At 45.8% G+C, this 70,982-nt stretch overlaps 4 protein-coding genes across 4 annotated transcripts; 1 reads left to right on the top strand and 3 right to left on the bottom strand.

The window, feature by feature from the left end:
* Positions 1–146: 146 nt before the first annotated feature.
* LOC100351965 (olfactory receptor 7G2-like) lies at positions 147–1,177 on the bottom strand. The gene has a single exon (XM_008250875.3). The coding sequence runs from the start codon at positions 1,083–1,085 to the stop codon at positions 147–149; it is 939 nt and encodes a 312-aa protein (XP_008249097.2). The 5' UTR covers positions 1,086–1,177.
* A 7,329-nt stretch (positions 1,178–8,506) lies between these two features.
* Positions 8,507–9,460, bottom strand: LOC100351709 (olfactory receptor 7G2-like). Its single transcript, XM_008250874.3, has one exon. It carries the CDS (start codon positions 9,458–9,460, stop codon positions 8,507–8,509), a length of 954 nt encoding a protein of 317 aa, XP_008249096.2.
* A 23,885-nt stretch (positions 9,461–33,345) lies between these two features.
* Positions 33,346–49,375, top strand: ZNF317 (zinc finger protein 317). Its single transcript, XM_002722914.5, has 7 exons — positions 33,346–33,538; positions 40,693–40,816; positions 41,656–41,795; positions 42,196–42,322; positions 44,559–44,654; positions 45,450–45,532; positions 46,259–49,375. The coding sequence occupies exons 2-7, from the start codon at positions 40,786–40,788 to the stop codon at positions 47,576–47,578; spliced, it is 1,797 nt and encodes a 598-aa protein (XP_002722960.2). The 5' UTR covers positions 33,346–33,538; positions 40,693–40,785; the 3' UTR covers positions 47,579–49,375.
* Positions 49,376–63,907: 14,532 nt separating this feature from the next.
* LOC100351210 (olfactory receptor 7D4-like) lies at positions 63,908–64,966 on the bottom strand. The gene has a single exon (XM_008250873.4). The coding sequence runs from the start codon at positions 64,964–64,966 to the stop codon at positions 64,028–64,030; it is 939 nt and encodes a 312-aa protein (XP_008249095.2). The 3' UTR covers positions 63,908–64,027.
* Positions 64,967–70,982: the final 6,016 nt, after the last annotated feature.

Here is a 70,982-nt window from a genome sequence, read left to right as displayed (position 1 = left end):
CAAGAAAAGCAAGGCAAGTTTTAAGCCGAAGCTGGAATGCTCTTAGCAGTCTTCCAGTCACCATAGAAGAATGTCCTGGGGGAGGAATCAGAATTCGTGGTCCTTTGGCTGCCTCTGTGCCACCCACCTCTGAAGGAAATGATGATTCACAGAAGGGCAGGCCACCGCTGGGTGAGGCTCCTCAAGGCTGCCTTCATGTCCTCATTCCTCAGGCTGTAGACAAAGGGGTTCACCATTTGAGGGACCACAGAGTACATCACTGAGGCTACTGCACTCTTCCCGGGGGAGTCGGTCACCGCAGAACTGATGTACACCCCCAAGCCCGTTCCATAGAACAAGGAGACTACCGACAGGTGCGCCCCACAGGTGGAGAAGGCTTTGTGCCTTCCTCTCACGGATGGCATTCTCCAGACCAAGGAGACTATCTGAGTGTAGGAGAAGATGATCCCGGCGAGAGGCACGCCACCAAACACGCAAGCTGCGACGTAGACCAGGAGGTTGTTGACGAAGGGGTCAGAGCAGGCGAGCTCGATGACCTGGGCAAGTTCGCAGAAGAAGAGCGGGATTTCCAGGTGTGTGCAGAAGGCCAGCCGCAGCGCCATCAGACCGAGCAGGAGGGAATTGGCGAGGCTGACACACAGCGAGAGCAGAAGGAGCTGGACACACAGGCGGGGGTTCATGACCAGCGTGTAGCTCAGCGGCTGACAGATGGCCACGTAGCGGTCATAGGCCATGGCTGCGAGGAGACAATTTTCCAGGCCGGCAAAAAGCAAGACAACACAGGCCTGAGTGAGGCAGCTCGCGTATGTGATGCTGCGGTCCCGCGTCTGCAGGTTCACCAGCATCTTGGGGATGGTGGTGGTGCCAAAACAGATATCAGTGAAAGAGAGGCTGCAGAGGAAGAAGTACATGGGCGTGTGGAGGCGGGCGTCGGAGCTGATGGCCAGGATGATGAGCAGGTTTCCCAGGACAGTGACCAGGTAGATGGACAGGAACAGGCAGAAGAGGAGGGGCTGTAGGGCTGGGTCATCTGTGAGCCCCAGGAGAAGGAATTCAGAAACAGCTGTCTGGTTTGCAGTTCCCATGTTGTGGATGAATCTGATGGAAATGATGGAGTGAATAGACAATAAAGTATACAGACCAGCAGCAGCATTACCTGGGGACAGTACAGAAGTGGAAATTCTTGGGGCAGGCATTTGCTAAATGACCCCTTGGGATGCCTGTGTCCCATGTAGGAGTGCCTGGCTTCTTTCCCAGCTCCTCTGCTCCCAGTCAGCTTCCTGCTGATGCAGACCCTGGCAGGCAGCAGGTGATGGCTCAAGTACATGGGTCCCTGCCATCCACTTGGGAGACCTGGTTGGATTTCCAGGCTCCTGGCTTCATCCTGTGTCCATGACACATTGTTCTAATGATGACTGTTAGTTTTCTAGCCAGATTCAGTAAGCTATTTTCTCATCTCTAGTTCTGACTCTGTTAAAATTATTTCAAGTTACGGGATGATTCCATGAACTGACTCTTAGATTTAAGGTTTTATTTCCAATGTTGGAGATGACCAAAAAGACATGGATTTTGTATTCTGTTGAAGTAATCTCTTGTGTTCTCTGCTGTCTCCATTAAGTTCTGATTGTTTAAGAACAGCTGAGTTTTAAAAAACTTATGGTTTGTTTAAATATAAACTTAATTAAAGCATTTGGGTGATCACTGTATAACAATGACACCACTTGGGCACTCACATTCCATGTCAGGGTCCCTGAGTTCAAATCTTGGCTCTGCTTCTGGTTGCAGTCCCTACTAATGCACCTGGGAAAGCAGCAGATGATGGCCCAAGTCCCTGGGCCCCTGCCACCCATGTGAGAGATGCGGATGGAGTTCTTGGCTCCTGGCTTCAGCCTGGCCCAGACCTGACTGTTGCAGGTATGTGAGGTGTGAAGCAGTGGATACAAGATCTCTTTCTCTCTGTCTTTCCCTCTCTCTCTATTGTTCTGCCTTTCAGGCAAATAAATAAATAATAGATTTTTTTCTGTGTTTTTTTTTACATTTTTTACTTAATTTTACTTTTTAGAGATTTAGTTTATTTGAAATGTAGAGTTATACAGAGAGAGAGAGAGGAGAGAGAGATCTCTCATCTGCTGGTTCAACCCCCAGATGGCCATGATAGCCTGGGGCTGGGCCAGGCCAAAGCCAGGAGCCAGGAGCTTCATCCAGGTTTTCCATGTGGGTGGCAGGGATCCAAGCACTTGGATCATACTGCACTGCTTTTCCCAGGTGCATTAGCAGGGAGCAGCCAGGACTTGAATGGATGCTCATATGGGATGCTGGCACTGCAGTCTGCAGTTTAACCTGCTGTGCCACAGTGCCAGCCCCACAAATAAATCTTTCTTTAAGGTTTTATTTTTTTGAGAGGCAGTGTTACAGACAGAGGGAGAGACAGAGAGAGAGGTCTACCATCCACTGATTTACTCTCCAAACGGCCGCAACAATCAGAACTGGGCCCATCTGAAGCGAGGAGTCAGAAGGTCATCTAGGTCTCCCACATGGGTGCAGGGGCCCAAGCACTTGGGCCATCCTCCACTGCCTTCCCAGGCCATAGCAGAGAGCTGGATCAGAAGTGGAGCAGCTGGGACTGGAACTGGTGCCCATATGGGATGCCGGTATATAACAGGCAGCAGCTTAACCTGCTACACCACAGTGCCGGCCTTATATCTTAAAAAAAAAAAAATTGTGTAGCAGTTTTAGAAAGAGAAGCAGCAGGACCAGGAAGGCAGCCGGGTGAGCCTCTATGGGTCCCCACTTCCCTCCACAGAGCCCTTGTAGGGACAATGGCAAAGCTCTGTGGGCAAGGATGCACCCAGACCCAGGAGGGGGAGAAAGACTGCACCCAGTTTCCAGGGCAGAGCTGCGTGTCCTGTGCAAAGCGTGAGTGGAAGTCCTCATCCTCGGCTGCGTGTGGTTTACACACTGAGACACATATGTCACATTAAAGGAAGAGGGTAGCAGCAGGCAGAGCTGGGTGTGGGGTGTTTGAGAGCACTTTGTACAACTTCCCAGCATTTCTATTGTAAATTTAAAACTATTCTGAAGCAAGACTTTTGTTTGTTTGTTTGTTTTTTATTTATTTTTATTTATTTTTTTTTTGACAGGCAGAGTGGACAGTGAGAGAGAGAGACAGAGAGAAAGGTCTTCCTTTGCCGTTGGTTCAACTTCCAATGGCCGCCGCGGCCGGCGCGCTGTGGCAGGCACACCGCGCTGATCCGATGGCAGGAGCCAGGTACTTATCCTGGTCTCCCATGGGGTGCAGGGCCCAAGCACTTGTGCCATCCTCCACTGCATTCCCTGGCCACAGTAGAGAGCTGGCCTGGAAGAGGGGCAACCGGGACAGAATCCGGCGCCCTGACCGGGACTAGAACCCGGTGTGCCAGCGCCGCAAAGCGGAGGATTAGCCTAGTGAACCGTGGCGCCGGCCACAAGACGTTTTTAACAAGCAAGGAGAAATGATGAGGGGGGAGAAAGAGAGCCATGGTTCAAATCCTGGCTGCTCCACTTCCCATCTAGTTTTCTGCTATGGTCTGGGAAAGCAGTAAAGATGGCCCAAGTGCTTGGGCCCCTGCACCTACATGGGAGACCCAAAAGAAGCTCCAGACTCCCGGCTTTGGCCTGGCCCAGCTCCAGCTGTTTTGGCCATTTGGAGAGTGAACCAGCAGATGAAAGAGCTCTCTATGTCTCTGTCTTTCCTCCTCTCATTGTAACTGCCTTTCAAATAAATTTACAAAATAAGCTAATACCCTGAGGTGGGTGCTTAATGCAGTGGTTAAGCCTGGTTAAGCACTATTTCAGATTGTCTGGGTCCAAGACCCAGGTCTGCTCCTTATGCAAGCTTCCTGCTGGTGTGCACCCTGGGAGACAGCAGCGATGGCTCAAGTCCTTGCATGTGGGAGACACAAACTGAGTTCAAGGTTCCTGACTTTGGCCTGGCCCAGCCCTGGCTGTTGCAGGCATTTGGGGAATGAACCAGCAGATGGGAGATCTCTTTCTTTGTGTCTTTCTCTGTGTCTCTGCCATTCAAATAAATCAAAATTCAAATAATAATAATGAGGATGCAAGGATCAAACCTCCTCCCCAACAGTACCACAAGAGTTCAAGTGGATGTCAGAATGTTTTATGATAGTTCTCCTGTCTGAGAAGGGACAGAGTTATGCTCAGGATGAAATGGGCCTGACCCCTGAAGAGAATAAGGCCAGCACAGTGAGAACCAGGTGAGTGTGCAAATGTGGATGAGGCTGTGCTAAGAAGCAGACAAGCAGCAAGCAGGAGGCCCATAGGGGACTTGTTTCTCATCATCCTACGCATGTGCTGTCCTCACCGCTTTTCTTTTCTTTTTTTTTTTTTTAAAGATTTTATTTATTTATGTGACAGGCAGAGTTACAGACAGAGTGAGAGACAGAGACAAAGGTCTTCCTTCTGCTGGTTCACTCCCCAAGTGGCCACAACAGCCAGAGTTGTGCCGATCCGAAGCCAGGAGCCAGGTGCTTCCTCCTGGTCTCCCATGCAGGTGCAGGGGCCCAAGCACTTGGGCCATCCTCCACTGCCTTCCCGGGCCACAGTAGAGAGCTGGACTGGAAAAAGAGCAGCTGGCACTAGAACTGGCACCCATATGGGAGGCCGGCTCCACAGGCAGATGATTAACTTAGTGCGCCACAGTGCCAGCCCTCTCACTGCTTTTCTTGGGTGCAATTCTAGCAAAACACCTACCCTCATGTCCAAAGAATTAACTAAGGGACCTTCAGTTACCTGGTTGGCTTCCAGATAAATGATAGTCAGCATCTCACCTGGGTACTGATGAAGGAAGATCTGTTCTCAGGAAGACCTAGCAGTGGGGCCTTGAGCTTCTGGCCTGGAAGGTTCATCTCTGGCTGGAGGCTCAGATGTGTGGCATCCTGACTGGGCGGGTGCTGTGAAGGGAGGTGACCACGGGCCAACGTAGACAGCCTGTGGAGCCCCTGGAGCCTTATATCCAATGCCCTTCATTAGAGCAGCTATTTTAGTGCCAATCTGATCCCAGGGGGGCAGGTCCTTAAAGACCAAGACTACAGAGAAGAATTCAGGATAATGATTCCCTGAGCCCACAGACCAGTGTACACCTTCCAGTTCTCTCTGTTGCATCTGCTCACCTCTGTTCTACAGACCTGATAAACGAAGGTGTATTTCCATAGTTCAGGAAGCCTGTGGTTCCTATGTTTTTATATATTTGAAAGTCATAGAGAGAAGTTTCTTGTACACTGGTCCACTACCCAATGCCCACAACAATTGGGAATGGGCTAGCCCAAAACGAGGAGTTTGGAACTCCATCCGGGTCTCCCATGTGGGTGGTAAGGCTCCCAAGTGCTTGGGCCACCACCTGCTGGCTTCTCAGGATAGGTATCAGCATGCAGCTGGACATAGGAGCTGGAGCCAGGATTCAAACCCAGACACTCTGATGTGGGATTTCCAGAGCAGTGTTGGATGCCACACCAAGTGCCTGCCCCGGTTCCTATTTTAGTGTGAAAATGTAGTTGACAGAGACTGAAGTTTTGTGCAGTGGGTTAAGCAGCTGTCTACAATGCCAGCATCCCATCTGGGCACCCCTTCAAGTCCTGGCTGCTCCATTTCCCATTCAGCTCCCTGATAATGCACCTGACAAAGCAGTGGAAGATGGCCCAAGCACTTGGGCCCCTGCCATCCATGCCACGCAAGAGACCCGGAAGAGTTCCAGGCTCCTAGCTTTGGTCTGGCTCAGCCCCAGCTCTTGCAGCCATTTGAGGGGTGAACCAGCAGGCAGAAGATCTCTCTCCTCCCCACCTCTTTCTCTGCCTTTCAAATCAATCAATCATCAATCAATCAATCAATCTTAAAGAATATAGTTTATAGATTTAGGGATAAATAATATATTGGCTAAGATAATGTAAAAAATGCAAACACTCATCAGCAGAGGGATCTCTGCCCAAAAGCCATTGAATGTTTATCAAGCTGTAATTTTTGTGCTATACATGTTATAGAGAATATTCTAATGTATTCCTGTGACCACTGCTAACTTCCAAAGTACACAGAGGATTGTTATTCTTGTTCAGTTTTTTCAAAGGTAACTTTTGCAGTTCTCTCACAACACATTCAACTTCTATTTTTCTTCACATTAGGGGACAGTGAGCTGAAATTATACTTTTTTCTTTTTAAAAACTATTAATTTATTTTCACTTACTTGAATGGCAGAGAAACAGGGACCTTCTGTTTGCTGGTTCATTCTTCAAATGCCCACATTAGCTGGGACTGGGCCAGGCCAAAGCTAGGAGCCAGGAACTCCATCTGGGTCTCCCAAGTGGATGGCAAGGGCCCAAGTACTTGTGCCATCACCTGCTGCCTCCCAGGATGTACAGTAGCAGGGAATTTGAACAGAAGCAGGGCTGAGACTCAAATGCAGGCCCCTAGAAATGAGGGGCAGGTGTCCCAAGCAGTGTCTTAACCACTGCACTAAATGCCTGCCACTAGTTCTTCACTTTCATTTGAGTGTCAATTCAATTACAAAATCATCAAAAGGCAGTGGCATACAGGGCATGTCTTTACTCTTGGTGTAATTGGAGGGTGGGAGGAGGGGAAAGGGGAAAGGGGAAAGGGGAAAGGGGAAAGGGGAAAGGGGAAAGGGGAAAGGGGAGAGAGAGAGAGAGAGAGAGAGAGAGAGAGAGAGAGAGGTCTTCCATCCACTGGTTCACTCCCCAGATGGCCGCAACAGTCGGAGCTGCACCAATCCGAAGCCAGGAGCTTCTTCCAGGTCTCTCACATGGGTGCATGAGCCCAAGGACTTGGGCCATCCTCTACTGCTTTCCCAGGCCATAGCAGAGAGCTGGATGGGAAGTGGAGCAGCCAGGACTCAAACTGGTGCCCATATGGGATGCTGGCACTACAGATCAGGGCTTTAACCCACTGCACCACAGCGCTGACCCCAATTGGTGAGATTTCAACCATGATGTGTAACAGGCAGGAATGTTTGCTCCACATGAGTACTCAATTTCAAACCATTTCAATATTTTCATGTTTATTGCCTTGTTTGATACCATGTCAACCCTTTCTTTAGGAATATATCATTTACAAGTTACAAGATGGCAGTGTAATGTTTTTCTTCATCTTAACTCCATTCACTACTTTTTTAAAAAATATTTTTTAGGGGCCGGAGTTGTGACAGAGCAGAACAAGCCTCCTCCTGCAGCGCTGACACCGCATATGGGCATCGGTTCAAGTCTGGCTGCTCCACTTCCCATCCAGCTCCCTGCTAATGTGCCTGGGAAAGTAGCAGAGGGTTGCCCAGGTGCTAGGACTACTGCACCCACATGGGAGACCTGGCTGGAGCTCCAGGCTCCTGCCTTCAGACTACCCTAGCCCTAGCTGTTATGGCCATTTAGGGAGTGAACCAGTAGATGGAAGACCTCTCTTTCTCTCTGTATCTCCTTTTCTCTGTAATTCTGCCTTTCAAATTAAATAGATGAATCTTTTAAAATTTTTTTTTAGATTTTATTTATTTGAAAAGCAGATTGAGAGAGAGAGAGAGAATCTTCCATCTGCTAATTCACTCCCCAAATGACCAGAACAGCCAGGGGCAGGCTGAAGCCAGGATCATTGAGTTCCATCCAGGTCTCCCACATGGATGTCAGGGACACAAACTATAATTTACTGCCTTCTCAAGCACCTTTGCAGGGAGCTGGATTGGAAGTGGAGCAGCTGGGACTTGAACCAGTGCTCATGTTACATGCCAGTGTCACAGGTGGAAGCTTAACCTGCTGAGCCACAATGCCAGCCTCTACTCACTGCTTTTAACTTTTATTAAAAAGATTATTTATTTATTTAAAAACAGAGTTACAATGAGAGAGAATGAGTCACAAAGAGACAGATCTTCCATTCGCTGGTTCACTCCCCAGATGGCTACAATGAGAGAGGCTGGGCCAGGCTGAAGCCAGGATCCAGGAGTTTCTGGGTCTCCCACATGGGTGCAGGGGCCCAAGCACTTGGTCCATCTTCCACTGCTTTCCCAGGCACATTAGCAGGCAGCTGGATCAGAAGTGCAGCAGCCAGGACTTGAGCTGACACCCATATAGATGCCAATTCTGTGGGTTGTGAGTTAACCTGCTATGCCACAGTGTCAACACTTTAATTTTTTTTAAAGATTTATTTATTTGAAGGACAGAATTACAGAGAGGTCTTCCATCCGTTGGTTTACTCCCCAGATGGCTGCAATGGCCAGAGCTGGACCAATCTGAAGCCAGGAATCAGGAGCTTCTCCCACATGGGTGCAGATGCCCAAGCACTTGGGCCATCTTCCACTGTTTTCCCAGGGCATTAGCAAGGAGCTGGATGGGAAGTGGAACAACCGGGACTCGAACTGGTGCCCACATAGGATGCCGGTGCCACAGGCGACGTCTTTACCTTGTATCTCATGGCATCAATCCCTATTTCCACCATTTTAACTCCTTCTGGAGGCCCAAGCTCAGGGCAGGTGACACAGTCCCAGAGAAGATATCCTACTCATGAGATTCCTCAGGGCCCCGTGCATTTCCCTGTTCCTCAAACTGTAGATGAAGGGGTTCATCATCTGAGGGACCACAATGTACATCATTGAGGCCACGACACTCTTCATGGAAGAGTCACTCACGGCAGAACTCATGTACACCCCAAAAGCCGTCCCATAGAACAAGAAAACCACTGACAGGTGAGACCCACAGGTGGAAAAGGCTTTATACCTCCCTCTTGCTGGTGGCATCCTCAGAACAGAGGAGACAATCTGACCATAGGAGAAGATGATCCCAGAAAGAGGAATGCCAGCAAATAGGCTAGCCACAAAATAGATCAGGAGGTTGTTGACGAGGGGGTCAGAGCAGGCGAGCCTGATGATGGGAACAAGCTCACAGAAGAAGTGAGGGATCTCCAGGTGTGTGCAGAAGGAGAGCCGTAGCAGCATCAGGCTGTGCAGGAGGGCATTTGCAACGCTAACAAGCAGAGAGAGCAGAACCAGTAGGATACATAGGCGGGGACTCACCACTGCCATGTACCTCAGCGGGTGGCAGATGGCCATGTATCGGTCATAGGCCATCACTGCAAGGAGACAGTTTTCCAAGCCACCCAGGATCAAGATAAAGCAGATCTGGGTGAGGCAGCCCATGTATGTGATGCTGCGGTCCCGTGTCTGCAGGTTCACCAGCATCTTGGGGATGGTGGTGGTGCTTGTCCAGATATCAGTGAAAGAGAGACTGCAGAGGAAGAAGTACATGGGCGTGTGGAGGCGGGCGTCGGAGCTGACAGCCAGGATGATGAGCAGGTTTCCCAGGATGGTGACCAGGTAGATGGACAGGAACAGGCAGAAGAGGAGGGGCTGTAGGGCTGGGTCATCTGTGAGCCCCAGGAGAAGGAATTCAGAAACAGCCGTCTGGTTTCTGGTTCCCATGTTATTGATGAGCCTGAGTGAGGATGAGAGTGGGGTGAGATGATGGTAACACAATTCATCCCCAGACCAGTGGTGGCTGCATTGCCTGGAAACTGATTTCCGCAGTGCCCCCTGTGGCGAGAATCAGCCATCTATGTTTTAACAAGGCCACCCGAAGAATATGATGTATGCTCGATACTTGAGAACCAGGGCTTTATAAAGGACCCAGGCATCTCCCATTTTACTGTGAGTCCAAGAGAATATGAGCATCCTTTCTCCACCCCCCATTTCTCTCCCATTGCTCCTCCTCCTTCAGTTCCCTTGTGTGAGCCCCAGCTGTGTTTCACACAGGGTGCAAGTGGCTGAGACTAAAAAACCAAGAATCCTCAAGATGGCTTCTCCTTGCCTCCACACAAGCAGAAAGATGCGATGGAAGGCGTGAGATCTGTCTCGGAGACCAGAGGTGGCATGCTTCAGATTCATTCCAAGACCTTTTCAAATTATGAGTTGCTTCATGCTAGCAGCACCCATTGGCCCTCGGGGACCCATTCAGAAACAAGAGATTACGTCATGGACATGAAATGCATGGGCAGTATGTGGCCAAGACTGAGTCTCAGCTTGACCAGTCTCTGGTAGTGCCCCTGGCTAGTTAAGAACTTGTGATGGGCCCAGCACCATGGCACACTAGGTTAATCCTCTGCCTGCGGCACTGGCATCCCATATGGGCACCGGTTCTAGTCCCAGCTGCCCCTCTTCCAGTCCAGCTCTCTGCTGTGCCCTGGGAAAGCAGTAGAAGATGGCCCAAGTCCTTGGGCTCCTGCACTCACGTGGGAGACCCGGAAGAAGCTCCTGGCTTTGAATCGGCGCAGCTCCGGTCATTGCGGCCATCTGGGGAGTGAATCAACAGAAGGAAGACCTTTCTGTCTCTCCCTCTCACTGTCTGTAACTCTAACTCTCAAATAAAATAAGTAAAATATTACAAAAAAAGAACTAGTGATGAAGGGTGATTTAACCCACTGTGGTGCATTGGGTTACATCACTGCTTGTGATGCCAGCATCCTATACGAATGCCTGTTCGAGTTCTGGCTGTTCCTCTTCGGATCTAGCTCCCTGCTAATGCACCTGGGAAAAGCAGCAGAAGATGGCCCAAGTGCTTGGGTCCCTGCCAGCCATGTGGGAGACCTGGATGAAGCACTTGGCTCCTGCCTTCAGCTTGGCCCAGCCCTGGTCATTGTAGCCATTTAGGGAGTGAATCAGTAGAGGAAGATTCATTCTCTCTCTCTCTCTCTCCCTCCCTCCCTCCCTCCCTCCCTCCCTCCCTGTAACTCTCCCTTTCAAATAAATAATTAAATCTTAAAAAGAGAAAGAATTAGCCTTCCTCAAAGATCATCTAGATGCCTAGATTTTCCTTAAAAAATAACATTTTTTCTTTTTATTTGAAAGGCAGTGTTGCAGAGAGGAAGAGAGAAAGATATCATCCATCCCTGGTTCACACCCCAAATGGCTACAATAGCCAGGACTGGACAAAGTCAAAGCCAGGAGCCCAGAATTCCACCCGGGTCTCCTATGTGGGTGGCAAGAGCCAAAGCACTCAGGCTATCTTCCACTGCTTTCCCAGACACATTAGCAGGGAGACTGATCAGAAGTGGAACAGCTGGGACTGAACAGGTGCTCATATGGGCTGCTGGCCTCTCAAGTGGTTCCTTAAATGACTGCACCACAATGCCAGCCACTAAAAAGTAGCATTTTCTTGCACAGCACAGTGTCACATCTTTTCCATTGCCCTCAAAGAATACACACAGAAATGGTGTGGAGCAGGTGGATTCTATCCATCCAGGAATGCTCTCTGGACCCGAGCAAATAGCTCCCACGTGGAAACACCATCGTGTCTGTGAGTACAATTCACCTAAGAGGACAGCACAACTGTGCCTGTGTGACTCTCCGTGTCACCTGGAGGGAGTGCTTCCCCTAAGGTTATAGGAAGAAGATGTTCTCATGTTGTACAGCACAGTAGGATAACAAGTTGAAAACGGCTAACTGAGTATTTCAAAATAGCTGGTAGAGGAGGATTTTGAATGTCCCCAGTCCAAAGGCAGGATAAATATTTAAGGGAACAGATATGCTAACTGCTTTGATCTGATCATGACACATTGTAGCCAGGTACTGAAATATCATGTATCCGGCTGGGGCTGTGGTGTAGTAGATGGCGTAAGCATACACCTGTGGCACTAGCATCACATATGGGCTCCGGTTCCAGTCCTGGCTGATCTACTTCTGATTCAGCTCCTTGCTGATGGTCTTGAAAGCAGTGGAAGATGGCCTGGAGTGCTTGGGCTCCTGCACCCACGTCGGGGACCAGGAGGAAGCTCCTGGCTTCTGGCTTCAGATAGGCACAGCTCTGGCCATTGCAGCCATTTGGGGAGTGAACCAGCAGATGGAAGACTTCTCTTTTTGTCTCTCCCTCTCTCTGTCTGTAACTATGCCTCTCAAGTAAATAAATAAATCTTTAAAAAAATATTGTGTACCCCATAAATATGTACCAGTATATATATGAATTGGTATAATTGTATTTAAAACATTTTTGGATTTATTTATTTTCACTTTATTTGGAAGGCATGGTGACAGAGGTTTAAGAACTAAATGGGGGATGGCCAGCACCACGGCTCAATAGGCTAATTCTCTGCCTGTAGCACTGGCACCCTGGGTTCTAGTCCCGGTTGGGGTGCCGGATTCTGTCCCTGTTGCTCCTCTTCCAGTCCAGCTCTCCGCTGTGGCCCGGGAGTGCAGTGGAGGATGGCCCAAGTCCTTGTGTCCTGCACCAGCATGGGAGACCAGGAGAAGCACCTGGCTCCTGGCTTTGGATCAGCGTGGTGCACTGGCCACAGCACGCCGGCCACAGCGGCCACTGGGGGATGAAACAACGGAAAAGGAAGACCTTTCTCTCTGTCTCTCTCTCTCACTGTCCACTCTGCCTGTCAAAAAAAAAAAAACACAAAAATTAAGTGGGGACCAGCATTTCAGAGAGAGTACGTTAAGCCACCACCCATCCCTGGCTGTTGTGGCCATTTGGGGAATGAACCAGCAGATGGAGAATCAATCTCTCTCTCTCTCTCTCTCTCTCCCTCTCCCTCCCTCCCTCCCTCTCTCTCTCTCTCTCCCTTTCAAATAAACAAATGTGTGTGAGGGAAGCTAAATGAAAGGAAGAATGCAAAGCATAGGCTCCTAAGATCAGAAAGCAAATGATCTGTGGGCTGTCAGAAGATGGAGACTAACCAGACATCATCAGGCATCTGAAAGGGAGTGTCCCTGGAGCACGGGTCTCCCCGTCCTGGGCATACACAAGCAGCCACCAGATGATCTGCCCATTGGTATAGTTTTTAGACAAGCACTGAATCCAGGCTCTCCCACTGGCTTTTTGAGTGGGGAAATTCTTCATCTGTAGGAGATGTCTCCGTGTCCTCATTTAAAAAAATATTTATTTATAAGAGTGACAAAGAGGAGGAGGAGCAGGAGAAAGAGAGAGAGAAATCTTCCATTTGCTGGTTCACTCCTCAAATGGCCACAACAGCTGTGGCTGGGACAGGCTGAAGCCAGAAGCCTGAAACTCTATCCAGGTCTCCTGCATGGGTGTAGGGACCCAAGGCTTGGGCCATCTTCTGCTGCTTTTCCAGACCATTAGCAGGGAAATTGATTGGAAGTGAAGAACCAAGACTTGAATCAGCACTCACATGGGATGCCAGCATTGCAGGCAGTGGCTTAACCCACTGCACCACAAAGCAGGCCCCAGTATCCTTATTTTTTATAAAAACTATGCTTACATCGTATGAGAATGTTGCAATGGTGAGAACAGAATAGAATAAAAGGAGCCAGCACTGTGCTCAGCCTATAGCCTATGGGACCTCTGTGCTGACAGTATTTTTTTTTAATTTTTATTTATTTGTAAGGTAAAGAGAAGAGAAAGAGACAAAGACACAGAGATCTCCCCACTGTAAGTTCGCTCCCAAAGGCCAGGAGCCAGAACTCAGTCTGGGTCTCCCCCGTGGGTGACAGAGACTCAAGCACTTGAGCCACCACCTGCTGCCACCGAAGTGCATCTTACAAAGAAGCTGGAATTGGGGGCAGAGGCAGGACTGGAATCCAAGCACTCAGATGTGGGATGCAGGTGTCCCCTGCAGTGCTGTAACCACTGCACCAAATGCCTCCCCCCCAGCATTCCTCATTTTTCTTTTCTGCCATGAACGACAGCCTCTCCTCAGAAGCACGAGGGAGGGAGCAAACTGAAAGAAGATGAATGAGAGAAAGTGGCGTCCATGTGCTAACTGCACATTTCAGGGAAGAGTTTCCGTGTCAGACTCTGCTTGGGAATCTTGGTTATGTCGAAATCAGTGATATCAACATCGATTTAGCATGGACAGATGATGAATACATAGCTGTGCAAATCTGTTAAATACTAAAATGAATTGCACATATGAATCAACACAAAGACTGAAAGCCTACAAGAGAAAAATGTTTATAGAACAGAGAACCTACAGCACGAGGAATTGTATTATTCTGGGACCAGTGCCATGGCACAGCAGGTTGAACCACCAGCTGCAATGCTAGTATCCCATATCAGAGTGCTGGTTCAAGTCCCAGTCACTCTGCTTCTGATCCAGCTCCCTGCTAGTACACCTGGGAAAGCAGCGGAAGATGGCTCTTGTACTTGGGCCCCTGCTACCCACGTGGGAGACCCAGATGGAATTCCTGGCTCCTGGTTTCATCCTGGCCCAGCCCGGCTGTTGTAGCCATTTGGGAAGTGAACCAGTGAATTGAAGATATAGCTTGCTTGCTCTCGCTTGCTCTCTCTCTTTCTCTCCCTCTATATCCTTCCTTCTCTCCCTCTACCACCTCCTATCTACTTGTCACTCTGCCTTTCAAACAAACAAACAAAAAAACCTTTAAAAAATAAAACAGAAACATTTTTAAAAAATTAAAAAGGGGAAACCAACCCTGCCCTCACCTTGATCTTACAATTCCAGCCTCCAGAAGGGAGAGAAAACCCACGTCTGTTGCAAAGCCACTTCCTTGGTGCTTTGCTCTGGCAGCCTCAGGAAGCTCACACGCTAGCAAACTCCCCCTTCGCACTGCCACCACCAGCACAAGAATCCTGATGAGTGTCAGGATATTTTACAGCAACCGTGGTGCTTTGAGAAGGGGAGGATTTACGCTCGGGAGGACCCTGGGACTTGATGTTGCAGAGAGAGATGGAGCCCAGCAGAGCAAGAGCTGGGTGAGCGTCGGGGTGAATGTATGCTGCATATGTCAAGAAGTCAGGCCAGCAGGAGGCTCCAGGGGACTTCTCTCTCAGCGTGCAAGCGCTCTCCTCGCTGCTTCTCTCCAGTGAAGTTCTAGCAAAAACCACCTGCCTTTGTGTCCAAAGCATTATCCAAGAGACTTTTGGTTACCTGACTGACTTAGAAGCGAATGGTGTTCTGCAGCTCACCTGGCTTCTGAAGAAGGAAGACAGATGGGGGACTGGGACAGGGGCGGGATAAGCCACCTGGCCAGAAACGTTCCTCTCCGGGAGGAGGCTCAGGGATGTGGCATCCTAACTGGCCAGGTCATATTAGAAGGAAGCTGAGTGAGGTGGCCACAGACCAACTCCGACAGCCTCTGGAGACCCCGGAGCCCAATCTCCAATGCTCCTTGTTAGAGCAGCTATTTTCATGCCAGTCTGATCCCAGGAGGGCAGGTCCTTTAAGACCAAGACTACAGAAGAGAGGAATTTGGAGTAACGGATTCTCTGAGCCTGTGAGACCACACATCCTGTTCTCCCTACCTGTGTCTGCTCACCTGCCTTCCATGTCACTTTGGCACAAGCACATAACTCCTTCTACAGTGAATTCCAGCCTTTTATTTATTTATTTATTTATTTATTTATTTATTTATTTATTATTTTTTGTTACAAAGGCATCACTAATGTCAGGATGCCTGATTCCAATTTCAGGGGTGAAAATAAAATTATTAGGGCCGGTGTTGCAGCATAGTGGGTATAACTGCTGAGGATAACACTGGTATCCCCTATGGGTGCCGGTTTGTGTCTCGGATGCTCCACTTCTGATCCAGCTCCCTGCTGATGGCCTTGGAAAAGCAGCAGAAGATGGTCCATGTGCTTGGGCTCTTGCACCCATGTGGAAGACCCCTGTGAAGCTCCTGCTTTGGCCTTACCCGGCCCTGGCTGTTGTGGACATTTGGGGAGTAAACCAGTGGATGGAAGATCTCTCTCACTCTCTCTGTCTCACTCAGGCTGTAACTCTGTCAAATAAATAATATATCTTCTTTAAAAAATGAGAAAAGAACATTTATCTATATGGGTATAACTAATATACCTAGATATAAATATAGCTAAAACATTAGTAAAAATGTTTCTCATTAAGAGTCATGGAATGTCTCCTGAGCCTCATTTTTTTCTCTATATTTTACTAAGCAGATTCCAATCCATAATCTGTGACCAATTTTAAAAAATATTTCTCTTTTTTGAAAGTCACAGAGAAATATTTTTTAAAAGATATATTTATTTGAAAGGCAGAGAAACAGAGAAACAGAGAAAGGGAGACTCAGAGAGAATCTTCCATCTACTGGTTCACTCCCCAAATGGCCACCAAGGCCTGGGGTTGGACCAATTGGAAGCCAGGAGCCAGGAGCTTCTTCTGGGTCTCCCATGTGGATGCAGGACCCAAGTAGTAGACCATCTTTTGCTGCTTTCCCAGGTGTGTTAATAAAGAATTGAATCAGAAGTAGAGCAGCTGGGACTCAAACCAGTGACCATATGGGATGCCAGCACTGCAGGCAGCAGCTTTACCTGTTACACGGTTGTACTATCCTCAAGACAAAGATCTTGTACCTGCTAGTTTGGTCCCCAAATATCTGTACCAAACTGGAAAATATATATCATAGCGAAAAAACTATAGATTTCCAAACATATTCACTAAATAAACTTGTATTTCAATTCTATTTTATATAAACTTTTTGATGCTCTTATTCTTTTTAAGATTTATTTTTGTATTTCAAAGAGTTACAGGAAGAGAAGGAGGACAGAGAAAGATCATCCATCCTCTGGTTCACTCCCCCAAGTAGCTGCAATGCCCAGGGCTAGGCTAGGCCAAAAACAGGAACCAGAAGTTTCTTCTGAGTTTCCAACGTGGGTGCAGGAGCCCAAGCATCTGGCCGTCTTCCACTGCTTTCCCAGGCCATTAGCAGAGAGTTGGATTAGAAGTGCAACAGCTGGGAACTGAATGGTCATCCCTGTGGGATCCTGGCACTGTGGGTGGTGGCTTCACCTGCTACACCACAATGCCAGTCCCTTGAAGCACTTGTATTTCACAATATTGTGTCACCCTTACTACCCAGAGCTTTCTCAGATTCCCAAACCGAAACTCTGCCTCCCTGAAACTCACCCCTTATCACCTCTGGCACCCTACCCCATTCTACTTCCTGTCTCCAAGATCTGACATTGCTAGCATCTTTGTATATGTGGACTTGAGTGTCTTGGTATTCTAATCGCTGTAAACTCGTGGATTGAACCATGCAAGCTGTAATAGATGTGCTGGGATTTCATTGGGCAGTTTTGCAGGCAAGTTTTCCCAAGTGTTCAAGGAGAATTAAGTTCAATAAATGAAATTATTTCAGAAAACTATAAGGAAAAGAGTAGTTTTTTTTTTTTTTTGACAGAGTTAGATAGTGAGAGAGAGAGACAGAGAAAGGTCTTCCTTCCGTTGGTTCACCCCCCAGATGGCTTCTACGGCCCGCGGGCTACACCGATCCAAAGCCAGGAGCCAGGTGCTTCCTCCTGGTCTCCCATGCGGCTGCAGGGCCCAAGGACCTGGGCCATCCTCTACTCCCTCCCCGAGCCACAGAATAGAGCTGGACTGGAAGAGGAGCAAATGGGACAGAATCCGGCGCCCCAACCGGGACTAGAACCCGGGGTGCCAGCACCGCAGGCAGAGGTTTAGCCTAGTGAGCCGCGGTGCCAGCCAAGGAAAAGAGTGGTTTTGCCTCCTATCCAGTCATAAGGTCAGCATTACTTTGATGTCAAAAGTAATAAGATGTGGGGGCCAGTATTGTGGCATAATGGGTTAGACCACTACCTGTGATGCTGTTGTTGGTGTCCCATATGGGCGCCAGTTTGAGTCCCGACTGCTCCAGTTCCCATCCAGCTCCCTGCTAATGTGCCTAGGAAAGCAGCAGAAGATGGCTCAAGTGTTTGGGCTCCTGCACCTTCATGGGAGACTTGGAAGCAGCTCCAGACTTCTGCTTGGGACCAGCCTAGCCCTGACTGTTGCAACCATTTGGAGAGTGAACCAGTGGACGGAACACCTCTCCTGTCTCCCCTCTCTTTAACTCATTTCACTCCCATAGCTATTCAAGTCTTTATTATTATTATTATTTTGTTTTTATTGACATAGTATTAGTATATTTGTAGGTATAATGTGGGTTTTAACAGCTTATTTTATTTTTTAAGATTTATTTATTTATTTGAAAGAGTTACACAGAAAGAAGAGAAGGGAAGAGAAGAGGAGGGGAGAAGGAGAGGGAGAGGGAGAGGGAGAGGGAGAGGGAGAGGAGAGGTCTTCCATCACTGGTTCACTCCTCAATTGGCTGCAATGGCCAGAGATGCACCCTTTCGAAGCCAGGAGCCAGGAGCTCCATCTGGGTCTCCCAGGCAGGTGCAGGGGCTCAAGGACTTGGACTATCTTCCACTGCTTTCCCAGGCCACAGCAGAGAGCTGGATCATAATCTGAACCGGCACCCATATGGGATACCAACACTGTAGATAGTGGCTGTGCCACAGCACCATCCCCTGTACTTTTTTTAAATATAAATTTTATTTAGTTTTAAAATATCATTTTTAAACATTTTGCCACATTCACTTCATATGTAGATATTATTTATATACACATATATACTTTTTTCTCAAATACTGGGATGTGAATATCAAAGTGGAGGATTCATGGCAATCATGATGACATGGGAGAGAAGGGCATGTGTCAGGTACATGGGACCAGGTCAGTGAAGCACTATTTACAGCTACATACCGGATATGACAGCCTTTTATATTAATCTCCACAGATAAGAGAAAATGCGTGATATTTGTCTTTATGGATCTGATATATTTCACTTATCATAATAACCTACAGTCCCATTCATTTTGTTGCACATGTCAGGATCTCATTCTTTTTCATAGCTGAGTAATATTCTGTAATTTTATTTGTATACAATTACAGCCTCAGAACTTAGACCAGGAATTGACATCAGGGTGCTTCTCAGATCTGGAAAAAATGGTGGTGAAATTCATATGGAGGCACAAGAGACCTCGAATAGCTAAAGCAATCTTGTACAACAAAAACAAAGCCGGAGGCATCACAATACCAGATTTCAGGACATACTACAGGGCAGTTGTAATCAAAACAGCATGGTACTGGTACAGAAACAGAAGGATAGACCAATGGAACAGAATTGAAATACCAGAAATCAACCCAAACATCTACAGCCAAGATATTGGCACAGGCAAAGAGTTTCTGGAAAAGACCCGGGAGGCACAGGCAGTCAAAGCCAAAATTAACTATTGGGATTGCATCAAATTGAGAAGTTTCTGTACTGCAAAAGAAACAGTCAGGAGAGTGAAGAGACAACCGTCAGAATGGGAAAAAATATTTGCAAACTATGCAACAGATAAAGGGTTAATAACCAGAATCTACAAAGAGATCAAGAAACTCCACAAAAACAAAACCAACAACCCAATTAAGAGATGGGCCAAGGACCTCAATAGACATTTTTCAAAAGAGGAAATCCAAATGGCCAACAGGCACATGAAAAAATGTTCAAGGTCATTAGCAATCAGGGAAATGCAAATCAAAACCACAATGAGGTTCCACCTCACCCGGGTTAGAATGGCTCACATTCAGAAATCTACCAACAACAGATGCTGGCGAGGATGTGGGGAAAAAGGGACACTAACCCACTGTTGGTGGGAATGCAAACTGGTCAAGCCACTATGGAAGTCAGTCTGGAGATTCCTCAGAAACCTGAAGATAACCCTACCGTTCGACCCAGCCATCCCACTCCTTGGAATTTACCCAAAGGAATTTAAATTGGCAAACAAAAAAGCGGTCTGCAGCCTAATGTTTATTGCAGCACAATTCACAATAGCTAAGACCTGGAACCAACCTAAATGCCCATCAACGGTAGACTGGATAAAGAAATTATGGGATATGTACTCTTTAGAATACTATACCGCAATAAGAAACAACGAAATCCAGTCATTTGCAACAAAATGGAGGAATCTGGAACACATCATGCTGAGTGAAATAAGCCAGTCCCAAAGGGACAAATACCATATGTTCTCCCTGATCGGTGACAACTGACTGAACACCAAAAAGGAAACCTGTTGAAGTGAAAGGGACACTATGGGAAACGGTGACTTGATCAGCATAGCCCTGACTGTTAATGAACAACTTAATACATTATCCCTCTTAGTGCCTTTCTCTGAAGGGAGGAGAGAACCTCCACTTTGACTATGACCTTGTCTAAACAAGATAAGAGTTGGAGAACTCAAGGGGCTTCCATAGCCTTGGAAACTCATGACTGGAGCATAGGGAGATTACTGATGCCATAGACAGGAGTGTCAATTGGTAAAGTCAACAACAGGAGTCACTGTGCACTTACTCCTCATGTAGGATCTCTGTCCTTAATGTGCTGTTCATTGAGATTTAATGCTATAACGAGTACTCAAATAATATATTTCACTTTGTGTTTCTATGGGGGTGCAAACTGTTGAAATTTTTACTTAATGCATACTAAACTGATCCTCTGTAAAAAAAAAAAAAAAAAAAAAGAAAAGAAAAGAAAAGAAAAGAAAAGAAACTATCAACTCCCAACTTGACTCTCACTGGGATTAAACATGACAATAGGTCTGATCTGATTTCATCATCATTAAAAAAAATCATCTATTATTTTTCACTTTATGTTTCTGTGTGGGAGCAAACTGTTGAAATCCTTACTTAATGTATACTAAGCTGATCTTCTGTATATTAAGATAATCGAAAATGAATCTTGATGTGAATGGAAGGGGAGAGGGAGTGGGAAAGGGGAGGGTTGTGGGTGGGAGGGACGGTATGGGGGGGAAGCCATAGTAATCCATTATTCGTACTTTGGAAACGTATATTCATTAAATAAAAGTTAAAAAAAATATTTATTGAGTGAAGAAGTAAATATATGCATTAGAAATCATATATGTGACGTACCACTTTTACAGAATAAAGAAACCCCTATGGTTTTTTTCAAGATGGAGCCAATCAGCTTGAGTAAACTAAGGGTGGCTCTGTCCAGGGATCTACAGAGTTTAAGTGTGCCATCATTTCTACTGAGTTACACTTGAAGCACTGATTCAGGGATTCTCTACCAACAGTTTTAGATCTAGAGTCATGGTTTCCCATCATATTAATGATATGCAACCACAAATAAAGGTTAAATATTTGAGAAGGTAGGCAGGTTTACCCTATGCACTGTATGCCTGTAAGAAAACATCACAGGTACCCCAGAAATATGTAATCATTATGTGTCAAAAGTTTTAAAGAATGGGGCTGGCATTGTGTTTTTTTTTTAAATTTTAAAGCTTTTACTTAATGAATACATTTTTCATAGGTACAACTTTAGAAATATAGTGGTTCTTTCCCCCATACCTGCCCCTTCTACCCTAATTCCCATCCCACCTCCTATTCCCTCTCCCATCCCTTTCTTCATTATGGTTCATTTTTAGTTTAACTTTATATACAGAGGACCAACTCTATGCTAAGTAGAGATTTCAACAGTTTGCACCCCCCCCTACACACACAACGTATAAAGTACAGTTTGAGATAGTTTTGCAATTAATTCTCATAGTACAACTCATTAAGGGATGGAGATTCAACTTGGGGAGTAAGTGCACAGTGGCTTCTGTTGTTCATTTAACAAATAACACTCTTACTTATGATGTCAGATCACCCGAGGCTCTTACTGTGAATTGCGAAGGCTATGAAAGCCTTTTGTGACCACAGACTCCATCAGTATTTGGGCATAACCATAAGCATTGTGTTAATCCACAAGTTAATCCACTGCCTGTGATGCATCCCGTGAGAGCCAGTTCAACTTCTGACTGCTCCACTTCCAATCCAGCTCCCTGCTAATGCACCCAGGAAAGCAGTGGTAAATGGCCTCTGCCACCCACATGGACGACCTGGATGGAGTTCCAGGCTCCTGGCTTCAGCCTGGCCCAGGCCCAGCCATTGTGGCCATCTGGGGGAGTGAGCCAGCTGATGGAAGATTCTCTTTCTGCCTGTTCCTCCCTCTCTCTCTAACTCTGCCTTTCAAATAAAATAAATATTTTTAAAAGTTTTTAAAAATTTATTATTTTTGTAAGAAAAAACAAATTGATATTTAGAGAATCTCCTTTTTTAAACCTATGAAACTAGTGATCTCATTTGCCTCAAATAACCCTTTGGTTCACATGTTCCTTTTCTTTCATGCGGAATTCTGGACTTTTGTGGTGGAGGACCAGAAATTATGTTATGTCAGTCTTACCTTGTCGTCATTGAGTCTTCTCTTCTCCACATTAAAATGCATGTGTTGGGACTGTTTTGTTAAGAATCATTCCATCTGAACAAATTGGAGAAAAGTTTTTAGAAAAAGTATGCTATAATAGTCCCATGTTATCTACAAGGAAGATGTTTCAAAACATTTGGTGTAGCAGTTAATACATGGCATGGGACACGCATACTCCAGTTGGAAGTCCTGAAGTCAAAGCTCTGTTCCTGATTCCAGCTTCCTGCTAATGTGCACTGTGGGAGGTAGTGGGCAGTTGGGTCCCGGATACCCATGTGGGAGACTTGGATGGAGTTCCCAGCTCTCAGCTTGCTGTTGCAGGAATTTGGGAGTTAACCCATATATGGGAAATCTCCCTCTTTCCCTCCATCCCTCCTACCATCCCTCTCTATGCCTTTCAAATCAATATAAATAAATATTTTTTTAAAAAATAAAGTGCAGTAGGGAGAGGTGGTGTGGCACAGTGGGTTAGCCACTATCTGCAATGCCAGCATCCCATATGGGTGCTGGTTTCAGGCTATTGCAGTCATTTTGGGTGTGAACCAACAGATGGAAGCTCACTTGTCTCGCTCGCTCGCTCGCTCGCTCTCGTTCTCACTCTTTCTTTCTCTCTCTCTCCACTCTGCCTTTTAAATAAATAAAAATAAATAAAATGCATATTATGAAAAAGATATTCATGGACTAACATTTTTTACAGCAAAATAATTTTATCTTTTAATTCCATTTTCCATGAACTTTTTGAAGTAACCTCATATTTTTATGAGTTTCTTGATGGACATTTCAGAATTTAACCACCCCTGCCCCCACCTACTCCAACCAGATCTGGTACCCAAGACACTCATATATGCCTGTTGCTCACCTGAATAGGGAGCTCGGTCAACTCTTCTCTTTTCTGTGTTCATGTGATGCTCTTGCTCCAGCTGGGTAATCAGAGTGGGTGTGCTGAGCTGATGGCCTATCGTGGGGAACAATACACGTGGAGGACCAAGCAAGGTACACTAAAAAGGACCAGGGGACTGCAGCCTATCTCGGGAGATGGGCAAGCATAAGTGACTTTAGGAGCAACAATAGGGTCATGGGAAAAGCATGGCCACTCGTGTGAACAATCCAAACATCCATCATCTGATGCACGGATAAACAAAATGTGGTATATCCATACAAGGGAATACTACTGAGCAACAAATAGGAATTGAGCACTGAGAAATGTTACAACATGGATAAACCTCGAAAATACCATGCTGAGTGAAAGAAACCAGTAACACGGGCTGGTGCTGTGGTGTAGCAGGTTAAGCCACTGCCCGCAACACTGGCATCCCATACGGACACTGGTTTGAGTCCCGACTACTCCACTTCCCATCCAGCTCCCTGCTAATGTTCCTGAGAAAGCAGTGGAAGGTGGCGCAAATACTTGGGCCCCTACACCCCAGTGCAAGACCTGGAAGATGCTCCTGGCTCATGGCTTTGACCTGGCCCAGCCCCAGCTGTTGGGGCCATTTGCAGAGTGAACCAGCAGATAGAAGGTCTCTCTCTCTCTCTCTCTCTCTCTCTCTCTCTCTCTCTCCCCCCCTTCTCTCTCTCTCTCTCTCTCTCTCTCTCTCTCTCTCATTCTCTCTCTCTGTAACTCTCTCAAATAAATTAATAAATCTTTAAAAAATGTCAGAAATGCATTAAGTTTGCATACCTTAAATAAAAGGTTTCTAGGTTAAAAAAAAAAAAAGTAACAAAAGACACATAGGGAATGATTTCATTTACATGAAATGTTCCAAATAAGCAGATCTATAAAATGGGAAATAGATTAGTGATGTTCAGAAGATATAAGCAGAGACAGATGGGGGAGAGAGTGCCAATGGATACAGGGTTTATTTTGAGAACAGTGACAACATTTTGGAATCAGTTTTTTTTTGGAATCAGTCTTGTGATGACATTTGCATTCCCTGTGGAAATACATGGGCTTTTCAAAAAGTTTGTAGAAAATGGGATTAAAAGATGAATTTATTCCTGTAAAAATTTATTTTTTTAACTTTTATTTAATGAATATAAATTTCCAAAGTACGACTTATGGATTACAATGGCTTCCCCCCCATACCGTCCCTCCCACCCACAACCCTCCCCTTTCCCACTCCCTCTCCCCTTCCATTCACATCAAGATTCATTTTTGATTATCTTAATATACAGAAGATCAGCTTAGTATACCTTAAGTAAGGATTTCAACAGTTTGCTCCCACACAGAAACATAAAGTGAAAAATAATAGATGATTTTTAAAATGATGATGAAATCAGATCAGACCTATTGTCATGTTTAATCCCAGTGAGAGTCAAGTTGGGAATTGATAATTTCTTTTTTTTTTATTCCTGTAAAAAAATTTAAAGATATGCATACAAGAAGTATTCAGAAAAGTCACAGTGGGCACAGCATTATGCTGTATCAGGTTAGGCCACTGCTCTGCTTCCGCCTGGCCCAGCCCTGGCCTTTGCAAGCATTTGGAGAATGAAACAGTGGATCAAAATCTCTTTCTCTCCCTCTCTCTCTAACTCTGCCTTTCAAAGAGATAAGTCTAGAAAAAAATTCATGAGAAATGCATATTATGAAAAAGTATGCCAATTTCATATTTAAAAAAAATTATTTGAAAGAGTTACACAGAGAGAGGAGAGGCACAGAGAGAGAGAGAGAGAGAGAGAGAGAGAGAGAGAGAGAGGTCTTCCATCCGATAGTTCACTCCCCAGATGACTGCAATGGCCCAAGTAGCGCCGATCCGAAGCCAGGAGCCAGGAGCTTCTTCTGGGTCTCCCACATGGTTGCAGGGGCCCACGGACTTGAGCCATTTTCTTCCGCTTTCCCTGGGCCACAGCAGAGAGCTGGACCGGAAGTGGAGCAGCCAGGACTTAAACTGGTGCCTATATGGGAGGCCAGCACTGCAGGCTGCAGCTTTACCCACTACGCCATAACAATAGCCCCTCAGATTTATTTTTTTTGCCCCTGAATAAACATGATTTAATGTCATTTTCCAAAACCTTTTCTGAAGTATCTTCATACTAAAATAAGCATTGTTTTGTATACTTTAAGTGAATAAAAGCATTATATATGTGAATTCTATTTTTGACAGTGAAAATCCAGCCCCTCCTGCCCCACCCACCCCCACAGTCTGTACCACGTGATGGCTGTGACCTCGTGGTGCTGGGAACCCTGGCTCCGGGGCAGTAAATACAGAAGGAAGGCATCACCCTCACCTGGGGAAGCTGGGTTGCTATCATTCACCAGCATCACGTCTCTGTACAGCTGTCTCTGAGAGCCATCCAGCATCACCACTCCTTCCTGGTGAAGTCCATGGCCAGCTCTTCAAAGGTTATGGAGTTCTAACGTAACAACAGGCATGGCGTTCATGGTTAACTCGCCACTTGAGACTCCTGCATCTCGTAGTACAGTGCCTGGGTTCCAGTCTCAGCTCTGCCCTCCATTCTGGCTCCCTGCTGATGCACACCCTGGAGGCAGCAGTGATGGCTCAGGTAGTTGAGTCCCTGCCACCCATGTGGGACATGTGGGTTGGGCTCTGGGCTTCTGGCTTTGGCCCAGCTCATCCCCCATTGTTGTGGGTGTTTGGGGGAGTGAACCAGTCGATAGGAAATCTCTTTGTCTTTCAAATAAAATAGTTTTGAGGGGCAGCATTGTGTCACAGCAGGTTAAGCCAACACCTGCAACACTGGCATCCCATGTGAGCACCGGCTGCTCCCTGTGAGTCCATGTGAGTCATGGCTGCTCCACTTATGATCTAGCTCCCTGCTAAGGCACCTGGGAAAGCAGAGGAAGATGGTCCACACGCTAGGGCCCCTGTGGGTTAAGCCACCATTGCAACACCATTGTCCCATATTAGAGTGCTGGCTTGATGCCAGCTAATCTTCTGATCTAACATTTCTGCTAATGTGCCTGGGAAGGCAGTGCATGATGGCCCAAGGTTTTGGACCCCTGCCACCACCCATGAGTGAGACCCAGATATGCCCTGGCCCAGCCCTGGCGATTGTGGCCATTTGGGGAATGAACCAGGGATGGAAGATTCTCTCTCTCTCTCTCTCTCTCTCTCTCTCTCTCTCGCGCGCTATAACTCTGCCTTTAAAATAAATATTTTTTTTTTAATTCGGAGAGCTTTTATACTTTCTTCTATGCCACAGTCCAACACAGACTTAAACACATCACAGACTTGACAAGAGCACTTGGTATGTGAATAACTCATTTACTGCAGAGGAACTCTAAATTTTTCAGACCAGCTTAGTCTTATATCCTTCTTTTTTCTTCCCTGACAGCACTGAACAAGGGGCATTGCATGAAAACAGAACTGTAGTGATTAGGGTAGTGCTAAGTGTTGCTGTCCCTGAACTACCAGAGAGGCAGGTTGGGTTTTAAGACTCCAGGGTATCAGAGACAGACACAGTCACTCCAGGGGACAGGAATGTTTTATTTTTATTTATTTGAGAGGCTATTACAGAGAAAAAAGAGAACTCCCATCTACTGGCTCACTCCCCAAATACCTGCAATGGCTCCTAGCTCAGACCAAAGCCAGAAACCCAGTCCAGGTCTCCCAAATGTGGGTGGCAGAGACCCAAGCAATTGAGCCATCACCACTGCCTCCCAGAGTGCACATTAGCAGGGAGTTGGGGTCAGAAGCAGAGCCAGAACTCAAAGCCAAATGCTACAATATGCAAGGTGGACCATATCCTCCCAACTGCTATGTCCAACACCCAATCTGGGAATGTATTTTAGAAGAAAAAAATTATTGACTCACCTGTAACCCAGAGTGGAAGTTGCTTGCCTCTGTGATTCTCTCATGGGCACAGTCAGGGTCTTAAACAGACACAGAGAGACAAACGTAATACCATGCACACAGTATTATGACACACACAAGCCTAGAGACTACTCTGTCAGTCAAGTCAGTCTCTCTCTCCCTCTCCCTCCTTCTCTTCCTCCCCCCCCTCCCTCCCTCTCTTCCTCCTTCCCTCCTCTTTTACACACACACACACACACACACACACACACACAAGAGCTACCTGCTCCACCCAAACCAGGAAAATCAGGCACTTGACTCCATACAAGGACTAGATGCAAAGTCTCAATTTTCTTGGACAAGGAAACTGAAACTCATTGAAGTGGAGCTGTTCTCTTTCCCATGAATAGGAAACAAATGCATGGGATAATGAAGTCCACATTGGAAATTTCTACCCCCTCCACCATGCACATACACCCTTTCTCCAAAACCTGAAAGGGCCTTGAACACACGTGTGAAACCTGGGGGAGCTCCAAGGGCTCCCCAATCCCTGTGCTTGCCTCCTTTCAGCTCCTTCCTCCCAGTCCTTACCAAGGTGACTCAGCTTCCTTCCTGTGTGCCCACCCAGTGGTGAAGGGACCACTCAATTCTGGGGAAGGGCATCCAGCCAGGAACTTAACAGTCAGAGAGGCTGTGTGCGTGGCTGTCATTTTGCAGATCTTTGAGCAAATGTGCTCAGAGAGCCAGGAGAACTGGGCTGCTTTCCTCTCTGGTCCTTTTTAGGCATATTTGTAAATAAAGAAAAATTACAAAGAAGGACAATTTAGGGGCCAGCACTGTAGCACAGTGGGTTAAAACCCCAGCCAGGAATGCCAGCATCCCATATGGGCATCTGTTCAACTCTTAGCTGCTCCACTTCTTTTTTTTAAAAAAAGATTTATTTATTTACAAGTCAGAGTTACACAGAGATAGGAGATGCAGAGAGAGAGAGAGAGAGAGAGAGAGAGAGAGAGAGAGAATCTTCCATCTGATGGTTCCCTCCCCAATTGGCCGCAACAGCTAGAACTGTGCCGATCCGAAGCTAGGAGCCAGGAGCTTCCTCCAGGTCTCCCAAGCAAGTGCGGGGGCCCAAGGTCTTGGGCCATCTTCCACTGCTCTCCCAGGCCATAGCAGAGAGCTGGATTGAAAGTGGAGCAGCCAGGTCATGAACCGGTGCCCATATGGGATGCTGGCGCTTCAGGACAGAGCATTAACCTGCTGCACCACAGCACCGGCCCCGCTGCTCCACTTCTGATCCAGCCCCCTGCTAATGCACCTGGGAAAGCAGTGGAAGATGGCTCAAGTGCTTGGGCCCCTGCACCCTCATGAGAGACACCAATCTGCACCCTTTTCCTTACAATGAGGGCACCGCCGGCCACCGTGCCGCCACCTGCCAGTGACACACGTCATCCACCATGCAACCAAAGTCAAGTGAGCTCTCAACAAGGGGAGGAATGAACCAGAGCTTCCAGGGCCTGCTTTTTTTTTTTTTTCTTAAAAGGAAAAACTTGCCTTTTTTCTTAAAAGGAAAACTTGTCTGTGTTTTTATGTTTTTATGTTTTATATTTTTGTAGCTATTATTGGGGCCAACCATTTTTAATGATCTCAGGATGAACAAACCAATCTTCTGGTGCACTCTCTGTCTTACTTCTGACTTTGTGGTGTGATCATATTCATTAAAATCTCAAAGGAGAAAAAAACCTTGTTTAAAAAAAAAACACAAAAAACCTACAATCTTACTGCATGCATTCCAGTAACTTTTCGTGTGTGTAAGTATTTAGTGTACTCTAAGTAGTTTGTATGATATGATTTAAAAGGCCAAAGATAAACAATTCCCCCTTTTTCTTGTCTATGAAGTTGTTTGTTTATTTTATTTTGTTGAGTTCTTAAAAAAAAAAAAAAACAAATTAGAGGTGAAAAGAAGGAATGAACAGAAGGGCCTGGAGGGAACTGTTTAAATATTGCTGTGGTTTAAAGCAGAGACAAAAGACCGCTTATGTCCATTTTGTTGTCATTTATGTCTCAATATCCCATCCGTATCAGCAGCATAGAATCAGAAAACCAAACAGCTGTAGCAGAATTCCTTCCCTCGGGTCCACTGAGAGGTTTCAGACCTTAGCCACTGCCCTCTTTGGGCTGTCCCTGTCCATATACACTGGTGCCCTGGAACCTGTCCATCATCCTGGTCGTCTGCTCAGACTCCCACCTCCACATGCTCATGTGCTTCTTCCTCTGTTGTAACCGGTCCTCTCTCAACATCTGTTGCATCTCTACTCCAAGTCCCTAAGATGCTGTCAGTCAGAGATTTATGCCATCACACAGGCAGGCTGCCTTATTCAGATGTATTCCTTCTTGGTCTTTATGTGTGTGGACTACTTAATCCTGACTGTGATGGCCTATGGCTGCTTCATGGCCATCTGCCATCCCACTGTATTACAAGGTCATCATGAACTGCCACCTCTGTGAACTTGGTCTTTACCTTTATGAATGCCCTACTCCACACTCGAATGGTGCTGCGTCTTTCTGCACAGACTGAAAATTCCCTACTTCTGTTACTCAGGGCTCTGAACTTATTCAGGTCCTCAAACTCACCTGTTCTGATATGCTCTGCTACACCATCATGGCATATATAGCCACCACCTACTGTCGGGTTCTGGTCTTCTTCCTGGAATAGTTTTCTCTTATACTTGGATTGTCTCGTCCATCCTGAAAAATCTCTTCAACTGGGGGAAGAATAAGGCTTTCTCCACTGGTGGATCTCATCTAGCTGTTGTTTCTTGTTCTGCGGGACTTCTACTGGGGTCTACCTTAGCACTGCTGTGACTAATTCTCCCAAGAAGACCTCAGGGTGGCCTCAGGGAAGCACATGATGGTCCCTCCCATGGTGAACCCCTTTGTCTACAGTCATAGGAGCAGGCATAAGAAAGGAACTTGGGGAAAACTCATCTGGTGCATTTTCCTGTTCATGATTCTGTCAGTTGCCTTGGGCATGAGGTTCTAGTTGGAATGAAATAATGGATGTACCAGAAATCCTGCCTCTTCCTTAATTTATTTATTAAAGTTATTAAAAATTTTTTTTCAATTTTTATTTGAAAGGCAGAGAGAGAGAGAATATCTTTCATCTACTGGTTCAGTCCTCAAGTGTCTATAACAGCTAGGCTAAGACAGGCCAAAGCCAGAAGCTGGGAACTCCCTCTGGATCTCCAACATGGGCAGCAGAGACCCAAACTTGGGCCACTGCCTGCTGCTTCCCAGGGTACATATTAGCAGGAAGCTGGAATTGGGAGCAGAGCTGGGTCTTGATCCCAGGCACTCTGATATGGGATGCTGGTATTCTAAGCATTGTCTTAGCCACTGGCCCAAATACTTGTTCCAGTGTTATCTTTTTAATTTCATTTGCCATGAATTTTTGAAATACCTTTATATTGATTAACTCAATTTTTACTTTATCCTCTCCTCTTTGAATCATCTTTATTTTGTTTCACTTCTGTTGGAATCTGAATAGAGAAGTATATTTGGATAAAATATTTTTTATGCGGCTGGCATTGTGGTATAGTAGGTTAAGCCTCTGCCCTCTGTGCCTGCATCCCTAAAAGGCTCCAGTTTGTGTCCTGGTGGCTCCTCTTCTTATCCAGCTCTCTGCTGATGGTCTGGGAAAACAGCACATCATGGCCCAAATCCTTGGGCCCCTGCACCCACGTGGGAAACTCGGAAGAAGCTCCTGGCTCCTTGCTTAGGATCGGCCCAGCTCCAGCCATTGCAGCCACTTAGGGAGTAAACCAGTGGTTGGAAGAATTTGCTCTCTGTCTCTCCATCTCTATATCGCTGCCTCTCAAGTAAATAAATAAATCTTTTAAAAAATTGAGATTTCCTACTTAATCCATGTGTTATATAAAATTGAATTTCTCAATATCCAACTACATGGAGGAATTCTTTCCCTGCTTTGTTATTGATATCTAGCCTGGTTGCACTGTGGTCAAAGAACATACTTTGTATAACTTTAATTCTTTGAAATTAAAAATTGGTCTTACACAGAACTTATGGCCAAATTTAGCAAATATTGAATTTGTACTAAAAATAAATGTGCATTCTAGAATTATTGAATACATTGTTTTATATATGTCCCATAGATCAGGTTTGTTAATCACATTCAAATCTTGTTGATTTTTACTGATTTTTTTAAAAAAATATTTACTTGAAGTGTGGTGAGAGAGAGCACTCCCATGTGTTAGTGGAAATGGGTAGAATAGGTTCTTGTCTTCATGCATGAAAGACTTCAGACATCAGAGAGGAGTGGTAAGCAAAGCAGCAAGGCTTGATGGCATAGGGCATCCACAATCCATTGAGACAGAATTTGAGAGTCCCCCGTCGTTCAGGCTGGATAAAGCAAAGGTCACATGGCTTAACAGACAGACCAGGTGGGTGGCTCAGGAAAGAGCCCAGAGCTGAGCGTACAGCCCTTATTCAGTGTGGGCTTACAGGGAATGGGGTCTGCTGTTTCTCCTTCTTCTCCCCTCTCTTCTCCAGGACAGAGGTTTGCTGAATGTGAATTAGGTAAAAATCCTCCCAGAGTTTCACTACGCAGTGCTATCAGACTGGGTAGCTCACCAGGCACCTGGCAGAGCAGCTTTCCCTAGGGAGACCTCCTTGGGGGTAGGTGGAGAAGGTTTTATTGCCCAGTGCTCCCAGGCTAGGGAACCAATCTGCTACTGAGCAGAGAGGGTTGTTCTGGGGGCTTTTTGTGGGGCGGGGGGAGACTGGGACCACCTGTAAAGTTACTGGGGTATGGGCAGGACTTTGTGGTATAAACTACTGGGCTGTTTCCAAGGCTGTTATATTCCTTTCTGAAGATTTTGGTTCCCTCTGCACCCCACTCTCTCTGCTCCCTCCCTGCCCTCACACACAAGTAGGCTAATGTCTAATTTCTTACCTAACATTTCCCCCGGCTCAGTGTTCCACTCTCAAATGCCCACAGCCGCCAGGCCTGGGTCAGGGCTGCAGCAGGGGTCAGCAGCTCCATCTGGGTCTCCTAGATGGGTGGCAGGAACCCATTTGCTTGAAGCCATCACCACTGCCTCCTAGAGTCCTCACTTGGTGGCAAGGAGGGGTCAGGAGCTGAACCCCAGAATGAAACCCAAGCACTCTGATGGTGGCATGTGGGTATCTTGACCACTAGGCTAAGTGCCTACTTCTCTTGTTCACTTTTAATGAGGACAATTGGAAGGGGTTATGAAAATCTAGGCGAGAATTTGTTGACTCCCTGGAGAACAGATTTTTATCATGCAATCATGTTTTTAATTAAAATGGTTGTAGAACTGTAGCTCAGGGGCTGGCACTGTGGCATAGCAGGTAAAGCCACAGCCTACAGTGCCAGCATCCCATATGGGCATTGGTTCGAAATCCAGCTGCTCCATTTCCGATCCAGCTCTCTACTATGGCCTGGGGAAGCAGTTGAAGATGGCCCAAGTCCTTGGGCCCCTGCACCTGCATGGGAGACCCAGAGGGAAGCTCCTGGCTCCTGGCTTCAGATCAGTGCAGCTCCAGCTGTTATCGCTAACTGGGGAGAGAACCAGTAGATGGAAGACCTCTCTCCCTCTCTCTCTGCCTCTCCTTTTTCTCTGTGTAACTCTAACTTTAAATAAATAAATAAATCTTAAAAAAAAAAAAAAAACAAACCTGTGGCTCAAACCACACACTCCTGCTATGTTGACCATGCTTGTTGTGGTTTGACTCTGTGGCTTTGCTATCTTGGGTCCTGGCTAGCCCTGGACAGGCTGCCCATCTAGGTATTAGCTAATTCCAAGAGATAGCAAACTGACCCATGGGCATGCCTGTCACATACAAACCATTCAGTGCACAGCACACACCCTAAACCATCTCTGCTATTGTACTCTCTAGCTGCCCTAAGCACTCTGGGATTAGGAACCAGACACTAAGACAGCCCTCTCTGCCCCAGAGTCTCTTGAAATTGTTCTAACCAGCCAATCTTAAACCTGCCCACCTTGCTTCGTCCACTCCTCCCCCATGGAAACCAGGACGAAGGCTCTGGAATGCAAAGGGAACATTATGTGAAAGTTTCATCAATGCTAAATTTGCTCAAGTTGAAAACTAGGCTGTGGTTTTGTAAGAGAAGATTCTTATTTTTCAGAAGCACACACTGATGGGGTTCAGTGGTAACGGAGCCCCCTGTCCATCAAACAATGGAAAGGAGAATCAGGGTGTCTATCTCCGGGTAGAGGTAGACCTGTGGCTAGAGTTTCGAGTGTATAAATTGTATTTACAGCAGTAAGCTTCACTCCTAACACTGAGTGAATGATGATAGGATGAGAAGAAGGCTGAGGACTGAACAATAAAAGTGGAATCGTGCTGCACCATGTCAATTCCACCTTGGTAAGGCCACTGCGCCCACCAAAGCGTCTAAACTGCATTTCCCAGAATTCTGTCCCGCGCTTCCGGGTTACTGACGGCCAATGAAGTCCCGCGAGATTAAAAGGCGGAAGTGAAGCGGAAGCCATTACCCCCGGAGGCGATTGCTGCTAGACACATGGGCAGATGAGCGGTCCGCGGTGGCTTCCTTCCTCCCGTTGGGGGCCCGCCGCTTCCCCGCGGTTGGATGTTCCGCATGAGCTTTTTCATGCTTGGCACCAGCTTCCGAGGCCTCTGCATCCCGGATTGTACCCCGAGTCGTGTAAGCCCGGCCTGCATCATTTAACCCTTTACCCGCGGCATCCGTGAGGGAGCGCGAGGCCCACTAAGCGGGGAGGAATAACGGGGTTCCGGGCTCGCCGGGCTCGCAGCGCGTGTTTTAGACCCCGCAGTCAGCGCTGTGAAGGCGCCGGCCGAGTGTCCTTGGGCGCGGGCGGCGGGGTCTGGTGGGGGTCGGGGCCGGGGACAGCGAGGGGACACCGCCTCGCTTCTGCCCTGCTGTCGGTTTTGTCTCGTACCCGCGTGAATAGCAGCAAACTGGTCGTCTTTTCGTTCGCATTTGGCTCGAATACCTATATACGTGACCTCAAATGTTTCTTTAGTTGACACTCCTGCAAGTAGCTCTTAGATGTAAGATTCAGGCCCACATCGCCTTTTGAACTTGAGAGTCAGTCAACATCTTGGATCGAGTTTCCATCCGCGTGCACTCCTCAAATGCGGGCAATAGTTGGAGCTCGGCCGGGCCTAAGCCAGGAGCCTGGGACTCCGTGTGGTCTCCCAAGTATTCCGGCCAACCTCTGCTGCTTTCCCAGGCTATAGCAGAGAGCTGGATGGGAGGTGGAGCAGCCGGTACTTGAACCGGTGACCTTAGGGTATGCCGTCACTACAGGCTGCATCTTTAACCGCTGCGCTGCAGCCCTGGCCCCAGAGGGATCGTTTTCTGTCATCCTTTTTTTCCCCCATATTGATGGGAGTACATTTGTAATTTAGAGGCTGCAAATAAAGCATTTGAGAAATGTGGTATTTGCTCTCTCAGGAACACCTTGACTTAAATTTGAGGGTAGTTTGTGAGGTTCCACCTTCTGGGCTTTTTAAAAATTGTATTGAATCCTTGCAGGTACTTAAAAAAGTTTGGGCAAATGGGAATTAAAAGATAACGTTTCAGAGCCGATGCTTTGGTGTAGCGGGTTAAAGCCCTGGCCTGCAGTGTCAGCATCCCATATGGGCCTCGGTTCAAGTCCTGGCTGCTCCTCTTCTGATCCAGCTCTCTGCTGTGGCCTGGGATAGCAGTAGAGGATGGCCCAAGTCCTTGGGCCCCTGCGCCCACATGGGAGACCCGGAAAAGGCTCCATGCTCCTGGCTTCAGATCAGCACAGCTCTGGCGGCTGTGGCCATCTGGGGAACGAACTAGCAGATGGAAGACCCCCCTCCCCCTGTTAACCTGTCTTTCAAATAAATAAAATAAATCTTTTTTAAAAAAAGGTAACATTTCCAGGACCAGCTTTGAGGCACAGCTGGTTAAGCCAGCACTGCCCCAGGTACTTTGCTTCCAATTCATCTTCCTGCAAATGAGCCTGGAAGGCAGTGGTGATGGCCAAGTACTTGAGTCTCTGTCACTCAGGTGACAGGATGGAGTTCCTGGCTTTGGCCTTTGCCCAGACCTGGCTGTTGTGACCATTTGGGCAACAAAACAGTGGATAGAGGCTCGCTCTCTGTGTGTCTCTGTCTCTGTCTCTCTCTCTTTCTCCCCCTCTCCCTCCCTCTCTCTTTTTTTAAATACTTGTTTTATTTGAAAGGCAGAGTTACAGAGGAGGAAGGCAGAGAGAGGTCCCATCTTCCATGTGTTCCATGTGCTGGTTCAGTCCAAAATGGCAACAGCCAGGACTGGACCATGCAGAAGCCAGGAGCTGGGAACTCCATCCCGGTCTCCCACATGGGTGCAGGCGCCCAGGCACTTGGGCCATCTTCCACTGCTTTCCCAGGTGCATTAGCAGAAAGCTGGGTCACAAGTGGAGCAGCTGGGACTTGAATTGGCACCTTTTTAAGTTGTCACACTACAGTGTTAGCCCCTCTCTGTCTAACTTTCAAATAAATAGATCTTGAAAAGTAAATAAAATAAAAATTAGGTTTCTCTTGATGCAAAGAGTTTTGAAATTCATGGTTTTTTTGTAACCATATTTTCCATGAACTTTTTGAAAACCCTGTGTCTGTGTGAATATTGAGAATATTGTCATGCCAGAGTATTCCCTGAATGGAGTTGTGTCCATTTATTTATGCCTTTGGCCTTTCACTGAAGTTTTATTAGGGCCTCCAAAAAAACATTAATTTTTTAAATTTATTCCTAGGAACTATATTTTTTTTGTTGCTTTGATATTAGTTTTTTTTTTTTTTCCTGACTGCTTTGTTTATTGAATTTGGATTCAGCAAGCTTACTAGAATTGTTTTAATTTTTGTTTCTTTTTTTGGGGGGATGTTTTTCAGGGACAACATCTCTAAGTAAATATGTACACTTTCCTTTTGAATTATACATGTTTTCTCTTTTTGGCAGACTGACCTATATTTTTGACTGGAGTTTGGATAGCAAACTCTAGGCAATCTTGTTTTCTTTCTGAACTTGAAAGGAATTAACTTTCATGTTTGCTAGATGAAATCGTTAAGATGGTTTTTATTAGATTAAGTAAGCTTTTTATTCCTGGTTTAAGAGTTTTCCCTGTGAATTGCTGTAGGCTTTTAACAAGTGAATGTTTTTTACCCTCTTCTTTCCATATCTGTTTATTGATATTCTTTTTTTTAAAGATTTGATTATTCATTTGAAAGTATTTCAGAGAGGGAGAGACAGAGGAAAAGAGAGATATTCCATCCTCTGGTTCATTCCCCAAATGACCACAAAGGCCAGGGTTTGGGCCAGGCCAAAGCCAGGAGCCAGGGGCTTCTTCTAGGTGTCTCATGTGGATGTCTGGGGTCCAGACACTTTGGCCGTCTTTCACTGCTTTCCCAGGCCATTAGCAGGGAGCTGGATCAGAAGTGGATCAGCTAGTACAGGAACTGGCCACTCACATAGGGTGCTGATGTTGCAGGTGGTGGCTTTGCCTGCTATGCCACAGCACTGGCCTCCCTGATGTATTTCAGATACCTTATGATTCCTGGTCTACAAAGGCCACTGTGTATTGAATGCATGAGGGGAAAATGTGGATTTCTTTGTCTTTTTTTTCTCTAAAGACTTACTTATTTGAAAAGCAGAATGACGGGGTTGCGGGGGAGGGGAAGAAAGAAATCTGTCCATTGGTTTACTCCCCAAAGACAGCAGTGGCTGGACCAAGCCAAAGTCAGGATCCCAGAGTTTCATCTGGATCTCCCACATGTGTGGCAGAGGCCCAAATATCTTCTGTTCCTTTCTCAGGTGCATTATCAAGAAGCTGGATCAGAAGTAGCCAGGGCCGGTGCCACGGCTCACTAGGCTAATCCTCCGCCTGCGGTGCTGGCATCCCGGGTTCTAGTCCCGGTTGGGGTGCCGGATTCTGTCCCAGTTGCTCCTCTTCCAGTCCAGCTCTCTGCTGTGGCCTGGGAGTGCAGTGGAGGATGGCCCAAGTGCTTGGGCCCTGCACCCGCATGGGAGACTAGGAGGAAGCACCTGTCTCCGGGCTTCAGATTGGCGCAGTGCACCAGCCACAGCAGCCATTGTGGGGTGAACCAACGGTAAAGGAAGACCTTTCTCTCTGTCTCTCTGTCTCACTGTCTAACTCTGCCTGTCAAAAAAAAAAGAAAGAAAAGTAGGCAGGACTGGCACTGGCACTCTGATGTGGGATAGCGCCATTGCAAGTGGCAGCTTGACCTGCACCAGTGCCAGCCCCATGAACAATTTTTATGCATTTTTATCCATGCCTTATCATTAACTTTAGGTTCTGATACATGTTAGCACTCTTAATTTACATAGTTTTCTTACATTTTAGTTCTATATTTTTTTTGAACCTCAGATTATTGCAGTCATTTTTTTTTTTTTGCTTCATTGTACCTATATTTTCCACTTTCTTTGGTTCTTGCACATTTTAGTTTGGTTTTTCTTTCTTCCTGAAATACATCTTTTGGAATGTCTGTCATGTGAGTGGAAAGCTGAAAATATTATTGTGTTGTCTTCTTTCTCAGTGGACATGTAGATGGTTATACAGTTTTATATTTTAAATTTTTTTTTTCATCTACTTGAAATGCAGAGCAACAAAGAGAGAGATTTTCCATCTGCTGGTTCATTCACCAGATGCTGGCAGGGCTGAGTGACACAGGTCCAGGAGCTGGAGTTCCATCTGGGTCTCCCATGTGGGTGACAGGAGCCCAAGTGCCTGAGTTAACACCCATTGCCTCCCAGGATGCGTTAGCAGGGAGCTGGATATAAAGCAGAGTGGCTGGGACTCGAACCAGCACCACAGTAGGGGGTGCAGGTGTCTTGAGAGGTGGCTCACTCTACTGTGCCACAGTGCTCATCCCAGTATTTTATATTTTATTCTAAATCCTTGAAGATGTTCCACTGTCTTTTGTCTCCTCCTATTGCTGTTGAGAAATCAACTGTCAGTCTAATGCTCGTTGCTTTTAAATAATGATTCTTTCTTAGACATCTATTTATTTGAAAGAGGGACAGATTTCCCACCCACTGGTTCACTCCAAATGCATGCAACACTGGGGCTGAGCCATACCAAACCCAGGAGCTGGAAACTCAATCCAGGTCTCCCAGATGGGTGGCAAGAGCCCAATACCTGCTGCCTTCCCAGGGTGCTCATTTGCAGGAAGCTGGGATTGGGTGTGGAGCTGGAATTCCAAAACCCAGGCACTCTGTTACAGGATGCAGGTATCCCAAGTGATGTCTTAACTCTTGTGCTACACTCCCACTCTCAAGATTTATTTGAAAGACAGAGTGACAGAGACAAGGAGAGACGGAAAGAGATCTTTCATCTCTGATGCACTTATGCCATCTTCCGCTGCTTTCCCAGGTGCATTAGAAAGGAACTGGATCAGCAGCAGAGCTGCTGGGACTCAAACCAGCACTCAGGTATGGAATGCTGGCATTATTTACAGTGACTTAACCCACTGTGCCACAATACCGGCCCCCAGCAGTGGTTCATAAAGTGTTATCCTAGGACCGGAGATGTGGTGTAACGGGTAAAGCCATCAGTGGCAGTGCCAGCATCCCATATGGGTACCAGTTCCAGTCCTGGCTGCTCCATTTCCAATCCAGCTCCCTGCTAATGTGCCTGGGAAAGCAATGGAAGATGGTCCAAGCACTGGAGCCCCTGCATCCATGTGGGAGACCTGGAAGAAGCTCCTGGCTTCAGATTGGCCCAGCTACAGCTGATGTGGCCATTTGGGGAGTGAGCCAGCAGATGCAAATTTGATCTTTCTTCCTCTCTCTCTCTGCCTCTCTGTAACTCTGCCTTTCAAATAAATAAGTCAGTTTAAAAAAAAGTATCCTGATCAGCATCAGCGTCACTTGTGAAGTTCCACTGAGATGCAGATTCTGAACCCCCAAAATTGGAAGCTCTGGGGATGAGGCCTAGCAATGTGAGGTATTTTATCTATTCATCTATCTATCGAAAGGGAGATAAACAGAGAGATCTTCCGTTTGCTGGTTCACTCCCCAAATGGCAACAACAGCCGGGGCTGTGCCAGGCTGAAGCCAGGAACCAGGATCCTCTTCTGGGTCTCCCATGTGGGTGCAGAGGTCCAAGGACTTGGGCCATCCTCCTCTGCTTTCCCAGGCCATTGACAGGGAGCTAGATAGGAAGTGGAGCAGCCTGGTCTCTAACTGGTGCCCAAATGGGATGCCTGTGTCACAGGCAGTGGCTTAACCCGCTGCACCACAGTGCTGGCCCCATGAGCTGTTTTTATTAGAAAATTATAGTGTTTGCTGTCAGCTTCAGGTGCCTGTGATGCAGCTTGACGTTTGAAAGCCATTGCTTTAAAGATGGTGTCTTCTTCCTCTGGGTGCTGCTAAGATGTTCTTTCTACCATTGCTCTTCTCTGGTTCAGTGATACTATGTCTAGCATTTCTTTTAATTTCTCTTCAGCTTGTTCAATTTTCCCTCTGAAGTGAAAAAAATCTGTAGTGATTGTATTTTGCAGTAATTGCTTGTGCTCCTTCCCTCTCCTTTTGAACTCAGTTAGAAGTGATTCAGTCTTCTTTCCTCTGCCCTACTCCTCCATGACTTTCTTTTTTAAAGATTTATTTATCTGAGATAGAGAGAGAATGTTCCATCCAATGGTCCTCTCTGCAGATACCTGCGACGGCCTGGGCTGGAGCTTTATCTGGGCCTACTGTATGGATGGTAGGGGCCCAAGTACTTGGCTCATCTGCTGCTTTTCCCAGGCTGTTAGGAAGCTAGATTGGAAGTAGAGCAGCCAGGACATGACCCGGTGCTCATATGGGATGCCAACGTCACAGGAGGCAGCTTTACCTGCTATGCCATGACGCCAGCCCCTTGCAAACAAAAGTCTTATTCTTCCCTTCTAGCCCCTGGGACATTTCATCTAGTTCACTGAAAGCAGAAACATCATGGAGGACATAGAGAAGTTCTGTGTTAGCTTAACAAATCACAGGAAGTGGCACATAGTGCTCTCACGTCTCTATGGCTTTGGCTGTGTTTGCTTGACAAATGCTGGGCAAATAGTAAAAGTACCAAGAGTCAATCTGTCTAGTATTTACATCTGTAAATTTTGATTTTCAAGATAGTAAGCTGTAAAATTACTGTGTATTATTTCTCAGCGTGTATATGTTAAAATATTTATCATTTATTTGAAAAGTAGAGTAACAGAGAGACAGATCTTCCATCTGCTAGTGCAATCCTCAAGTGGCCACAGCAGCCAGGGCTATGCTTAAGTCCTTGCTATGTATGCTACCCTGTGGAGCTCCTGGCTCCTAATTTGGCTGCTGGTTCACTCCTCAAATGCCTACAACAACTGAGGCTGTGACCGGCTGAAGCCAGGAGTCAGGAACTCAATCAGATCTCTCCCATGTGGGTGACATGGACCCAGCTACCTGTGCAGTCACCTGCTGCAGCTCAGTGTGCACATTAACAGGACACTGGAGTCAGCAGCAGAGCAGGAGCTTGGACCAACGTGCTTTGATGAGGGATGTGGGTGCCCCAAGCAGTGCACTAGGCCAAATGCCGAACCCTGGGGCCAGCGTGTTTAAGGGGTGAGCATTCACAGAGTTGGGCTTGGTGACAAGTCACTTGGGAAGAGTGTAATCTGAATCCTGTGCGAGGCTGAGGCAGATCAGGACCCCAGCCTCACTGCTTAGAGGTCTTACCTGAGACAGAGGTCCAGGATCTGACAGAGCTTGCTGCTCAGAAAAGGAAATGGCATTGTCCTCAGTGAGCAAGAGGCCCAGCTGGCCTCTGACTCCTCCCGGTGCTCCTTCATTCCCTACAGGTGCAGCTTGCAGAGTCCTGTGAGAGCCAGAGCAAAGCCTACTGATTTTCCAGGCCCTGCTTGTGTGGGAAGATTGACTGTCACTCTCATAGGATGGCAGCTCTTGGTGTCTCTGCCACAGTTGGTAAGTTCTTGTGTTAACGCATGCTCTCAGAAATTGAGCTTAAGTGACTTCTGCCTTCCACCGAGGTAGAGGGTATACAGCCACGGGAAGGGCTGCAGGAGAGAGCATGAATGAGTGGAAGAGGGGTCACAAAGCTGCAGGGGCCCCTGCTGGCTGTGCCTGGGAGAGAGACGTAGCCTGAGAGCTTTGAGCATGGGGTCAGCTCTGTCTCTAGGAACTTCAGTTGCCTTAGCGGTCAGTTGGGAATACGTACAGGTTGAGCATCCCTAGACCAAAACCCCAAAAATCCTCCAAAATCCAAAAATCCTCCAAAATCCAAAACAGTCTTAGCATTGAGAAATTGCAGTCTGATCTCAGGTAACAGGTCCCAGTCAAAACACAAGTGCACTGAAAGTAGTGTATGAACGTACTTTGAGCCTATGTAAATAAGTTGTATATTAAATGTAAATTTTTATGTCTAGGCTTGATTCTAATATATCCCATCGTCATGTGTGTGAGACAGAGAGAGAGAGAGAGAGAGAGAGAGATTGGGGGTGTGCATATTCATAGATCAGTTTGTGTGTGTGTGTGTGTGTGAGAGAGAGAGAGAGAGAGAGAGAGTGATTGGGGGTGTGCATATTCATAGATCAGTTTATGTGTGTGTGTGTGTGTGTGTATGAGTAACTGGGGATGTGCATACTCAGATTAGTCCTCTGTGTGTGTGTGTGAGAGAGAGAGAGAGAGAGAAAGAGAGAGAGAGATGTTTGGGGATGCATGTATTCGTAATGTAGATCAGTTCCTGATTTGTGGGGTTGTGATGCAGGGCAGGCTTTGACTATCATGACTCCTCTCTTCTCTAGCTGTGTCCACTCAGGATCCTGCCTCTCCCCAGGAGTCAGAAATTCCTCCTTCTTCACAAGACCATTCCTGTCCCCAGAATTTGGACCTGTTTGTTTGCAGTGGTCTGGAGCCTCATACACCACCCAGTGTTGGTTCCCAGGTACATAAGATCTCAGGGTGCACTTAGGGTAGGGGAGACACTCCCTAAAATCCCTCATTACCATGGGTTGAGATTGTGTACGTTTCCATTTAGGCTGAGGGATGTGTGATCAGGGCCCAGAGAATCCTGGGAGATGGTCGTGGGGTCAGGGAAGCCAGGGGAAATGAAACAGTTGATGTAGCACACGTTTCTCTGGTGCTTACAAAGTGCTAGGAGAAATGAAGCTAAGAGCTGGGCGTGCAGAGATTCTGTCCCTTGTCATAACTGAATGAGTGATGTGAGGCGGGGACAGGGTCTCTCCTAGAGATTGGCTCCCGGAGTGAGTGCTGGGACCCATAGCAGCCACCTGGAAGTCCTGTGTCAATTCCCTCACAGCCCCTAAATGTGTGTGGTGTTTCAGGAATCCGTGACTTTCCAGGATGTGGCCGTGGACTTCACGGAGAAGGAGTGGCCCTTGCTGGATTCCTCTCAGAGAAAGCTGTACATAGATGTGATGCTGGAGAACTACAGCAACCTCACGTCCCTAGGTGAGTCCGGGTCAGCCCTTCATGTCCACACCCAGGAACTAAATCTCCCTTTTACATTGATACAAATGTGTACATGTTTGTGGGGTACCGAGATAACTTGATATATGAATGAGGGTACTTTAAAAAGTTCCTGGAAAGTTAGATTAGACTTTAAGTCTTATTTTGATGCGAAAAATTGAAAGCTGTAAATTTTTTTCCCAAATACAGTTTTTCCTTGGCATTCCTCGTTCTGCCTATCTTGCCCCCTTCCTCCTGGGCTCTGTTAAAGATACTGGATTCCATCCATAATTTTTGAAGCTTCTTTCTAATATCAGGAGTCACCTGAGCTAGATATCTATAGTCATGGGCATGTTCTAACACTGTCTCTGTGACTTAGGTCAGTGTCTGTGTGAACTGTGTCATTCTGGGTAAGATCAGACAACTTATACAAATTATTTATAAATTTTTGAGGTCATCAGTGAAGCTTCTCATCTCCTTTTTAGTTTGGTTTGAAAAGGGGACTTCTATTTACTGTGCCCACGGAAAAACAGTTGTAAAATCATATTATAATTTAAGGTCACACTTTCTGACCATGATTCTTGGTCCTCTGATTTATATTGTAGCCAGACAGTGCTACCGAAAAAGATTAGTCACCCCTTCTTTAAGGTCTGGGGGTCAAACTGTACAGTTTTTTTTTTTTATAATATGTGTTTTCATGAACTTTCTGAAATACTATGGTATGCAACATGGCATGTAATGATTAAATCTGAGTGATAACATTTTCCTCTCAAACATTGGTGTGTGGTTTGTATTAGGATCTTCATTCAAACTCCTCTCCTGATTCTGTACAGACTGTACTCACCCTGCTATGCTGTAGGACACTAGATGTCGGTGCCTCTATCCAGTCTCCCTCTGTGCCGCTTCTTTCCCTCCTCAGGCATTAGTGACCACTGCTGGAACTCTGCACTTCTGTGAGATCATCTCTAACTTCAATTTATCTGTGAGAGAGAGAAAAAAAAAATGAGAGCTTCCTTCTGTTGGCACATTCCCCAGTTGCCCACAATGACTAGGACAGGGCCAGGCTAAAATCTGGATCTGAGAACCCAATCCAGGTCTCCCACATGGGTATCAGGGACATGGTAACTAGAGCCATACCTGCCTCCCAGCATGCACATCAGCAGGCAGCTGATGTCAGGAATACAACTGGGACTCAAACCTAGGCCCTTTGCCATGGGATGTGGGCATCCCAGCTGCTGGAGCAAGTGCCTTCCCTTCCGAGATCAACATTTTAGCTTTCACAGATGAGTGAGAATGTCTGGTGTTTGTCTTTGTGCTTTTCTTATTCCACTGAACATAATGTCCTCCAGTTTCTTTCATGTTCTTGGCAATCGACAGGACTTTTTTCTTTTCTATGGCTGAATAATGTTCTAACGTGCATGTATACCAAGTTTTATTTATCCATCCATCAGTGGACAGATACCTCAGTTGCGTGAGTCAGGTAATCAGATGTTTGTGTTAAAGTACTTGCTGTGACCCAGGAACTAGGAGGGGTTCAGAACACAGCTGCACACAGGCAGACCACCCTCAGGGCATCTTGTGTGCATGTTAAGACCTGACTGTCAAATCCACCTTTGGAGGTTCTCCAGTATCTGTCAAGCTTGGCTATAGAGGCATAGATTTTTTCTTCTTTTTTATATATTTATATATTTGAAATATATTTTTATATATTTATATATTTGAAAGGTAGAGTAACAGAGGGAGAGACATAGAGAGAGATCGTCAATTTGCAACAACCAGGGCTGGGCCAGGCTGAAGCCAAGAGCCTGGAACTCCATTCAGGTCTCCATGTGGGTGGCAAGAGTGCGTGTATTTGCGCTGTCTGCTGCCTTTACAGGTGCATTAGCAGGGAGCTGTATCAGAAGCAGAGCAGCTGGGACTCTCAACTAGGTCTCTGATGTAGGATGCTGGCATTACAAGGGTGGTTCAACCTGCTACACCACAGTGCCAGCCCTTAGGCATAGCTTTCTGAGAAGAAACACCATTCTTTCGGAGGACAAAATGCATAGGTATGTGTGGCTTTGTTTTTTATGAGACTTTGGCTGTGTTCCTTAGGAATTTGGCACTGTCCATTGGCTGTTTCTGAGTCAGACTTGTCCTTTCTTCAGAGTACAGAAGACCAGGCTGTTGACGCTGGTCTGATGGAAGGGGCTGTCCTTCACCCAGTCCTTCCTCAGCATGTATCTTTCCCCTTGTCTAGGATATCAGGTTGGCAAACCCAGCCTCATCTCACACTTGGAACAAGAAGAGGAGCCAAGGACGGAGCAGAGGGGAATTCATCAAGACACTTGTCCAGGTGAGTGAGCACCAACAAACAGAAATGCTTTTGCTCATCACCTCTATTGGGTGATTGGGGTGGAGGGAGTGTGGTAGTCTGTTTCCTTTGCTGTAACAAAATACTTGAGGCTGGATAATGTATGAAAGAAAGAGGTTTGGAGCTAGCGCTGTGGTATAGTGGGTAAAGTTGCCGCCTGCAGTGCCAGCATCTCATATGGTGCTGAGTCCCAGCTGCTCCACTCCAATCCAGCTCTCTGCTATGGCCTGGGAAAGCAGTAGAAGATGGCCCAAGTGCTTGGGACCCTACACCCATGTGGGGGTCCCGGAAGAAGCTACTGGCTTTGTTTTGGCTTGGCTCCAGCCGTTGCAGCCATTTAGGGAGTGAGCCATCAGATGGAAGATTCTCTCTCTCTCTCTCTCTCAATCTCTCAAACCATAGTAGGGAGGTATATTAGGAAATGTCAACCCAGGGAAGTTGGAAAATACTGTGTGTTTTTACTGTCCATTTATTCACTAGTCCTTTGGTTTCTATGCCCCCTTCATCTTTGAATTTAACATTTCTATGTGAACTGCTTGTTCCATTTTTTCACATTTTACCTTCCTGATCATTCTTTTCTGCCATTATCAGTGTCAATCTCATTTCTCATCTAGGCAAATTTCTTAACGATAGTTTTGATCATCTGTGTGTTCTTCCCTTTTGCATCACCTTTCCTTGTATACAGTTAGTATTTGCAATGAAATATGCCCCTTTTGGCCACCGCCATCTTACCATTTTCTTTTTCTGGCACACCAATACTTTTCCAATTTTTTTCAGATTGGGAGACTCCATCTAAAACCAAGTGGTCAGTTCTTATGGAAAATATTTTTGGGAAGCAGACATCCAGCAGTGTAACAGTGGTAAGATTTCCTTAGGATAGTTCCAGGTTCTTCAGTATTAGAGGAAACTGGAGCAGCCTGAATTGAGAAAATAGTTCAAGAACCAGGCAAGTAGCATTCCCCGAGAAGATTTGGTATCTGCAGTGGATTGGTCCCATGACTCCCAAGTCTCTTAAGATACAGTATTTGCATATAACCCAGGTACTTGAAGTCATGTCTAGATGATTCTAGAGCCCATCTATTTTGTCATCTCCAGGTAATTTACTTAATCAAATAGAAATGCCATGTAAATAGTGGTTAATCCAGATTGTCTAAGAAATAATGACATGCGAAAGGACTGCATGTTTTCAGTGCAGTGCAGTTTTTATTTCTGCTTTCTTTAATCTGCAGTTGGTTGAGTTCTTTGATCCATACTTGCAGTTCCTGTGGGCCCACCGTGTTATCAGCTGGGGGAACTCCTGAACCAAGCTTCCGACTTCCTCACTTGTGTGGATGTTTCTGTTGCTGTCTCAGATATTGAGCGTTGGGGCTCAATTCCGTACTTTGTAAAAGCAGCACACATGGGGCCTCACAGCATAGTGTTGACCTGTTCCCTCATAGATCTCAAATGGGGCAGGAGTGGGGCTTTTGCACTGCAAATTATTACATCTGCAGTCTTTTGTTTATATCAGTTTATATAGGGTTCATTTGTAGGATTGTCCTAAATGTCGGACTTGCCCTCTTCATCACTCATCTCTTAACCAACAGGAAAGAACTCCTCCTGGGGAGAAATCCACGGAATATGCTCACTTGTTTGACGTTTTAAGCCTGGACACTCCTCTTACTCAGCAGATGGGAAGGCCTGCTGGCAAGAGGCCCTATCACCGGCGTGATTATGGGGCAGGATTCAGGAACAGGCCACACGTAACCCAACACGTGAGCGTGTATGACGGGAGAAAAATGCATGAATGTCATCAGTGCCAAAAAGCCTTCACCACAAGCGCCTCCCTCACGCGGCACAGGCGGATACACACCGGGGAGAAGCCCTACGAATGCAGTGACTGCGGGAAGGCCTTCAACGACCCCTCAGCGCTGAGGAGTCACGCGCGAACTCACCTCAAAGAGAAGCCCTTCGACTGCGGCCAGTGTGGAAATGCATTCCGGACCCTGTCTGCTCTGAAGATCCACATGAGAGTGCACACTGGCGAGAGACCTTACAAGTGTGATCAGTGCGGGAAGGCCTACGGCAGGAGCTGCCACCTCATCGCACACAAGAGGACGCACACCGGAGAGAGGCCCTACGAGTGCCACGACTGTGGGAAAGCTTTCCAGCACCCCTCCCATCTGAAGGAGCACGTCAGGAACCACACAGGGGAGAAGCCCTACGAGTGCACGCAGTGTGGCAAAGCCTTCCGCTGGAAGTCTAACTTCAATTTGCACAAGAAGAACCACACGGTGGAGAAAACCTACGAGTGCAAAGAGTGCGGGAAGTCCTTCGGCGACCTCGTGTCACGCAGAAAGCACATGCGAATTCACATCGTCAAGAAGCCCATCGAGTGCCGGCAGTGTGGGAAGGCCTTCAGGAACCAGTCCATCCTTAAGACACACATGAACTCTCACACTGGAGAGAAGCCCTACGGCTGTGACCTCTGCGGGAAAGCCTTCAGCGCCAGCTCGAACCTCACCGCACACAGGAAAATCCACACTCAGGAGAGGCGCTATGAGTGCGCTGCCTGTGGCAAGGTCTTTGGCGATTATCTGTCCCGGCGGAGGCACATGAGCATCCATCTGGTGAAGAAGCGTGTTGAGTGCCGGCAGTGTGGGAAGGCCTTCAGAAACCAGTCCACCCTGAAGACACACATGCGGAGTCACACAGGAGAGAAGCCCTATGAGTGTGACCACTGTGGCAAGGCCTTCAGCATTGGCTCCAACCTGAACGTGCACAGGAGGATACACACCGGGGAGAAGCCCTACGAATGCCTGGCCTGTGGCAAGGCCTTCAGCGACCACTCCTCCCTGAGGAGTCACGTGAAGACTCACAGAGGAGAGAAGCTCTTTGTGTCCTCGATATGGAAGAGGCTACAGTGAATGGGAACACGAGCACACCTGGCCCGAGGAAGCCAAGATGCCCTGATGAGCGCTTGTCTTACTGAGCGAGCACAAGGGAGTTCACACAACCTGGGGAGAGATCCAGTTTGTGTGATGCCTGAGGGAAGACTTGCGCCGTCTCTCGGCACTTGGGAGATTTGTGAGCGCAGACTGGGTGGAGAGCATGTGTGTGTCTGTGCTGTGGCGACAACTTCCATGTACAGTCAGCTCTTACTCTTAAGAGAAGTTAAGGAGAGGAACCATTTCTCATGTTCTGGGTAGAAGAGTGATGAGTACAGGAGGAAGAATCTCTGAATGGAATGATTGGGAGACCTTTCCTAGTGTCACACTGTATTTACACTGAAAAAAAAAATCCAAGAATATGAGAAAATCTATAACAAGTCACCAAACAATGGCCAGCTGTATTTTATGGCGGCTTACAAACTAAGAGTGGTTATTTCATTTTGAAAGAGGAAAAATATGTGACAGAAACTTTATGCAGTCCATCAAACCTGAAGTTCTTGCTCCCTGGCCCTTTATAGGAAAACTGCCAAACGTGATCTATAGCAGTGGTTCTCAGTTGGGGATGATTTTGCTGCGCAGGGGACATTTGGGAATGCCTGGAGACATTTTGGTTGTCAGAGCTGTGGAGAAGTGCGGCAGCTGGCACAGAGTGGGAAGACAGCTAGAATGCACAGGCTTCACACGCAACAAACAGCTGTGTGCTCCAAAGAGTCAGTATTGCTGAGGTTGAGAACAATCTCAATTATTCGTCAATCATTGCCTATGGTAATCCCTTGATATTTATGAATCTTATGAGCATTCGCACCAGGAGTTTTAACATTTTAAAAATATTATCAATGCAGTTATTTTAAGAAACATGTGAAGACTTAACACTGCTAATATCCCCCGTGTGGAAATGGTTGCATACACAGTCCCATCACTTGTGTGTGCAGATGAAAAGTCTCAATGGGAGAAAGAGCCCAGTGGGATTTTCCAGTGAGTATGGGATTGGACTTAATCAGTCTTTGATCAGACTCTGGCTCGTTAATTTTTAGTCCTTATTTTTAAGGTTATGCTTCTCTAACCCTTTAATGTCATCACAAAAAGTTTGTAAATAGGATTTTTACTATAACTTCATTCTCAATGTCTTATTTTCCTTTTGAATAATCTATTCAACCAATGACATATTTAGAATTGTGCTGTATACCATGCAACATTTGGGTATTTTTTAGTACCTATTTGTTACTGGTATCTTAATTCAAATACATTGTGATCAGAGCATGATTTCTTTATCACATGGATCCTTTGGTATGTTTGTGGCCTGCTGTCAAAAAAAGGAGTGGCATATACTTCAGGTTGCTTCCCTACTATGCACTCTTATCTTCCATATTAAGAAAATTCAGGTGCTGTCAGATGAGTGCTGTTTTAAATTTTCTCAAAAGATTTTCACACTAGTCCATACTATTGGTACTAGGCCATAACACTGGCCATTGACAAACAAGCAGATGGCACTGTGTGAGCTTCTGAGAAAGTTCTCAAAATGGGGCCATTCTTACCTGGGTTTTTCTCTGTGTTTTAATCTTTGCTCTTCCCTCAACTTCTCAGCTTGTAAGGAGATCCAACACATAGTGTGTCTTGTGACCAGGAGGATGAAAGCCACGTTCTGAGGGGGGCACTGCAGAAAAGTCGTGGTGATCCTGGCCTCCCCTGTGGCTCCAGTGTCTGCACTAGCCTTGGATTGGTTACTTCCAGACTGTATTCCTTGAGAAAAAATAAAACTGATGATTGGTTTAAGCTGCTGTGGCTATTTTATTGTCTTTCTATTTACTTTATTGATTGGGGAAGAATTCTCAGTTGGATGCTCTATGGGACCTATACATTCAAACCAGTGGGGAATTCTTATAACTGCTATCTAAATGGATATAACATGTATATTTTTAGTTGTTGACATCTTTTTTTCTTTCTTTAAACCAAGCTTTTAAAATTCTTTTAAAGTCTGTATTGTTCCTAAATATTTCTTTTCTTGGTTTCTGTATTGATAGAAGAGTATAGATGATTCTCAACATATAATGGGGTTATGGCGCAAAGCATTATAATTTTTTTTTTTTTGAGATTTATTTATTTATTTGAAAGAGAGGGAGACAGAAAAGGAGAGAATCTTTAATTCACTGGTTCACTCCTCATATGGCTTCAACAGCTGGGGCTGGGCCAGGCAGGAGCCAGGAGCTGATTCTGGATGTCCCATCTGGATAAGGGGCCCATCTGCTGGTGTTTCTTCCCAGCCATCAGCAGGGAGCTGGATTGGAAGTGGAGTAGGCAGGACAAGAACACGCACCCCTATGGGATGCCAGCCCTGCAGGCTGCGGCTTAAGCTGCTGCACCACAGCTCTGGCAGCCAACCCATTATAATTTGAAAAGTGCTTTGAATACCTTAATCCATCATTAAAGCAAAAACATCATAAAGGTGAACTTAGGTAAGTTCATATGCTCTTCCAGAAATGACAGGGTTAAGTCCTGGTAAACCTATTATAATAAAAAAAAAATTCCTAAGTTGACCGTTATAAGTAGGGGAATCATCTGTAGGCGATTAGCCCGAAGAAGCAAGAATTGTCATCACCTCTGTTTTGCATATGGAGAATCTGAAAATTCTGGTTACCCTATTAGCAAATAGTGGTAAGTTTGGATCATGTCCATACCCATTTTATGCCAAGGACTGTTCTTTGTTGCCCAGGACCAGTAGCAGTGACAGGAGTTTTGCCCTAATGCTGCTTACATTCTAGCCAGGGGTGGGACACCTGATAAATACGTAAGTACTTCGTATGTCAAGTGGTGGTATATACAGTGTAGGAAGCATTAAGCGTAGTGATTAGAGGGAATGTGAGGGTTGAGCAGTTACCGGGTGGGTAAGGGAAGCCTTTTGTCTGATGGGTTGTTTGTGCACAGATCTAAGTTGTTTGTGCACAGATCTAAGTGAACTGCCAGTGTTGTAATCCAGAGAAGACTACCTTCTGCTGTTCCAAGGCCACAAAGATCTGTGCTTGGGACAGCCATGCAACAGCAAGCAAGCTTGATTGTAGATGACAAGGTTGGAACTGTCCCAGGAACCTGATCATGGGGGCATCTTGTGGATTAACTGGAAGGACTTAGCCTTTTGTTCCCAGAGCAGCAGGAAATTAACAATGGGATGGGAACACAGTAGTGACAGCTGTAAAATTTCTGTTTTCAAGAGGATCATAGTGGCTCCTGGGTTGATAAACTAAAAGGGTACCAGTTATGCACAAAGCAGTTGGGGGCCATTGTGGGAGTCTGGTGAGATGTGGCCAGGTTGTCAGTAGTAGTAGGTGTGTCTTGAGAGTGAGTCACGGTGATGAATGCGCCTGCAGTTTGATCTTCACTTCCAGACTGTGATCCTGTGATCCCACAGTTCATTTATTAACTTTCTACTGTTGATGTACAGTAGGTTCCATTTTTCCTGTGCTTCAAGGCGTCAGTTTTGTGCATTTCTCTGGAGCATTGGTTCCAGGAGTGTGAGGAGATGTGGGGCCTGCCTGTTCAGCTTATCATTAAAATATCAAAGTTATGTCTTAAGTATGTAATGTGTATGTTTTAAAATAGGTTTTATTGAAGGACTGGTCTTGTGACACAGCGGGTTAAGCTGCCACCTATGATGCATGTGTCCCCTTCAAACACCGGTATGAGTCCTGTCTTGCTCCACTTCTGTTCCAACTCCATATTAATGCACCTAGGAAAGCAGTTGAAGATGACCCAAGTGCTTGGACTGCCAACCATGTGGGAGAGAAACCTTGTCAGAGTTTGGTCTGCTGACTTTGCTCTGGCCCGGCTCCTGCCATTGTGGCCATCTGGGGAGTGAAGGCTAGTGGAAGATTGCTCACTCTGTCTCCCTCTCTCTCTAACTCTGCCTTTCAGATAAATAAAATAGATTTTCTAAAAAAAAAAAAAATATAGCCTTTATTGAAATGTAGCATATAAAATGTTGAATTTAAAAGTATATAGCTCATTTTATCACGTGAACACCCATGCAATCATAGGTCAACAAAGAACATCACCAGCACTGTGGATGCCCCTTCTTGCCTCCCCAATTATAAACTCTTCCCTGTTCTCTGTAGGTAAACAATATTCTGACTCTTACCAATAGTATTTTGTGTTTGAACCCTGTACAAATGGAACCATACAGTATATACTTTTTGTGTCAGTTTGCATAGTATTTTTTTGAAATCAATTACTATTATTTTGAATATCTAACTGAGTAGTACATTTTATTTTGTTTGAAAATTCCACATTCATATTAGCTTGAGGTTATTGCAAATAATGCTGCAATGACCAGGCTTTATTATTTCTGGTAGTATGTGAGTGTATTTCTGGACAGAATTTGGTGAATTAATATTTAGTAGATGGCCAGCGCCGTGGCTCACTTGGCTAGTCCTCCACCTGTGGCACCAGCACCCCGGGTTCTAGTCCCAGTTGGGGAGCTGGATTCTGTCCCGGTTGCTCCTCTTCCAGTCCAGCTCTCTGCTGTGGCCTGGGAAGGCAGTGGAGGATGGCCCAAGTGCTTGGGCCCTGTACCTGCATGGGAGACCAGGAGAAGCACCTGGCTCCTGGCTTTAGATGAGCGCAACATGCCGGCTGTAGCAGCCATTTCGGGGGTGAACCAATGGAAGGAACACCTTTCTCTCTGTCTCTCTCTCTCACTGTCTAAATCTGCCTGTCCAAAAAAAAAAAATTTATATATATATATATATATTTAGTAGATGCCACTGGTTTCCTATAGTAGTTGTACAAATTTCTTGTCCAACAAGCTATTTTATGGAGCTAGACCATTGATAAAGCTGCCTGCCTTGTTGATCTATATATTCCAGATGTGAGCACTTTGGATAGGTTTATGTTTTGCTTGTATCTTTATGTCATCCTATGGCTTGCTTCACTCTGTCTTAATTCTTAATTTTAATGTCATCTAAATTTTATGGACAGCTTTTTTCTGTTCCTGTGTTAAAAAATGTTTGCCTACCTCAAAGGCAATAAGATATTTCACATTTGCTTTCAACAGTCTTGTTTTAGAAGACACATCTGTGCACTCTACCTGGAGATGATTTTGTGTGTTGTGTGTGAAGTAGGACTATGTTTTAGTTTCTTCTATATTGATATTGACACTGATGTTGACAGGTATTTCAGGAATACCTGGTTTATAAGGATCAGCTACTGAAGGCAGAAGTAGCCAAGAGACTGAAGGAAAAGCATTCAAACCCAGAATTATATGAGGTATACTTTATTGAGGAGACTTATTGGTCAGAAAAGTGGCCTTTGGCAGCCACAAGACAAAGATCTCTACACCATGAGGCTGGACAAAGGTGGCCAATCAGGATGGGCCTGGACTTTCTCAAGGGCCCAGGGATCAGATATGAGCTGAATAGTGGCAAGGTATCTTTTTTTCTTTTTTTTTTTTAAATATATGTTTGTTTATTTTAAAGGCAGAGTGACAGAACTTGCATCTGCTGGTTCACTCCCCAAATGGCCATAACAGCTAGGACTTGCCTTGGCCGGACCAAAGTTGGGAGCCAGGAACTACATCTGGGTCTCCCACATTGAGGGCAAGATCCCAAGGACTGGAGCCATCATCCATTGCTTCCCAGACACATTAGGAAGCTGGATTGGAAACAGAGGCTTAACTTGGCATTCCAACAAGGGATGCAGGTGTCCCAAGTTGCAGCTTACCTGCTGAGTCACAACACCTGCCTCAGTGGTTGTTTAATGCTTACAGTTCAGAATGACCTCTGGGGTCACTTAGATGGACAAGATGACAGTTATGTCAAAGATGATTGCAGTCCTATCCAGCTGCGTTCCTACAATACGCAGTTGTCCTGAGTGCCATGTACTAAAGATCTTTTACCTAAATTTAGCTATCTCATTTTTAAAGGTTTTATTTATTCAAAGAATGGCAGGGAGAGACAGATCCTCCATGTGTGGTTCACTTCCTGGATGCCCATAAAAGCTGGGTCTGGGTCAGGCCAAAGCCAGGAACCTGGAACTCCTATCTGGGTTTCCTACATGAGAGGCAGGAATAGAAGTGCTTGGGCCATCATCTGCTGCCTCCCAGCAGGAAGCTGGATAAATAGGCAGAGGCAAGACTTGAAACAGTCACTCCAAAATGGGATGTGGGCATCTCAAGCAGTGAGTCAGGTGCCTCTCATCTTTGTTATATACTGAGATTACACGTGTTCTGGTCTAATTTTGGATTTGATACTATAATTTATTGCTGCATTTATGTATTGTGCATAGTATTTAAATTACAGAGACTTGTGGTAGATTTATAATAGATTTTAATATCTCAAAGTCTACATCCCCCTGATGGTTTTTCTTTTTCATTGTTTTCCTGCATATTCTTGTTTTTTTTTTTTTCCCAGTGCATTTTGCTACTGTCCAACTCCCAAGTTAACTTGTTAGCATTTTTAGTGGAATTGCCCTGATTTTACAAGTTAACTTGGGAAGAACTAATATCTTTATGTTATCATCCAAGAGTAGGTGTTGTCTCTTCAAGGCTACCTTTATGTTTTTCAGAAATATTTTAAAATGTTCCTTATAGCAATGTTTGTATACTTCTTGTTAAAAGTTTCCCCACAGGTAGTTAATCTTTTTTCATAAGTGTCTTCTGTTCAGTTTGCATATATGAAAATACTGATTTTGTATAATTTTACAACCTGCTACTTCACTGATTTTTTAATTTTTTGTGTTGTTTTTCTCATTGTTTTTTGGAGTTTTCTAGATATGTTACTTGATAAATTGAAATCGCTTTACTTTTTTTTTATTTTTTGGCAATTTACTTATTTATTTGGAAGGCAAAATTACACAGAGGGCAAGACAGAGAGAGATCTTCCATCCTTTGATTTACTCTCCAAATGCCTGCAATGACCAGAACTGGATCAGGCTGAGGCCAGGACTCTGGAACTCCATCTGGGTCTCACACATTGTTAGCAGGGGCACAAGAATTCAGGCCATCTTCCACTACTTTCCCAGGCATACTAGCAGGGAGCTGAATTGGAAGCAGAGCAGCCAGAACTCAAACCAGAGCTCCTATGTGTTGCTGGTGTTGCAAATGGTGGCTTAACCTGCTGCACCAAAACGCCAACCGGAGATAGTTTACCTGCTTACCCATTTTGCCTCATCATTGTTTTTGCTTATTTAATTACATAGAATAAAACCTCTAGTATTATTGATAATTATTAATTATTTAAGTATTATTGATGATATTTATTAATGATAAATAGCAGAAATAGTGGATATTCTTGTGTTTTCTTAAGGGAAAATGCTAATCTAATGTCCTTAAAACTGAGGCAGTTACCTCTACCCCCCATATCTTTCACTACTCATTCTTCCATGTCCCACCAGGCATCCAAGAACCCTAAGGAAACAAATTCTCTAAAGAGATGCTGTCAAATGTCCATCATCAACTGTTGGTGTTGGCAGGTAGGTCTTACATGGCCACAATTCCATAGGATTGGTGGTATCTTATGACAAAATGTATTCTTTTAATGCCATTTAATCTATATCGATGACTCTTTTCTCTGCCCCATATAAGAAATATTTGCCTATGTCAAAGGCAGTAAGATTTTCTTCCACTGTTTCATTTTGCTGCATTGTTTTGATATACACACTTACATCTGCCTAGAATCATGTTGAGCAGAACCCAATCCCATTGACATCTGAGCTCCAGGAGAGGTGGAGAATGATCATGGGAACTGACTGGGATCACGTGCCTGTGTAGACCCTGGCCCCTGTGGGTGGTGGATGTCTTTCTCACCCACACACAAACCCAGCAGCAACGGCTTCAGTACAACCCAAGCCCAGCTTCCTAACGAGTTTCCAGATCAGGGGCTCAGAGGAGCAGTAGGCGGATGCTGACGCTGGGGCCAGTCTTATTCCTTAGATTTCTTCTGCTCTTGCTTCATTGCTTTGAGGGCCTCCCACTTCCTCTCTGACAGTCATCTGCATCTCCCAGTCCCACATTTCTATTTTTGAGTTTCCTTGGTTCTCTGCTCGATTTCACACGTCTTGCTTATAGTAGACACTGTCAAGTGTTGTTCCTCACTTGAGTTGACACATGTACGTATCACACACCACTTAGTATTTGCATTCTGGGAACTGGGTTAGGGGTTTGTGGTAGAATGAGCAACAAGGCAAATGGGCCCATGCCGGCCTTGGGTTTCACATTCTAGCCATTTACTTGAAAAAAGGATCTGAGTATTGTCCTTTCTCCTTTATTAAAAATCCTTGGAGGATCCTCAAATATTTGTCTGAGCTTTGACAGGTGTTTCATGGAACAGAGACCCCTAATGTATTCAATACCATGAAAACGAGTGTTTGTGTGTTTCTTAGGAAGATCTAGTTGTTATTGCTAGTTTGGTAGTCATATATATTGAACTCATATTTGGAGGCTTCAACAAAGCGGATAACATATCTTGTCTTCACTTTTTAAAAATAAAATATGTATGTATTTGAAAGAGCTACAGAAAGAGGGAGAGACAGACATCTGCTGGTTCACTCCTATGTCTGCAACAACCAGGGCTGGGCCTTAGCAAAGTGAGGAGCTTCTTCTGGGTCTCCCACATAGATATAGGAATTCAAACACTTGTGCCATTCTCTGAGGTTTTTCCCAGGCTTTTAGCAGATAGGTGGATCAGAAGTGCAGCAGCTGGAACTCGAACTGGTGTCCATATGGATGTTAACATTACAGGTGGCAGTTTTACCTGCTATACCACAACCCTGGCCCTGCCATCATCTTTTTTTTTTTTCTTTTCAAGATTTATTTTATTTATTTGAAAGAGTTACAGAGAGAGGTAGAGACGGAAAGAGAGGTCTTCCATCCACTGGTTCACTCCCCAGATGGCTACAACGCCGGAGCTGTGCTGGCCAGAAGCTTCTTCCAGGTTTCCTATGTGGGTGCAGGGGCCCAAGGTCTGGGGCCATCTACTGCTTTCTCAGGCCATAGCAGAGAGCTGGATCAGAAGAGGAGAAGCTGGGACTTAAACTGGCTCCCATATGGGATGCCGGCGCTTCAGGCCAGGGCTTTAACCTGCTGACCCACAGCCCCTGTCTTCATCTTTTAAGTGACTTTTATAAACTACATTAAAATTCCACTTGTGTCACATTAGATTCTCATATACTGGTAATGAACTAACTCTATAAACTCAGTATTGTCTGTTTCTTCTTAGAATGCACAGTACCCATAACGTGTATTTTGTATTATTATTATTTGCAATACAGCTCCTATTTGATTATTCACTCTTCAAATGCTCTCAATGGGCAGAACTGAGCCAGACTGAAGCTAGGAGCCAAAAACTCAATCCAGGTCTTCCCAGATAAAGGGCAGAAACCCAATTACTTGAATTACCCAGCTGTTTGTTTCTGCTATGATACAGCAATTTCAGTTTGCTCTGTGAGAGCCTGTCTCTCACTATATTTATAGTTACCTCTCTATTCACAGATTGAGCCAACTACAGATCAAAACTATAGTTAGGCCTGTGATGGTTGTTTCTGTACTGCATATGCAGACTTCTTTCCCCCCTTGTCATTCTCTAAATAATGCAGTATAACAACTGTCTACACACTGTTACATTGATTTAGATGTCAAATAATCTAGAAATGATTTGGGGCCAGCATTAAGGTACAGTAGGTTAAGGTGCCACCTGCAATGCCGGCATCCCATATGAGCACTGGTTCAAGTCTCAGGTGCTCCACTTCCGACCCAGCTCCTTGCTAATGTATCTGGAAAAGCAGCAGATGATGGCCCAAGTCATTGGGTCCCTACCACCCACATGGGAGACCCAGATGGAGTTCTTAGGCTCCTGGCTTCAGCCTGGTCCAGGCCTGGCCATTGTGGCCACTTGGGGAGTGAACCAGCAGATGGAAGGTCTCTTGTACACAAACTTTCTGTCTTTCCATATGTTTCTCCCATTCTCTCTGTAACTCTGCCTTTAAAATTAATTAATTAATTAAATTTAAAAAAAGATGCTATACCACATTACTGGCCCCTGTGATAATTTTAAAATATTAAATTTTATTGGGGCTGGCACTGTGGTGTAGCAGGTAAAGCCACCGCCTGCAGTGCCGGCATCCCCTATGGGCTCTGGTTTGAGACCCGGCTGTTCCACTTCCAATCCAGCTCTCTGCTGTGGCCTAGGAAAGCAGATGGCCCAAGTCCTTGGGCCCCTGCACCCACATGGGAGACCTGGAAGAAGCTCCTGGCTCCTGGCTTCAGATAGGCCCAGCTCCAGCTGTTGCCACTATCCGGGAAGTAAACCAACAGATGGAAGACCTGTCTCTCTGTCTCTACCTCTCTCTGTAACTCTGACTTTCAAATAAATAAAATAAATCTTTAAGAAAATTTGCACCGGCGCCACGGCTCACTAGGCTAATCCTCCACCTTGCGGCGCCGGCACACCGGGTTCTAGTCCCGGTCGGGGCACCGGATTCTGTCCCGGTTGCTCCTCTTCCAGGCCAGCTCTCTGCTGTGGCCAGGGAGTTCAGTGGAGGATGGCCCAAGTGCTTGGGCCCTGCACCCCATGGTAGACCAAGAGAAGAACCTGGCCCCTGCCATCAGATCAGCACGGTGCGCTGGCTGCAGTGTGCCGGCCGTGGCGCCCATTGGAAGGTGAACCAATGGCAAAGGAAGACCTTTCTCTCTGTCTCTCTCTCACTGTCCACTCTGCCTGTCAAAAATTTAAAAAAAAAAATTTTTATTTGAAACAGAGAAAGGTCATCCACTGGTTCAGTCCCCAGATGCGTACAGAGCTGAACTAAAGCCAGGAGCCCAGAATTCACTCTGCGTTTCCCATGTGGGTGATGGGGCCCCCTGTAGTTGAACCTGTCATCTGCTGCCTCCCGTGATACACATCAGTGAAACACTGGATGGAAATATACGAGCCAGGACTTGAACCAGGAGCCCCGAGATGAGATGTGGGTGTTCTAAGCAGTGTCCTAGCCACTGTGCCAAACACCTGCCCTGTGATGATTTTTTTAATGATTGCTTCTCTTCTCTCACCCAAGAAGATGGTAGGCTTCATCTCTTACCAGAAGTAGCCTTTTGCTTCATGCAGAGAAGATGACTCAAGTGTAAAAGAGTCAACCTACCTGCTGGAAACTGGAACCAGTATTGGGAACTCACTCTGACAGCTGGCCTCCTCTTGACTCCCTTCTTGCTTGCATTGACTGGTGGATCAGCTGGACTCGAGTGCATGGTCAAGGACCGTGGAGTCACAGAGCTTCAAGTCTTCTATCTGACTTCCTGAAACCCCTGCACCCTTCCTCTGTGCTTGCTGTCCTCCCTCTAAGTCTTCTGGTGTGTGGCTGGGGGCAGCTGCTCATCCCTCAGTGAAAGTCCTTGGTCAGGCGTTCTGGGCTCATTAGTGAGGTCATACAATCACTTCCTGGCCTTGCCTCGGTCTGCGGAGGAAGGATGTGTGCTCTGAGGTGACACCTAAGAAGAAGAGACCACTTTCTCACAGCACTGAGTGATGCGAGGCCATTTCTTTAGTTAGGAACCTGGGGATTCCAGCACACCCTGCTCCCTCTTCATCCTCTATCACACGGGTTACCAAGGCAAAAGAAAATAGTGAATTCCCATCATACTTAAGTGGCCCAGGCTGTTGGATCTCACAGCACTTTCCTGCCAGTTCAAGGACAGAGTCCCTCACTAAACATTCTCTCTGAATCTAACTCTTCCTCCTCTTCCTCCTTCCCTTTTCTTCCCCTGCTCATCCTTTGGTTTATTTATTTATTTGAAAGGTTGAGTGATAGATCTTCTGTCCATTGGTTCACTTTCCAAATAGCCACAACAGCCAGGCCTGGGAAAGGTTGAGGTCATGAGCCAGGAGCTCCATCTGGGTCTCCCACACGGTTGGCAGGGACCCGAGTACTTGGGCCATCCTCCACTACCTTCCCAGGTGCATTAGCAGGGAGCCGGATTGGAAGTGGAGCACTTGGGACTCAAACTGGCATTCAGATATGTGATGCCAGCATCACATGTCATAACTTAATGCACTGCACCACAATGCTGGCCCCTAATGCAGTCTTCTGTCTCACTGTGTTTTTGCAGTTCTGCGGGGACTGTTCCTTCTGTAACATTGGGGTAACCTCTAATCTGCTGAGGAATTTTTCTCCTCTAGAAAACCTAGTATATAAACGCAGTGAATATCACTGAAGTATTTTGCATTTAAGTTTGAAAAGAAAGATTATTAAAGCATGATACTGTCTTTCAAGTAGTGGAAGTCTGGAATTAGAGAAACAAAGAAAGCTACTGTGGCAAGTTAATCCACTGAGGAGGACCCAAGGATGGGACATTGAACTTCAGGCAGAGGCCACATAGAAGAAGTGATGCAAGCTAAGCGTAGAAGGCTTATTGGGGGTCTTCAAGAACAGAATCAAATAAGCATCCCAATCCTGAAAGGTCATATAGCTGAAGGGGTAAGATGGGATAGATTGCATAACACACACATGTCAATGTATTAGTATACCAGTTGCGGTTGGAAATAAAAGGAATTCCATTATTAGTTTATGAGATTTGTTGTTTAGCAAGGTACCAGTACCCTATTGGGGAATGGAAGGAGGGGGCCTGTTTCCATTTGCTTTTGCCATATAATAAACCTCCCAAACTGATTTAAACCAAACATTACTTATTTGAATTGAAGATTTGTTGGTTGACAATTTGAGTTGTGCTCTGCAAGTGGTTGACACATTGGGGTGGTGGGAAGTTGCTTGCTGTCCACTCAATGTGTGTCCAAACACACATTGACATGTGTGTGTTATGCAATCTATCCCATCTTACCCCTTCAGCTATATGACCTTTCAGGATTGGGATGCTTATTTGATTCTGTTCTTGAAGACCCCCAATAAGCCTTCTACGCTTAGCTTGCATCACTTCTTCTATGTGGCCTCTGCCTGAAGATCAATGTCCCATCCTTGGGTCCTCCTCAGTGGATTAACTTGCCACAGTAGCTCATCCTCCACCAGTCTGGTCAGGGCCTGTTCCTCTATTATTAGAAGGTTCTAGCAGAGCACATGCCCTGCTACACAAGGAAGCAATTTTCAAGCCCATGTTTGTGTCCAATTGTTGTGTCCAATCTTCCTCTACCTCACCGGCTAGTGCAATTACAAGTCACACCAGAGTGGGAGCAGCATGGGTACAGGAAGGGAAGATATAGTGGCTATCAGTATTTTGCAGTCTTCTACAAAGCCAGCATCCAAGCTAAGAGTCCAAGTGAGGGAACAACTTTATTGAGATGTCATTAACATAGGAAATCACACATATTTATTTTTCTAAGGATTTATTTGTATTTAAAGGCAAAGTTACAGAAAGAGGGAGAGACAGATCTTCCATCTGCTGGTTCACTCCCCACATGGCCACAAAGGCTGAGATTGGACCAGACTGAAGCCAGGAGCCAGGAGCTTCTTCCAGTCACCCAAATGGGTGTAGAGGCCCAAGTACTTGGGGCATCCTCTGCTACTTTCCCAGGTGCACTGACAGGGAGTTGAATTGGAAGTGGAGCAGCCAAGGTTTGAACCGGTACCCAATGGGATGCTGGCAACACAGCGGTGGCTTTTACCTGCCACACCACAATGCCGGTCCCAAAAAACCACACATATTTACAGAAGACAATTTGAAAAGCTTTGCCCTGTGTGTACATCAGAAAAACATCACAACAGTCCTGGTAGTGGAAACCCAGAAGTTGTCCTCATGTGTCATTGTATTCTCTCTTCCTTCCCCAGACAACCAATGATCTACCTTTGAGTGGGAATGTATAGCAAATCGTGTCTTCCTAGGAAGAATCAAAACCTGCTTCCAGCCACTAGTTTTCTTTTCCTGTTCTCTCCAATCCTTTATCACACACCACCAACATAAACTCCCTAGAGAAGCTCACAGCATTTTATATCGCCCTCTAGTGGGGGATGTGGAACTGCAGCCATGTACTTTCAGCGGAAATAGTCACATAGGTGTGTTAAGAGATTGGGGGGGAAAATGTGCATGTGTAGAAAAAAAACTGGGTAGAGATCTGAAAGACCAATCACAGAATCACCCCAAGGGACCAAAGCTCCTATTTTGTGAGGTTAAAATTCTTTGTGGAGTTCCTCTTGTTTGAAGGACCTCAAAAGCCCCCCATAAATCTAGCTAATTCTCTTGGTCCCTCTTCATTACTGGACAGGGTTAAATCCTGCAAGCTCTAGTCACTGACTTGGTGGTTTAGCATGTTGAGGTCTCAAGGGGCAAGTGAAAACATTGTCCATCCAGGTTCTACTTGAGAGCCTGCCCGGTTCACTGGTACAGGTCTTCTCTTTCCAGTGGAAAAGTATGACCCAGCATTGGAGAAGGATGGCTTTTGCCATCCTGTATATTTGTCTTCTCGGGCTGTCCTCAGAGGTAGAATAGGATTTATGGTGACATTTGGCAGTGGTCCTGCTGGGGGTTGTATTTGTAGATGGGACAAGGGGTTAGGGGGCTTCTTCTTATCACTGAGTCAAGGCCATGGAGTGTTGGCCAACCTTGGACAAGCATATTCCTTAGTCTTTCAGACTACAAGTCTGCTGGGAGGTACCTCCCCCCTCAGACCTGATGAATACAGGATTCCAAGGAGAAAGGAGCCCAGCAGGAGGAAAGATACATATCCTTTCCCCAAAGCCATCCACTAGGAGGCAGAATTGGTAGGAAAGACAGAGGTCCAGCAGAGGTCATTTTTCAGGTAATACAGTGACTCATTCTGTGCTGCTGTTTCCCATTATTGCAAAATGCAGACAAAAGTGATACCTGCCTTGTCCAGTGATTGTGAGGATTAACTGATACCACACATGTAAACTGCCCAGGGTAAGGGCCTGGCACACCGAGCATAGAACAGTGTAGCCAGTATTTAGGTTCTTCTGCAAAGTAGGCAGATATCAAGGTTCCTATCCTATGGAGTTTTGAGATCACTAAAAATGTTCACCCATTTATTGCATAAATGTGCTTTGGAGTTTCTTCTACTCAGGACCCAAGGCCACCTCCATACAAACTTGCTTGCTCTCTCTCTTTTTAAATATTTATGTATGTGTATATGTATTTATAAACCAGAATTAGAAATATCTTCCATCTGTTGATTTATTCCCTGCCAAAATGATCAGTTATGATCAATTGCCGTAATGATCAATGATGCTCTAGGAGACAGCAGCACAGAAAAGTAACTTGCCCAAGAGGGCACCATTAGTAAAGGATCAAAAAGAATCGAACCCTCAAGCTTCTCAGCAACTATGCTTTATTGCTCATTAAAATATGGGAACTATGGGAACTGAACTGTGAAGGTGGGTGGGGGTCAGGCTTCTCTGAAGAGCTGATGATTGGGATTTGAAGCCCCAATTGTGAGAAGGAGCTAATCAAAGGCTTGGGTACATGCAGGCCAGGCAAGAGTGATAGCAAGCAGATCGCTTTAGGCTTTTTTTTTTTTATTTTTTTATTTTTTTTATTTTTGACAGGCAGAGTGGACAGTGAGAGAGAGAGACAGAGAGAAAGGTCTTCCTTTGCCGTTGGTTCACCCTCCAATGGCCGCCGCTGCAGCCGGCGCACCGCGCTGATCCGATGGCAGGAGCCAGGATCCAGGTGCTTTTCCTGGTCTCCCATGGGGTGCAGGGCCCAAGCACCTGGGCCATCCTCCACTGCACTCCCTGGCCATAGCAGAGAGCTGGCCTGGAAGACGGGCAACCGGGACAGAATCCGACGCCCTGACCGGGACTAGAACCCGGTGTGCCGGCGCCGCAAGGTGGAGGATTAGCCTATTGAGCCACGGCGCCGGCCTCGCTTTAGGCTTTTATTTCAGATCTAAGAATTCTGTGGATCCGCAAAGAACAGAATTTTCTTTCCTTTAGAGTAGACCCAATGAGTTTCCTAAGGAAGTTTCTCATTAAGGTTTTTGGTCTATCTAGGTCAAAGTTAGCCACCAAAGAAAAGATTCAATAAGTAAAAGTGTTTGGGAAGAGAAGTAGGTCAGTATGAGACAGTTCAGATAATGAGTTTCCCGACTGAGACCATGGGAGGACATGGGCCAACAGGCACGGTGGTGCTAAAGCAAACATAAATTGAGGAATAAAGATGAGGCAGTCATGAGTAAACATTTGCTGTTGTTCTTCTTTCCTCCCTTGTAGGACTCTCTAATTTGCTCTCTCCTGCACTGATACTTGAGGAAGACATTTTCTTGAGAAGTCTAGTTATTGGATGGCCATCATTCATTTTCCACAGTAGCTGGTCAGCCACTTGATGTGCTGCTTCAGGTTTGTCTCCAGATCCAGAATATTTTCATCTGGTATATCATGAGTAATATTTATTTTTTCTGTGTCTTCAGATTACATAGGAATGTAACTGGTCCAGACACAAACCAGTTAGCAGTACTCCAGATCTCTGCTGTCTGACCTGTTATCTCACTGAGAATAAGCCCTGTGCTGAAGAAGCTTCCTCAGAGCCCCCTTCATGTCCTTGTTCCTCAAGCTGTAGATGAAGGGGTTCAGCATGGGGCTGACCACAGTGTACATCACAGAGGCTATTGAGCCCTTTCTGGAGGGATGCACTGTTCCAGAAGTGAGATAGACCCCAAGTCCTGCACCATAGAACAAGAAGACCACTGAGAGGTGAGAACCACAGGTGGAAAAGGCCTTGTACTTCCCTCTATCAGATGAAATGCCCATTATGGTGGAGATAATTCTAGAATAAGAAAAAAGGATCCCAGTCAGGGGAATAACACCTAACAGGCCAGTTATACAATGCAGCACAATGTTGTTGGCAAAGGTGTTGGAGCAGGCGAGCCTGAGAATCTGAGCAAGTTCACAGAAGAAGTGGGGGATTTCTGTTTCCTTGCAGAAGGATACCCTCAGTACCATCAAACTCTGCAGCGAAGAATGGGCGAGGCAGATGAACCAAGAAAGCAGCAGCAAGAGGCCACAGAAACGCGGGTTCATGATAACCATGTAGTGCAGCGGGTGACAGATGGCCACAAACCGGTCATAGGCCATCACCGTCAGCAGCATACTATCCAGGGAAGAGAAAATCATGAAAAAATACATCTGGGTAAGGCAGCCTGCATACGTGATGGCTTTGCTCTGCATCTGGGTGTTCACTAACATCTTGGGCACCGTGGTAGAGGTGAAACAGATATCAACAAAGGACAAGTTGGAGAGGAAGAAGTACATGGGAGTGTGGAGGTGGGCATCGGAGCTGATGGCCAGGACAATGAGCAGGTTCCCTGTAACACAGACCACATACATGTACAGGAACAGCCCAAACAGGAGGGGCTGCAGGTGCCTATCTCCTGAAAGTCCCAGGAGGATGAACTCTGTAATAGCTGTTTGGTTCCCTGGTTGCATATACTTTCTGGAAAATTCCTAAAAAGAAGCAAGGACAACGTTTAACAGCAAAAAAGTGGGAATATGCCATACATTTCCAACTCACTCATGAAGCTTTGTGTTTTGTCCAAGAGTAGTTTTCCTTTGCTGACCAAGATCTCTCCATGCTACCCCTCCCTTTCCTGTCTCTACCACTCCTACCTGGAATATCTTGTCTTTAAATGGAAAGTTCCAGGGCTAGTGTTGTGCAGTAGGTTGTGCCACATCCTGCAACCCCAGCATCCCATAATCAGAGTGCCGGTTGGAGTCTTGGTGGCAGAGATGTCAATTTTACTGGTTCACTCTCCAAATGGCCACAACAGCCAGGGATGGGCCAGGCTGAAAGCAAGAGCCCAGATCCCAATCTAGGCCTCCCAAAGCTGTTCCAGTGACTCAACCACTTGACCTCTGCTGCCTCCAAAGAGGCACATTAACAGAAAGTCAGATCAGAGGTGGAGGGGCTGGGGCTTGAACCAGGCACTCCAATAAGGGATGTTGGTGTCCCAAGCAGCAGCTTAGTAGCTATGCCAAACCCCAACCCCCAAGACTTCCTTTTCTGTTTGACTATTAAGTCTCTGACAGAGGAGGAAGTTTTAAACTCAGAGGTTTAAGATCTTCCGTTTTATACACATCCTTTGTAAGAGAAAGTTTTCTTCTTTGAGATGAAATTTGCTTCTTTATAACTTACATGGTCTTACCTCCTCCCTCTGAAGATCATTTCTGTTTGCCCTAATAGTCTTTAAAGATTTGAAGTTATCTAAATGACTGTCTGTGCTTCATCACCTTTTATTTATCCTTAACTATTTGAGTGCCTACTAAATGTGAGGTACTGGTTTGAAACTAACAATAGGGAGGGGATGGGGAGAAGGCATAGAGAAAGGTTGGGTAATGAATATCAAAATGCAGATAAAAAGAATTAGTTCTAATGTTCTGTTGCACACTGGTTAACTGTAGTCTACAAGAAGTTTTTGTACATTTCAAAAACAACTAGAGGAAAACAGTTTGAAAGTTCACAACACAAAATCAATAATATTTGGGGAGATGGAAATGCTACCCTGATTTGAACATTACAGCACATGTGTATCAAATTATAATATAACCCATAAATAAGTATAAACACCTCAAACAAAAATGAATATTGAAAATAATATTTTGGGGAAAAGAATAGGAAAGTAAGAGATATGGGTTCTGTTTTATTGGAACATGAATACCAAGGGATATTGCTGCCTTTGACTCCTCTGGGATAATTATTCCTTTTAAGATTGATGATCCACCTGAGGAATGGAGTTCTCAAATGCCTTAGGAATATTAACTGAGAAAGCTTAAGGAATATTAGCTTTGTTGAAAATCTAAGAGGAGCCAGCATTGTGGCACAGAGGGTTAAGCTGCCACCTTTGATGCCAGCATCCCACATGAGTGCCTGTTCAAGTCCTGGCTGCTCTTCCTCTGGTCCAGCTCCCTGCTAATGTGCCTGAAAAGCAGAGGAAGATGGCACAAGTACTTGGGCCTTTGCCACCCACATGGGAGACGCCGATGGAATTCCAGGCTCCTGGATTTAGCCTGGCCCAGCCATGTTCATTGTGGCCATTTCTGGAGTAGACTAGCTGATGGAAGGTGGATATCTCTTCCCTTCTCTCTCTCTCTGTCACTCCCCCTCTCTCTGTAACTCTGTCTTCCAAAGAAATGAAATAAATCTTTTTATTTATTTGTTTGAAATGCAGAGTTACAGGTAGAAAGAAAGAAGGAGTGACGGAAAGAGATCTTTCATCCACTGGTTCACTCCCAAAATGAATGAAATTGCCACAATAGCCAGGGCTGGGCCGGGGTGAAGCCAGGAGCCAAGAGCTTCTTCTGGGTCTCCCACACAGGTGCAGGGGCCCAAGTGCTTGAGCCGTCTTCTACTGCCTTCCCAGGCCATAGAAGAGAAATGGATTGGAAGTGGAGCAGCCGGGACTTGAACCAGCACCCATATGAGATGCTGGCACTGAAGATGGTGGTTTTATCTGCTATGCTACAGCATTGGCCCCACAAAATCAATCTTAAAAAAGTAAAATAAAAAGGGACTGGCACTGTGGCGTAGCAGATAAAGCTGCCGGTTCAAGTCCTGGCTGCTTCACTTCCGACCCAGCTCTCTGCTATGGCCTGGGAAATCAGTAGATGATGGCCCAAGTGCTTGGGGCCCTGTACCGGCATGGGAGAGAAACTCCTGGCTTCGGATCTGCACAGCTCTGGCCATTGCAGGTATCAGGGGAGTAAACCAGTGGGTGGAAGAGTTTGTCTCTGTCTCTCTCTCTCTCTCTCTCTTTCTCTGCCTTTCTGTAACTGCCTTCAAATAAATAAACAAATCTTTTTTTTAAAAAAAGGAAAGAAAATTTATGTGCATTCGCAGATTGATGGTGAGGATCAGCAGTCTCTGAAACAGTGTGATAGACATAAATAGAAATAAGTCAGTGGAACAAACTAAGCAAGGACATAGACACCAACACTAACTGAGACTTTAGTATGCAATACAATTATACCTCAGCCTGGAAAACATGAAGGTTGTAAGAAGTGGTGCTTAATGGAATGTGCATTTGGTCCAGTGGTTTAGAAGTCTGCATCCTCTGTCAGAGAGCCTGGGTTCAAGTCCCAGGCCCACTCCCTGCTGATTTCAGCTTCCTACGGATGCACTTGCTGGGAGGCAGTGGTGATGGCTCAAGTATTTGGATCTCTGCCACACACATGGGAGACCCACATTGAATTCCAGGCTCCTGGCTTTAGCCTGGCCCTGCCTTGGCTATTGGAGACCTCTTTGTCACTGTCTCTTTGTCTCTCTGCCTTTTAAATAAAAACATGAAAAGAAATAAATGAAAATTTAACTCCAAAATCATAAATTAGTGGTTCTAAGAAGGTGGCAACTTAAACAAAAGGTACAAGTAATGGAGAATGTCAGAACTGTAATCAGGGGCCTGGCATTGTGGCATAGTGAGTAAAGCTGCTCCCTGTGATGCTGGCATCCTATATAGGCACTGGTTTGAGTCATGGATACTCCAATTCCAATCCAGCTACCTGCTGCTGCACCTGGGAAATCAGAGGAAGACTGGCCCAAGTGCTTGGGCCCCTGCACCTATGTGGGAGTCCTGGGTGAAGCTCCTGGCTCCTGGCTTTGGCCTGGCCCAGTCCCAGCCATTGTGACCATTTGGAGAGTGAACCAGCAGATGCAAGATCTCTCTCCCTGTCTCACCTTCTTTATCTCTGTAACTATGTCTTTTAAATAAATAATTGGAAAAAACTGCAATCAGACACTATTAAAGGGGCTGGAACTGTGGCGTAGCAGGTAAAGCTATCGTCTGCAGTGCCGGCATCCCATGTGGGTTCCGGTTCGAGTCCCAGCTGCTCCACTTCTGATCCAGCTCTCTGCTATGGCCTGGGAAAGCAGCACAAGTTAGCCCAAGTCCTTGGGCCCCTGCACTCCCATGGGAAGATCCAGAGGAAGCTCCTGGCTCCTGGCTTCGGATTGGCGCAGCTCTGGCTATTGTGGCCAACTGGGGAATGAACCAGTGGATGGAAGACCTCTCTCTCTCTCCCCCTCCCCCTCCCCTTTCCTCCCTCCCTCTCCTTCTCTCTGTGTAACTCTGACTTTCAAATAAATAAATAAATCTTTAAAAGAAAATACATCTTTAAGAACACTAGATAATATGTTTAGATTTTTATTTTTATTATTTTTAAAAAAGATTTATTTGAAAGGCAGAGCCACAGATAGGCAAAGGCAGAGAGAGAGAGAGCGATATCTTCCATCCTCTGGTTCACTCCCCAGAAGGCTATAATGGCCGGAGCTGCACCAAACTGAAGCCAGGAGCCAAGACCCTACTCTGGGTCTCTCACATGGGTGCCATCCTCCACTGCCCTCCCAGGCCTTCATAGAGAGCTTGATTGGAAGTGGAGTAGCTGGGACTCAAACCAGTGCCCATATGGGATGCCGGAACTGCAGGTGGTGGCTCCACCTGCCATGCCTCAGCGCCAGCCCTGATAACATATTTTTATGACCTCTTCAAATGTGCAAACTTCCTAAAGAGCAGTGAAGGGAACCACAGTGAGCTAAATCAGTAGTTTAAATTTCATAAAATAAATAATTTGTTTATAAAAAATAACAAATACCATTGGAAATCAAATTAAAATCTGAGGATGGGGGCTGGCGCCGTGGCTCACTAGGTTAATCCTCTGCCTGTGGCGCCAGCACACCAGGTTCTAGTCCTGGTCAGGGTGCCGGATTCTGTCTCAGTCGCTCCTCTTCCAGTCCAGCTCTCTGCTGTGGCCCGGGAAGGCAGTGGAGGATGGCCCAGGTCCTTGGGCCCTGCACCCGCATGGGAGACTAGGAGAAGCACCTGGCTCCTGGCTTTGGATCAGCACAGTGCGCTGGCAGCAGCGAGCCGGCCGCAGTGGCCACTGAGGGGTGAACCAAAAGAAAAGGAAGACCTTTCTCTCTCTCTCTCTTACTGTCTAAATCTGCCTGTCAAAGAAAAAAATCTGAGGATGGGGACTTTATAATAAGAGAATATCAAATTTCAGTAATAGCGTGCAAGGATACCTCAAAAAGTTCATGGAAATAAAAGATAAATCTATTTTAGTGGAAGAAAAATTTGTAATCTATGCATACAAAGAGTCTCCAAATAGCTCATGAAAATAAGTTTTCATGAAAAAAGTATGCAGGGATATCAAAACATTTTTGCACTCAAAGTTACTATTTAATTCCAGTTGTCCATGAACTTTCTGAAGTACACTCCCATTAAAAGTTCTTGAAAACACTAAGAAAAAATGAAAACAGACTAAATACAGTGGATTAAAATACAAAAAACTGCTCAGGTTCTGTAGTAATCAATAAAAATGAAAACAAAGCAAAAATTAGATGCCATTTTTATAGTCCTTAATGTTTAGAGTAGCTGGAGGATTATAGAATAATGGAACAGAAAGCAGAGTTCCCATAATCTCTTATGTTGGTCTGGTACATTTGTTAAAATTGATGAATGAATATTGACACACTACTGTTAACTAAGGTCTATAGGGTAATGTGTTAGTCCATTTTCTGTTCCTATAACAAAGTACCTGAGCTGGGGGATAAATAAAGAGAAATGGTTCATTTAGCTCACAGTTCCAAGAGGTTCAAGGTCATGGTGCAAGCACCAGCTCAACTCTGGTGAGGACCTTGTGACAGATAGCATCATGGTAGGCTCCTCCCACACAGTTAAATGAGCCTACTTATGGATTTAAGGAACAATGAGTCATCTTGGAAGTGGTTTTGTTATGAAATTGAATTTTTTAAATGAATTTTTTGATCAGTGCATGCATGCTCACTGTCTATCCGTGCAAGAGCCATGCTTTTCATCTCTTGGAGAATCACATTTTGGCATCAGCTACTCAATATTTTACAATTCTAGGAGCATCCTAGGCAGTATTTTTAGCAGTGGACCTTGGCGCTTTCTTGCACTCCAGACCTGAGTCCTCTTTACCCCTTATTTACCTGGAAAGGTCCTGTCCCTCCTTCCACGCTTTTTCCTGGAATCGTCGTTGACATCCTCAGGCAGTAATGACCACTCTCTTAAGAGCTTCCACTGTTTCTTGTAGAAAATTGGAAGGGGAAAAAAGGTAATGGGGGAAAAATGTTAAGTAGGTGGAGGGAAATTTATGAAGCTGTATCCCAAGAGAAGAGGCAGAGTGGAAGGAGATAGGTCTGCAGATAGAGATAAGAATATAAGGTGAGTGTTCTCACCAAGCCCCTTCCAGAACAAGGGACTCTGACTTGATTTTGAAGGGGTCTCTCTCTCTCTCTTTCTTTCTTTCTCTCCCCCCTTGTGTATGTACCAGAAGAGCTCAGTACAGTTTTGAGATTTGGGCTCTATTCTGCATGATCTCTGCTTGTCCCAGCGGAGGTCTAGCAGACACAGCATGGTGTGCCCAGAGGGAGCAGGAACACAGAGCCTAACAAGGGCCCAGGGCCCGACGGATGCCACAGATGGCCCAA

The sequence above is a fragment of the Oryctolagus cuniculus genome, chromosome 16 (genome assembly GCF_964237555.1).
Source record: "Oryctolagus cuniculus chromosome 16, mOryCun1.1, whole genome shotgun sequence".
Classification (NCBI taxonomy): domain Eukaryota; kingdom Metazoa; phylum Chordata; class Mammalia; order Lagomorpha; family Leporidae; genus Oryctolagus; species Oryctolagus cuniculus.
This window is presented reverse-complemented; position numbering and strand designations above follow the sequence as displayed.

Bases quoted from the DNA above. Each gene is read 5' to 3' on its own strand.
- LOC100351709 (XM_008250874.3), bottom strand. From the start codon at position 9,460: ATGGGAACCAGAAACCAGACGGCTGTTTCTGAATTCCTTCTCCTGGGG.
- ZNF317 (XM_002722914.5), top strand. From the start codon at position 40,786: ATGGCAGCTCTTGGTGTCTCTGCCACAGTTG. The intron at 41,796-42,195 runs GTACATAAGATC...GTGGTGTTTCAG, and splicing joins CACCCAGTGTTGGTTCCCAG to GAATCCGTGACTTTCCAGGA. The intron at 45,533-46,258 runs GTAAGATTTCCT...CTTAACCAACAG, and splicing joins CATCCAGCAGTGTAACAGTG to GAAAGAACTCCTCCTGGGGA.
- LOC100351210 (XM_008250873.4), bottom strand. From the start codon at position 64,966: ATGCAACCAGGGAACCAAACAGCTATTACAGAGTTCATCCTCCTGGGA.
- LOC100351965 (XM_008250875.3), bottom strand. From the start codon at position 1,085: ATGGGAACTGCAAACCAGACAGCTGTTTCTGAATTCCTTCTCCTGGGG.